Source organism: Oryctolagus cuniculus, chromosome 7 (genome assembly GCF_051225735.1).
Source record: "Oryctolagus cuniculus isolate XC-2025 breed Fujian yellow rabbit chromosome 7, ASM5122573v1, whole genome shotgun sequence".
In the NCBI taxonomy this organism is placed as follows: Eukaryota; Metazoa; Chordata; class Mammalia; order Lagomorpha; family Leporidae; genus Oryctolagus; species Oryctolagus cuniculus.
Window position 1 is genome coordinate 16,520,563 of NC_142873.1, and position 72,089 is coordinate 16,592,651.

The 72,089-nt window shown below is 38.9% G+C and overlaps 1 pseudogene; it reads left to right on the top strand.

Annotated features, from left to right (window-relative positions):
- Positions 1–33,316: 33,316 nt before the first annotated feature.
- LOC138850284 (cadherin-4 pseudogene) lies at positions 33,317–34,615 on the top strand (annotated as a pseudogene).
- Positions 34,616–72,089: the final 37,474 nt, after the last annotated feature.

Below are 72,089 nucleotides of genomic sequence, written 5' to 3' on the forward strand. Positions count from 1 at the left end.
AGAAGCTTCATCCAGGTCTCTCAGGGGGGTGGCAGGGACCCAAACACTTGGACCCTCTTCTGCTGTTTTTCCTAGGCCATTATCAGGGAGTTAGATCAGAAGTTTAGAAGCCAGGACATGAACTGGTAACCATACGTATATCACAGGCAGTAACTTTACCTCTACACCAAAATGCTGGCCCCTGAATTTACAAATTTAAATTGACAAAATAATCCATTCTAGATTTAGCTGTTCATTTCCTATCTATGATACAATCTAGGATTAACTATGAGATCATGGGAAACTATGTGATCTTGGACTGTAATTTGATTTCTCTATTGAAACATTTGGAATAATGCCAGCAAGTTTTGACAATCCTGCTAACAATTATTATAGGGAATCTCTAATTGTAAATCTCATAAGGATTTAGAAGTTGGCAATAGAAAGAAGAAAGTTGAAACAAAAATTTTCTTTTGGCCATGTGTTGAGGTTAGTCCTAGATTCTAAGGAGAGAAAAACTTGAAGAGTCCAGAAAGGAATTTGTATTGCCACACAGAGGGAAACACCAGATCAAAATCTTTTAAGTCTCAACATGTAAAGATTGCAGTTCTCTACAAACTGAAACACAGGTTTAAACAGAATTCACATCAATATTTTTAACATAGAATTAGGATTATTATAAAATGTATACAGAAAGACAAATGTATAGAATAATTTTAAGTGTTTTGTGAAAGAAAATCAATAGGAGTTATTAGTTGATACAGTTTCAACATGCATTATTTTTTTTTTGGACAGGCAGAGTTAGTGTGAGAGAGAAACAGAGAGAAAAGTCTTCCTTCCATTGGTTCACCCCCCAAATGGCAGCTATGGCTGGCATGCTGCACCAATCTGAAGCCAGGAGCCAGGTGTTTCCTCCTGGTCTCTCATATGGGTGCAGGGCCCAAGCATTTGAGTCATCCTCCACAGCCTTCCTGGGCCACAGCAGAGAGCTGTACTAGAAGAGGAGCAACCGGGACAGTATCCGGTGCCCTGACCGGGACTAGAACCTGGGGTGCCGGAACTGCAGGCAGAGTATTAGCCTAGTGAGCCACGGCGCCGGCCTAGCATGCATCATTATATACCTGCATTTTATGAAGACCAGGAGGTATTGTCAGAAGAATGTGTATCAGAAAAATAGAAGAAAATTGAGAATCCAGAAGACACTCAATGTCTTTAAAGAAATGTGATGGGATCAGCGCTACTGTGCAGCAGGTAAAAGCTGCCACCTCCTGTGCCAGCATTCCATATGGGTGCTGGTTCTAGTCCCGGCTGCTCCAATTCTGATCAAGTTCTCTGCTATGGCCTGGGAAAGTAGTAGAAGATGGCCCAAGTCCTTGGGCTTCTGCACCCATGTGGGAGACCTTGAGGAAGTTCCTGGCTCCTGGCTTTGTGTCGGCCCAGGTCCAGCCACAGTGGCCATTTGGAGAGTGAAACAGTGGCTGGAAGACTTCTCTCCCTCTCTGCTTCCGCCTTTCTCTAACACTGCCTTTCAAATAAATAAATAAATAAATCTTTATAAAAAGAAAAGAAAAGTGTGAGCAGTTCTTCAGAATGAGACAGCTTTAGTGAATAGTGTGACACAGTAGTGTGACACGTGTGAAAAATAAACACATACACATGGCCTACGTCTCAGACATTATACAAAATGAGCTAAAAGTGGACAAATACTTAAATATAAGACCTAAAACCGCAACTTTTAGAAAAAATTCAAGAATGACAGAATATGGAAATCATATGTAAATTTAACTGGAAAAACAATAGATTTTTTCCAATTTATCATTAAAGGGAAGCTTCATGTTTTCACATTTTTTTAAACTTTTATTTAATGAATATAAATTTCCAAAGTACAGCTTATGGATTACAATGGCTTCCCCTCTCCATAACTTCCTGCCCACCCACAACCCTCCCCTTTCCCTCTCCCTCCCCCCTTCCATTCACATCAAGATTCATTTTCCATTCTCTTTATATACAGAAGATCAGTTTAGCATATATTAAGTAAAGATTTCAACAGTTTGCACCCACATAGAAACACAAAGTGAAAAATACTGTTTGAGTACTAGTTATAGCATTAAATCACAATGTACAGCACAGTAAGTACAGAGATCCTACATGAGGAGTAATTGCACAGTGACTCCTATTGTTGACTTAACAAATTGACACTCTTGTTTATGGCACCAGTAATCACCCTAGGCTCTTGTCATGAGTTGCTAAGGCTATGGAAGCCTTTTGAGTTCACCGACGCTGATCATATTTTGACAAGGTCATTTTTTTTTTGCCAGAGTATCTTGGCTTTCCATGCCTGAAATACTCTCATGGGATTTTCAGTCGGATCCGCATGCCTTAAGGGCTGATTCTGAGGCCAGAGTGCTGTTTAGGACATCTGCCATTCTATGAGTCTGCTGTGTATCCCACTTCCCATGTTGGATCATTCTCTCCTAAAGGGAAGCTTCATAAATTAAACTTAAGCAAATTGGAAAGGTTTGCTTTCTTAAGAGAAGTTTTTTTCTACAGAATGAAATAGAACATTGCAAACTCCCTAGCGCACAAAAGTAGAGTGTATAAACAGCCCTCAAAATTAAACAATAAAAATCAAACAATCGGAGGAGGCAAGATGGCGGAATAGGAAGGGAGCACACTGATAGTCCGGGGAGTGACAGTTTAATAACAGTGGAGATACTGCAGGTTCAAGGAAGAGTAGGGGAGGAAACAGCAGAAGAAACTCTTCCGGAATGCGTGATTCACAGCGGACCTGCGTGGAGAGCGTGGGAGCCCACAGTTCGGGACACCAGCGGCAGACTCAACACACCAGCGCTGGAACGCAAGGTGAGCCAAACCTCAATAGCCCGAGACACCGGCAGGCAAGTGGAGAGAGGAGACTAGAGGGAACGACCCCCGGGGGGGGGGAAGTTCACCAGGCTAACAGGAAGAGAGAGAGAGAAAAAAAAAGGTGACTGGTACGGACACGGGTTTCTCTCTCTCCGCTCACCTCACAAGGGCGAGCAAGACAAAGAGCAGGCGCCATCTTGGACATACGTCATAAGCAGAGCGACCTCAGGTCTGCACCGGCCCTGAGCCTAGCAGAAAAACCTGACTCTGGGCAGGGCGAATTAACAGGAGATTAGGACCTAGTAAATTTGTGGTGCTACTGAACTGAGCTTGTGGAAAAAGAGACGGTGGGGGAGAGAACTCACGGAATTCACGTGAGCACTCTCCAGAGACGCTACAATTCCGTAACTTTGGCAACCCAGTGGGAGACTGAAGGAGAATTTGAGCCCACTCTGAGCACAGAACAGATTCCCTGTGTAGTACTTGGGAAAGAGCTTCCGATCTCTGGCTCCTGTGGGTATATCAATTGCCTGCTAACTGCCTCCAACTTCGTTCAGCTGTGCGGAATTACTTCCCTTTTGAATCAAAGAGAGAGAGAGAGAGAGAGAGAGAGAGAGATTTACCACGCCTAACCTGGGAGTGTCACTTTTGGCACACCAAACAGAGCTCTCAGGCCACACCCATCTCAAGCCCTAAGGCTCCATCAAAAACAGATAGTCCACTTAATCTAGAGTCATAGTATAACAAGAAAAAGCACCACAGTGAAGAAACCAAATATCTCCAATATGCCAAATAACAAACGCAAAAACCGAGGTAATAAAAACAAGGAAGTCACCATGACACCCTCAAATGAAAAAGACACCCCAATTCAAGATTATGAAGATGATGACATAGAAGAAATGCAAGAAACAGATCTCAAAAAATTGATAAGAACATTAAGAAGTTCTCAAAAACAAATTCTTGAACTACAGAAATCCTTAATGGACAAGATAGAAAATCTCTCTCGTGAAAATGAAATATTAAGGAGGAATCAAAATGAAACGAAACAACTAGTACAACAGGAAACTGTGATAGTGACTGAAGTGAAGAATTCAATAGATCAAATGAAAAACACAATAGAGAGCCTTACAAACAGAATGGGTGAAGCAGAAGAGAGAATATCGTACTTAGAAGACAGAGAACAGGAAAGGATACAGTCAGACCAAAGAAAAGAAGAGGAAATTAGAAATCTAAAACATATTGTTGGGAATCTTCAGGATACTATTAAAAAACCCAACATTTGGGTTCTAGGAGTTCCTCAAGGCATGGAGAGGGAGAAAGGATTAGAAGGCCTTTTTAGTGAGATATTAGCAGAAAATTTCCCAGGTTTGGAGAAGGACAGAGAAATCCTAGTACAGGAAGCTCACAGAACCCCTAATAAACACGACCAAAAGAGATCCTCACCACGACATGTTGTAATTAAACTCTCCACAGTGAAACATAAAGAAAAGATCCTAAAATGTGCAAGAGAGAAACGTCAGATTACTCTCAGAGGATCTCCAGACTCACAGCTGACTTCTCATCAAAAACTCTACAAGCTATGAGGGAATGGCGAGATATAGCCCAGGTACTAAGAGAGAAAAACTGCCAGCCCAGAATATTATATCCTGCAAAGCTATCATTTGTGAACGAAGGTGAAATAAAGACTTTTCATAGCAAACAGAAATTGAAAGAATTTGTTGCCACTCGTCCAGCCCTGCAAAAGATGCTTAAAGATGTGTTACACACAGAAACACAGAAACATGGTCATCAATATGAAAGACAGTAAAGGAAGGAAACCAAGGAAGAAAACCTCACAGCAAAAGATCACAGGGAATTCAAAGCATATATTAGAACTTATCTTTGGCAAATGGCAGGGCAAAGTTACCACTTATCATTAGTCACATTGAATGTTAATGGCCTGAACTGTCCAGTTAAAAGACACCGATTGGCTGATTGGGTTAAGGAACAAAACCCATCTATTTGATGCTTACAAGAAACACATCTTTCCAACAAAGATCCATACAGACTGAAAGTGAAAGGCTGGAAAAAGATATACCATGCCAACAGAAATGAAAAAAGAGCGGGTGTAGCCATCTTAATATTGGACAACATAAACTTTACCACAAAAAACTGTTAAGAGAGACAAAGAGGGGCACTATATCATGATTAAGGGATCAATACAACAAGAAGATATAACAATTATCAATGTATATGCACCTAACTACAGGGCACCAGTTTATCTAAAAGATTTGTTAACGGACTTAAAGGGAGACTTAGACACCAATACAATAGTACTGGGGGACTTCAATACTCCACTCTCAGAAATAGACAGATCATCCGGACAGAAGATCAACCAGGATACAGTAGATTTAAACGACACTATAGCCCAAATGGATCTAACAGATATATACAGAACTTTCAATCCTACAGCTAAAGATTTTACATTCTTCTCAGCAGTACATGGAACCTTCTCTAGGATTGACCACATACTAGGCCATAAAGCAAGTCTCAGCAAATTCAAAAGAAGTAGAATCATACCATGCAGCTTCTCAGACCATAAAGGAATGAAGTTGGAAATTAGCAACTCAGGAATCCCTAGAGCATACGCAAACACATGGAGATTGAACAACATGCTCCTGAATGAACAATGGGTCATAGAAGAAATCAAAAGAGAAATCAAAAACTTTCTGGAAGTAAATGAGGATAACAGCACAACATACCAAAACTTTTGGGATGCAGCAAAAGCAGTGTTAAGAGGAAAGTTTATATCAATAGGTGCCTACATCAAGAAATTGGAAAGGCACCAAATAGAGGAGCTTTCAATTCACCTCAAGGATCTAGAAAACCTACAGCAAACCAGACCCAAATCTAGTAGGAGAAGAGAAATAATTAAAATCAGAGAAGAAATCAACAGGATTGAATCAAGAAAAACATTCCAAAAAATCAGCCAAACGAGGAGCTGGTTTTTTGAAAAAATCAACAAAATTGACACCCCATTGGCCCAACTAACTAAAAAAAGAAGAGAAAAGACCCAAATCAATAAAATCAGAGATGAGAAAGGAAATGTAACAACAGACACCACAGAAATAAAAAGAATCATCAGAAATTACTACAAGGACTTGTATGCCAGCAAACAGGGAAACCTATCAGAAATGGATAGATTCCTGGACACATGCAACCTACCTAAATTGAACCAGGAAGACATCGAAAACCTAAACAGACCCATAACTGAGACAGAAATTGAAACAGTAATAAAGGCCCTCCCAACAAAGAAAAGCCCAGGACCAGATGGATTCACTGCTGAATTCTACCAGACATTTAAAGAAGAACTAACTCCAATTCTTCTCAAACTATTCAGAACAATCGAAGAAGAGGGAATCCTCCCAAATTCTTTCTATGAAGCCAGCATCACCTTAATTCCTAAGCCAGAAAAAGATGCAGCACTGAAAGAGAATTACAGACCAATATCCCTGATGAACATAGATGCAAAAATCCTCAATAAAATTCTCGCCAATAGAATGCAACAACACATCAGAAAGATCATCCACCCAGACCAAGTGGGATTTATCCCTGGTATGCAGGGATGGTTTAATGTGCACAAGACAATCAATGTGATACACCACATTAACAGACTGCAGAAGAAAAACCATATGATTATCTCAATAGATGCCGAGAAAGCATTTGATAAAATACAACACCCTTTCATGATGAAAACTCTAAGCAAACTGGGTTTGGAAGGAACATTCCTCAATACAATCAAAGCAATCTATGAAAAACCCACAGCCAACATCCTATTGAATGGGGAAAAGTTGGAAGCATTTCCACTGAAATCTGGTACCAGACAGGGATGCCCACTCTCACCACTGCTATTCAATATAGTTCTGGAGGTTCTAGCCAGAGCTATTAGGCAAGAAAAAGAAATTAAAGGGATACAAATTGGGAAGGAAGAACTCAAACTATCCCTCTTTGCAGATGACATGATTCTTTATTTAGGGGACCCAAAGAACTCTACTAAGAGACTATTGGAACTCATAGAAGAGTTTGGCAAAGTAGCAGGATATAAAATCAATGCACAGAAATCAACAGCCTTTGTATACACAGACAATGCCATGGCTGAGGAAGAACTTCTAAGATCAATCCCATTCACAATAGCTACAAAAACAATCAAATACCTTGGAATAAACTTAACCAAGGACGTTAAAGATCTCTACGATGAAAATTACAAAACCTTAAAGAAAGAAATAGAAGAGGATACCAAGAAATGGAAAAATCTTCCATGCTCATGGATTGGAAGAATCAATATCATCAAAATGTCCATTCTCTAAAAAGCAATTTATAGATTCAATGCAATACCAATCAAGATACCGAAGACCTTCTTCTCAGATCTGGAAAAAATGGTGCTGAAATTCATATGGAGGCACAAGAGATCTCGAATAGCTAAAGCAATCTTGTACAACAAAATCAAAGCCGGAGGCATCACAATACCAGATTTCAGGACATACTACAGGGCAGTTGTAATCAAAAAAGCATGGTACTGGTACAGAAACAGATGGATAGACCAATGGAACAGAATTGAAACACCAGAAATCAACCCAAACATCTACAGCCAACTTATATTTGATCAAGGATCTAAAACCAATTCCTGGAGCAAGGACAGTCTATTCAATAAATGGTGCTGGGAAAATTGGATTTCCACGTGCAGAATCATGAAGCAAGACCCCTACCTTTCACCTTACACAAAAATCCACTCAACATGGATTAAAGACCTAAATCTACGACCTGACACCATCAAGTTATTAGAGAACATTGGAGAAACCCTTCAAGATATTGGCACAGGCAAAGAATTTCTGGAAAAGACCCGGGAGGCACAGGCAGTCAAAGCCAAAATCAACTATTGGGACTGCATCAAATTGAGAAGTTTCTGTACTGCAAAAGAAACAGTCAGGAGAGTGAAGAGACAACCGACAGAATGGGAAAAAATATTTGCAAACTATGCAACAGATAAAGGGTTAATAACCAGAATCTACAAAGAGATCAAGAAAATCCACAAAAACAAAACCAACAAGCCACTTAAGAGATGGGCCAAGGACCTCAATAGACATATTTCAAAAGAGGACATCCAAATGGCCAACAGGCACATGAAAAAATGTTCAAGGTCATTAGCAATCAGGGAAATGCAAATCAAAACCACAATAAGGTTTCACCTCACCCCGGTTAGAATGGCTCACATGCAGAAATCTACCAACAACAGATGCTGGCGAGGATGTGGGGAAAAGGCGACACTAACCCACTGTTGGTGGGAATGCAAACTGGTCAAGCCACTATGGAAGTCAGTCTGGAGATTCCTCAGAAACCTGAAGATAACCCTACCGTTCGACCCAGCCATCCCACTCCTTGGAATTTACCCAAAGGAATTTAAATTGGCAAACAAAAAAGTGGTCTGCACCCTAATGTTTATTGCAGCTCAATTCACAATAGCTAAGACCTGGAACCAACCTAAATGCCCATCAACGGTAGACTGGATAAAGAAATTATGGGATATGTACTCTTTAGAATACTATACTGCAGTAAGAAACAACGAAGTCCAGTCATTTTCAACAAAATGGAGGAATCTGGAACACATCATGCTGAGTGAAATAAGCCAGTCCCAAAGGGACAAATACCATATGTTCTCCCTGATCGGTGACAACTGACTGAACACCAAAAAGGAAACCTGTTGAAGTGAAATGGACACTATGGGAAACGGTGACTTGATCAGCATAGCCCTGACTGTTAATGAACAACTTAATACATTATCCCTCTTAGTAGTTTTTTTGTCTGTTCTACTTAATATGACTGGTTTATTCTGTAATTAATACACAGTTATTCTTAAGTGTTGAAAATTAACTGAAATGTGATCCCTGTTAAACATAAGAGTGGGAATAAGAGAGGGAAGAGATGTATAATTTGGGACATGCTCAAGCTGACTTGCCCCAAATGGTAGAGTTAGAAACATACCAGGGGATTCCAATTCAATCCCATCAAGGTGGCATGTACCAATGCCATCTCACTATTCCAAGTGATCAATTTCAGTTCACAATTGTTCATAATGAAAGGACTAAGAGTCAAAGGGAGCACATAAACAAGTCTAGTACCTGCTAACACTAACCAATAGAATAAATAAAGGGGAGAGTGATCCAACATAGGAAGTGAGATACTCAGCAGACTCATAGAATGGCAGATGTCCTAAATAGCACTCTGGCCTCAGAATCAGCCCTAAAGGCATTCGGATCTGGCTGAAAAGCCCATGAGAATATTTCAGGCATGGAAAGCCAAGACACTCTGGCAAAAACAAGCAAAAATTACCTAAATGAAAAATCTCTGTGAGTGAGATCCCAGTGGAAAGAATAGGTCTTCAAAGAAGGAGGTACCTTTCTCTGAAGGGAGGAGAGAACCTCCACTTTGACTATGACCTTGTCTAAACAAGATAAGAGTTGGAGAACTCAGAGGGCTTCCATAGCCTTGGAAACTCATGACTGGAGCATAGGGAGATTACTGATGCCATAGACACGAGTGTCAATTGGTAAAGTCAACAACAGGAGTCACTGTGCACTTACTCCTCATGTAGGATCTCTGTCCTTAATGTGCTGTGCATTGAGATTTAATGCTATAAGGAGTACTCAAACAATATATTTCACTTTGTGTTTCTATGGGGGTGCAAACTGTTGAAATCTTTACTTAATGCATACTAAACTGATCTTCTGTAAAAAAAAAAGAAATTATCAATTCCCAACTTGACTCTCACTGGGATTAAACATGACAATAGGTCTGATCTGATTTCATCATCATTAAAAAAAATCATCTATTATTTTTCACTTTATGTTTCTGTGTGGGAGCAAACTGTTGAAATCCTTACTTAATGTATACTAAGCTGATCTTCTGTATATTAAGATAATCGAAAATGAATCTTGATGTGAATGGAAGGGGAGAGGGAGTGGGAAAGGGGAGGGCTGTGGGTGGGAGGGACGGTATGGGGGGGAAGCCATTGTAATCCATAAGTCGTACTTTGGAAATTTATATTCATTAAATAAAAGTAAAAAAAAATCAAACAATCAAATTAGAAATTGAGATAAAGAAATATAGATAATTCATTGACTAGGATGTACAGATATGAAATAAGCACATGAAAAGGTTTTTAATGCCATTAGTCATTATGGAAATGAAATTAAAACCACAATGATTTATTGCTACAAATTATCTGAATTGCTATAACAAAAAATAATGACGACACCTAATGCTGGTCAAAATGAGGAAGAAATGAGATTGTGCATATTTTGCCGATGAGAACATAAAATAGTAACAATCATTCTGGAATTTTCTTAGTAAAATATATATGGAACCCAACAGTTGGATTTTTCAGTATTTATCCCAAAGAAATGCTGACATCTTCAGATGCTTTATTCATAATGACCTCACACTGAAAACAACCCAGGTATTCTTCAACTATAAATGGGTAAACAAACCATGACATATCCATGCAATGGAATATTATTCAGGGTACAAAGTAAAGGGAATGACTATTGGTATAGACAATAACCTGAAATAACCCATGGAGAACTTTCTGAGGGAAAATGACCAACCAAACTATTTTCAAAAGGTTACTTACCTGTGATTTAATTTATATTAACATAATTGAAATGATAAAATCATAAACCTGGATAAAAGATTAGTGTTTGTGAAGGCTTACAGAGGTGGGTAGAAGTAGCTATATTAGGCCAATATTGGAGAATATTATGGTGAAAGATATAATTTTGCTGTGTCTCTATCATGTCTGTATCTAATTTTAATATTGTAATATAGTTTTAACAGCTGTTAGTATTCAAAGAAACCAGGTTAAATAAATTTCTTCATATCCTTTCTTATAAATAACTATGTGTGGAGTTTCAAATGATGAACTGAGATATTGGAGCCTAAATGCTAGCTTGCTCCAGCCGGCGCCTTTTATTGTTTAGTCTAGGGTTCATCTGGTAACATAACAATCAGGAATGTACAGCTGGACTAATCAATGCAAAGGAATGACTAGCAGGCACAAGCAAGTGAGGTGGGCATCGTGTGACATATTTACGGTGGGAAGCAAAAGCTCAAATTGCTTCTGGTGTCATGCTGTTCCTGGCTCATCTTCAACACTCTTGAAGTGTGATAGGAGTTGTCCTTCAAGCAGTACCTGATAATGACCCAATAGCCTTCTACTGACTGCAGCCACACTCCATTTAGGAAGGTGGGCTTTCGCAAGGCCTGCTTAGGCAGAAGAAGGACCGTGGCCATATTCAGTATTCAGGAGGCTGTGGCCTCACTGTGAACACATAGGCAGTGTCCACTACAACAATAAATCTATAACAGACTCTAAACAAAATGCCTCACTAACAAAAATGAAGGAAAAATGAAGAAAGAACTATATTGTTGAAGAAGGTGAGTGAATTTGCTTCTAAATGAACAGTTAATAAGAAATACTAAAAAGATTTTTTCAGTCTGAAAGCAAGTGATACTAAAAAGTAATTCAAATCCACATGTTAAAAATAGAACCATCAGTGAAGGTAATTAGTAAGTCATTTAGAAAGACATTTGAACTACATTTTCTCCTTCTTTCTTCTCAATTGATTGAAAGACAATTGCATAAAGCAATGTGTACAAGATTATATAATAGGACAAAGAGGTGGGGTGGAATAAAGCTTCCTGAGAACAAGGAAATGACACCAGATGGTTAACTTGAATCTACAGAAACATCTGAAAAGAACCAGAAATGATAAATAAAAAGGTTAGCATAACCAAATCTGCAATATTTATTTGCTATTTTCTCTCTCAGCATGGTAACATATATTAATAAAATCCATGCAATAAATATAGCACAAAAGAGGGAATAAAGTTTTAGAGGAGTAACATTCCTATAGCTCACTGAAATTAGTTTACTATACATTTAAAGTGAATTCTTAAAAGTTAAGATAAATATTGTGTTATCTATGGCAACAATTGTCACTAACACAAAAAATAATGGGGAAAATTACTAATGGAATTAATGTGTTCCACTACAAAATGTTTCCTCAATGTAAAAGAAAGAAATATGCCAGAAGAAATAAAAAGATGAGATATTTAAAAAATAAAAATTTACATGGCAGAGGTAATCCAAAGATAACAGTGCTGATATTAAATGTGAATGTGGTAAGGGTTCTAGTCAAAGGTAGAAATTAATTTGTAGATTGGGTGAAAAACCAACATCTAAGTATGTTTTGTGTACTGGAGATACACTTTAGGTTTAAAGACACAGACAGACTCAGAGCAAAGTGATAGAAGAAATATTCTTACAAAAAGCAGCCATATCAAATTGGAGAGGCTTCTCTATTACAGCAAAAATAGACCAGAAAGCAAAAATGGGGCACTGTATGCAAAGTGGTACATTTTAGAAAAGTGTAAGGGTCAATCTATAGGAAATGTGTAACAATTCTAAACATGTATGCACCTAAAAACAGAGCTCCCCCAAAATACGTGAGGCAAAACTGAGAAAATAAAGAGAAATACACACATTTATGTCTCACTTTCAATATTATATAACTCAACCAGACAGAATATGAACAAGCTATAGGAGATTTAGCAACACTAAAAAATATCTATAGAACATTGCACCTGGAAGCAAGATGGTACAAATCCTTCTCAAGTACATTTAGAATATTTTTAGTAAATACCATATGTGAGGCCGTAAAAATAGCCTCAATACCTTTTAAATGATTGAAATTATACAAAGTTTGTTCTCCAAACACAATGGAATTGTCAGAAATTAATAAGAGAAGGAAAAGTGAGAACTTTTCAAATAAGTGAAAATTCAACAACATGCTCCTATATAACAAGTGGAGCAAAAAATGGAAATTAGAAAATACTTTGAGATGGATGAATGTCAACATGTAACATGTAAAAACCATGAGATACAGATAGAGTAATACATAGAAGGGAATTTATAGCACTTAACATATAATTGAAAAAAAAATTTACCTTTAGAAAATTGAGAAAAATGTGCAACTTCAATGAGAGCAAGGATATGGGAGGAAATAGTTTTTGAAACAGGCTACACACAAGGGAAATTGAATGTAGAGAAACAACAGAAGCCGGCGCCGTGGCTCAATAGGAAAGGACAATTCCTGGAAAGACACAAACAGTTGAAGCTGATTTGAAAAAACAACATAAATATACATATAAAAGAAAGGAAAAAATATGCTTTGAAACCCTCCAACACTCTTCCATTATAAAAACACTCAAAAAACAAGGAATAGAAGGAAACTTCCTTTACCTAATTAAGAGCATCTAGAAAAGCCCATAGCTAAAGTCTTACTTAATGGTAAAAAATTGAATTCCCCTTAAATTCAGGAATAAGATGGTCTTGTCCACTGCCACATTTTATTCAGCACTACACTAAAATTTCTGGCCAGGACAATTAGGTGAGAAAAAACAATAAAAGGCATTCATCTTGGGAAGGATGGAGTAAAACTACATATAACATAATTTTATCTGTAGAAAATACTAAAAATCCAGTAAAATCTATTAGAACTATTAAGCATGTTCAGCACACTTTTTTTTTTTGACAGGCAGAGTGGACAGTGAGAGAGAGAGACAGAGAGAGAAAGGTCTTCCTTTGCCGTTGGTTCACCCTCCAATGGCCGCCTCTGCAGCCGGCGTACCGCGCTGATCCGATGGCAGGAGCCAGGAGCCAGGTGCTTTTCCTGGTCTCCCATGGGGTGCAGGGCCCAAGCACCTGGGCCATCCTCCACTGCACTCCCTGGCCACAGCAGAGAGCTGGCCTGGAAGAGGGGCAACCGGGACAGAATCCGGCGCCCTGACCGGGACTAGAACCCGGTGTGCCGGCGCCGCAAGGTGGAGGATTAGCCTATTGAGCCACGGCGCCTGCCAGCACACTTTTAAGGCACAAGAATAATATATGAAAATCAATTGTATTTCTGTATACTAGTGATTAACAATCCAAAAGACATTAGGAAATCAATTCCATTTAAAATAGCAAGAAAAAATAAAATGCTTTAGAAATAAACTAAATAACTTTCAATATTTGTACACTGAAAACAACAACATATTGTTGAAAGATATTAAAGAAGATGTAAATATGCAGGAAAATAGATCTCTGTCACTTTTCAGAAGACAATAATAAGCAGTGGCATCAGCAAGTTGGCTAAATGAGGTGCCTGGTGCACTCCCCTCCACATAAAAATGGCCAAACCAAAGAAAACAAGAACAGTTATGTCACTGGAATATTTGAGGCAGAGCATCAGAGTGTGGTGGTGATGTTGCAGAGATACCATGGAACACAGAGATACGCAATAGCCTTATAAAGAAGGAACTAAGCACACAGCATCCAAGGTTCCATCTCACAATATTCACACTAGACAAGTACTTTACTTGGTGATAAAACACAAAGATAAGTAGGAGCCCCTCAGGAGTCCTCACTAATGCCACAGACGTTTACAGGGTTTGCCACCATATGGCCTTGCAGCCTTCTTAGGTCCTGAGCCCAGTCTGGAGAGTTCCTCCTTAGACACAATGCTACACTGTCCTGGAGCAATATTCCAGCAAACACTCTGCTCTTTTCCACCCAGGTTCCTGCTGCATAGAGTCATGGTAACGCTCGGCCCACCCAGGGTCCTTTGAAACAACTGCAGCTCTGCTAAACTTAGCTCCACAACCCTGCTAAGACAGTACCCAACCTGCCGTAACCCTGGGAAGAAAACAGATGGCTCACTCTTAGTGTCTCAGCAGGCAGAGGCCCTTATAAAATAATCAGGTTGGGTCCAGTGCTGTGGCATTGTGGGTAAAGATGCTGCCTGCAGTGTTGGCATTCCATGTGAGAGCCGGTTGGAGTCCCAGATGCTTCACTTCCAATCTAACTCTCTACTATGGCCTGGGAAAGCATGAGATGATGGCCCAACTCCTTGGGCCCCTGCACTGCATGGGGGACTTGGAAAAAGCTCCTGGCTCCTGGATTCAGATCTGCCAGCTCTGGCCATTGCAGCCAATTGGGGAGTGAACCAGCAGATGGAAGACCTCTCTCTCTCTCTGCCTCTTCTGCTATCTCTGTGTGGCTCTGACTTTGAAATAAGTGAAAAGACAAGACAGAAAGACAGGAAGGAAGGAAAGAAGGAAGGCAGGAAGGGAAAAAGAATCAGGTTGTTTTCCCTATTCTTCCAGGGCTCAGACATAAGCACATGGCCTGTGTGTTCACCCTTGAACACAGGACTTAACCAGAAAACCAGACCTAAGAGCTCAATACACTGAAGCCCCAATGAGGAGCTCCAAGGAGGAGAGAAGCCTTTCCCACTCTCACACTGCCCTAGAAATCAGTCAGCTTCATTTACCCACCCTAAACTCTGAAACATAGCTAGGCAGGCTGCACTGAACAGCTCAGCCCAAACAGATACAGGGAAGCAGACAAGCAGCCCACCCACCCACCCACTCACAATGCCAACAAGCAGCCAAGCAGCCTTGACTGAGTGCTCACCATGCTGTATCCCCAGGGAGACAACTGGGAGTCCTCACCTGTCTTCTTGTTGCCCCTAAAAGCAATTGAGCAGCCCATTCTCAGAGGCTTGGCTCATGGAGGCCCTGAAAAGCAGACACTAAGCCCAACTCATCCACCGTTGGCTCTTGGAGGCAGTTTTACAACCCCAGTAACCCAGGAAATGGACACATCCTCAAAAATCGCTGAAGGTTGATTATAACTGAAGAAGTTATATGGACACTCTACTAAACCACTCACCTGAAACAGAAGCTAATGGGGCATATCCAAACAACACCACAGGACACTGAAATCTACCCTGTAAAATCGGTACAGTCAACTGACCAATCCTATGCAACGTTATCAATGGAGGACACAGAAGCATGGAAAAGCAAGGTTCAGATGCAAGACAACGAGACACTTTAGTGACCCCCTCCACATGGGGGCACCAATGTGAACAGTTATTCACTCACCAAGTCACATCTGGAAGAGCTGTGGAAGCCAGGTGAGGGACAACAATGCTTGCCTTTAATATGATCGTCAGAAAGTCACATTAAAGAAAGCAGGAAGGAAAAACTTGCCCATAGCACCCCCTCTTAGCACCGCATAGCACAACCTAGAGAAATGCTTCCTTCCTGGGGGAGGGAGAAAGAATTAAGTTCATTTCCTATGTTTGAATCCCAGTGCCAGGTCTAATATGATTAAATTTAATGTTATACAGGGACCCGGGGCTCCAGCAGATTAAATATTTGTACCTTTCATAGATAGGTGACCTCTGCCACCTCTCTATCAACCTCCTGAATAAAATAGAGGGAACATGTAAGACAAGAGAGGGAGTTTATAACTTTGCTTTGGAGATCAAGGTCAGACCCACTGCCAAGGGACTCAGCATCTGTTAGATCCTAAAGGCCTCTACCTGAGTCCAGTGCTTGCAGATGGAGCCTCTAGTCTTGTTTCAGCAAGAGACCTGCACTCTGGTGAATAGACTCTTTTCTTTGTGCATCCCCAAAAGACTCAAGTGGAGCTAGTATGCACCCCTAAGAGCCTAGTGACTGAGAGCCAGGCGCAATCCAGCCTGATTTCAATATCAGATGGACACCTGTGCTCTTGTAAGATAAACTTGTTTTTGGTGTGTATCACTGCCAGCCTCACGTGGATCATGTATGCACCCTCAAGTTGCACAGACCTAGTAACTCTGAGGTGTGATGACCCCTCTCCCACAGTGATTGCCTAGACACCTTTGGGGCTGCCTCAATCACCCTTCCATAAACCTTGAGGAAATAATAAGGGATCACATGACTACTTTGGTATTTAAGGCCAGGCCAGTAAATCCCAATAATGAGCAGATCCTAATGGTTCCTGCCATCAGGCCAATGCCTGCAGATGGAGCCTCCAGAGACTTTGGTGCCATGTGGAGATCTGGAGCCTCAGCTATACTGTCTTATATCCTAGAGACCAAAACTGCTGGTTGGTAGGAATGGTGTCAGGCAGAAAATGCACTTCAATAGTAGACAGACAACAGAAGGGTGGGTTGAATGAGTCTAAGTAGACTGAAGGGTCTGGATATGATATAGCATCATGATGTTAGTAGCCAGAGGAACAGGCTCTTGGGTTGACCACAGCCACAGGAACAGACCTGTAGTGATGGACCATTCCTTCTCAGACACTTTCCCTAGTTTATTCTGAACAGACAAACTGCATATTAGGAACATTTCTGAACTTAGGTAGTCTTTTGGGATGGAAACAGTGAAAAAAACACCAAAGTGGAATGGCAACACTCCTTGACTTAGAGTGCCATATAGTGATGAAAAAGCAGAAGTATATACATACTGAGAAAAAATAGACTGTTTAGAATTTCAAGAGGCAGCCACAAATGAAGACATATTATTATAACCAATTCTTCAATGTACAGGTGATGCCAAACAAAAAAACATAAGAAATTCTGTGGGAGGGGGATGCAGGAAGTGTTATCATCTAGACATTCCCAGAAAAACAAAAGGTGAGAGAATTTATTACCTGGAGAAACATCTTACAAGAAATGATAGAGATTTCTTCAAACTGAAAGAAACAGATGCTGATGAGTAAGAAGAAAATATCAGAAGGTAGGAAACTCACTGGTAAGAGTAACTATAAGGACAAATTCAGAATAATCAGATAATATGACATAGTGCATAAGCTATTTGTATCTTCAGGGTGAAGAATAAAAAATAGAAATAAACACTAATCACTACATTAAAGTGTTGAAATAAGCAATACAGAGGATATTAAAAGAAACATCAAAAATGAAAACCATGAAGAATGGAGTGCAAATGTTGAGCTCTACTAGCATTTATTTTTTATTTCTTTCCCTATTTTTATAACCAATATTACATTTCTACTATATCAAAAATGGTTTGGTACAAGCAAAGGAAGATTTGGTAAGCATCATAGTAAGCACAAAGCAAAAATCTATAATAGATTTACCAGAAATAACAGGCAAGGAATCAAAACACAATAAAGAAAAATCATTCTAACCACAAGTGAAGATTATCAGAGAAATGGAATATAAATGAAGGAACTACAACAAACTAGAAATCGAAAAGAAAATTGGCAGTAGTAATTACCTTAAATGTACATGGATTAATTTCTCTGATTAAAAGTAAAGGAGTAGGACCAACACGGTGGTATAGATTGTTCAACTACTGCCTGCAGCTCCAGGATCCCATAAGGGCACCAGTTTGAGTCTTAGTTGTTCCACTTCCAATCCAACTCCCTGCTTCCCTAGGCACATTAGCAGAGAGCAGGATCTTAAGTGGAATACTGGGACTTGAAGCAGGGCCTGTAAGGGGATGTTGGCACTGCCGATGTAGGCTTAATCCACTTTGCCACACGGCTGGCCCCAAGATCTTTATTTATTTGAAAAATAGTGTGACAGAGAGATGGGGGAGATCAGGGAGAGGGTAAGATCTTCCATCCCACAGGTGCATTCCCAAATGGCTGTGAAAGCTGGGGCCAGGCCAGATCAAATCCGGGAGCCTGGACTAGATCAGTGTCTTCCACATGGTGACTATAGCCCGAGTACTTAGGCCATCATCCATTGCTTTCCAAGGCATACTAGCATGGAGCAGAATCTGTGGACATATATGGAAGGTGTGGATGCACACAACTCAGGACCCCAGCAGCCAACAGGCTCAGCACCAGCTTGGGAGAATGGGTGAAACTAGACTAGAGCAGCCCAAGTCATTTGCGATAAAAATGTGGGAAGAGCCTTTGTGAGCCCTGTTTGGAGGCCTGTGGGGGCCAGTGCATCTACCAACCTAGAAGGAAATTAAGGGGGACATTTCTCTACCCAGCACTGGCACCCTGTAACTAGCTGAGAGAGGGCATGTGCCATTTTGGACATATGTAACAGCTGCACCAGCATGTGCCCATGCACTCAGCAACCAGCCAGGAGGAGATGCTTGAGTCTGTCTGAGAGAGATGACAGGGGGTTGGGTGCTCGTGACAGTGGAGGTCTCGTGTGCCAGGACTATGAAAACACTGTGGCTGCCTGGGAGAGTTCAGGGTGTGGCTAGGACTTGAGGCAGTCACTGTGGGCAGTTCCCCATGCTCAGGGACCCCTGATTCCCTGGTGAGGATCTTTGCTGCAGGATCCATGCTCACACCAATAAGTGCATATATCCTTTGTGTGGTCATTGTGGTCGGGGGACAAATATGGTACTCATTGGCATTAGTGCCCAGGCACTGGGCTCCTTTGAGGAGAGGAGGTGAGTAATAAACTATGCCAACAGAGCAGAACAAACTCCCTTCTGATAAAAAAAAAAGAAGCAGAGATTTACCACACCCTAGTTAGTGTCAATTTGGACACTCCTTTCACTCTGGAGCACTGAACAGAGCTTATACATAAAAAACAAAGCTGGTAGTATCACAATACAAGATTTCAAGATAATACAAGGCAGTTATAATCAAAACAGCCTGGTACTGGTACAAAAACAGATGGATAGACCAATGGAACAGAATGGAAATGCCAGAAATCAACCCACACATCTACATTCAACTTCAGAAATATGAATATAGACCTACCATAAGACCCAGACATCCGAAATTTACCCAAGGGAACTGAAATCAGCATATGAAAGAGTTAACAGTACCCCCATGTTTATTGCAGCTCAATTCACAATAGCTAAGATATGTAATCCACCCAAATGCCCATCAACTGAAGACCTATAAAGATATTATGGAATACTACACAGTGGCAAAAAAATGAAATCTTGTCATTTATAGCAAAACAGATAAAATTGGCAAACATTATACTTAGTGAAATAATCCATCCCTAAAGAATATATTCTCCCTGATCTGTGACAACTAATAGAGCATCTAAAAGTAATCTATAGAAGTGGAATGGACACTTTGAGATTCATTGACTTTGAACAGCCCTTTTCTTGACTGCTGAAGGACAGTTTTTCCTTCTTACTATTTGTTGAACTCTTTACTTAGCATAGAGTTAATCATGTGTATAAAGTTAATTGAAAATAGATCTAGTGCAAAAATAACTCCATAATGTTAAGAAAATGTTTTAAACCTGTGGCTCCAAAGTGCAATTGAATGCTATAAATCAAAGCAACAAAATGCCCCATATATATGTTTGTTTTAGTTTAGGTGATACATGTACTTGCTCATGCACACACATGAAAGTATTTGGTTTCTTAGACAAGTGTATGCATGTATTTATATGAGACTTAATAACCATGGGGAACACATACACACAAACCTAAGTCTCACACTGAGTGACCATTTTGTAAATAAAGACACCATTCCCTAGAGAGACATCAGAATAACAATTGTCAGGCACTATGTAATATAGCATAATATTAAAACAATCTCAGAAAGGAATATTTACTTTAAGACATAAAAATAAAAATGAAACAACAAAAGATAAATTGATAGTGATAGAACATACCACATACCACTATGCAGCTACCTATAAAGGTTATTTAGTCATAAAGAAATCACACCTTCATTAACATAGCACTCAGGAGCACCTCTGATAGAGCAGAGCTCTAGTGTTTCATTCTGGTTCCTTTTCACTCCTTAGAGTGTGAGCCAGATATAGTGAAAGAAAATATACCTCTTCTCATTTTTCAACCATATTTCCCATTCCTCCTGTACATGCCCTACATGGCACTTAAATCCATGTTGTTACTGAAAGAGTTGTTTTCTTATTATCAAGAAATCATATAGGATATTGTTCAAGAACCTGCCTCTAATTCTAGACTACTTGGGTTTAAATGCCAGCTCTGCCATTCCCACCTCTATGACCTCAGGCAAGATTCTTCATCACTCCAAGGAAGATTCTTCATGTGTACAATTGGAAATAAAATAGGATTGATGAAAAGATTAAATGAGTTCATGCACTTTATACAGCTCTTGCAACTTTGTGATGCTTGAGCGGATGTCAGCTATTATTTTTATTTCTCTCTCCTGCTAAGTACTCTCTGAATACTGCTTGTGTGTTCTGCCTCACTGGTCTTTGGGTAGGCAGAATAATGTTAATAATCAAATAACATAAGCAATGATTACTGAAAACATTATATGTCAAGCATTGTGTGAAATACTCCAAATAATTTCCACTGATCCTCATAATACCTATACAAAGCAATTTAAGGAACTTCTCAAAGCTGTTTAAGTCATTTGAAGAGTGCATCACTATTAAGGAAGTCAGAATTTGATTAGCTCCACATGTAAGATGCATTGCAAAAGACATTTACATAACGCCCTTTGGGTGTCTACTTCTTATATTCCAACAAAGCATGGAGGAGAGCAACTCTGGAGAACCCATTATGGACTTTCCTTACTCTGCTCCCTGGACCAGAAGGTCCTGTTATATGCAGCTTCTGTATCATTGCTTAATATTTAGGCTACAAGTATTTCATGTAGGCAGTTTACAGCTCTGGACTTTCATCAAGTATACAAACATTTTCTGAAACAATACAGTAAGTGTCAAGAAGTTTAACTGTACAATAGAATAGAAATTTGAAATAGTTATTAATTACCACTACACTTTAAGGAAGTCACCTGAAATTGAAACTATGTGACTGCTTTGTTTAAGGGAGAAAACACTTCTCTCTAAATTAGGTGTTACATATTGGTTATAAAAAAAAAAAAAAAAAGACAGAAGCTGTGTGCATGTGTGGGCACTGATTTTATGCCTATTTTATTTGATTAAAGCAAGAAAAATACTGTCCAGTTCATAGAATTTATTTCTAACCTTTCTCTTTGTCATGCACCAATATATCCTAGACTAGATGACACCTCAGGGTCATGATTTTAATGTTTTTAAGCCTGAGAATTCTAACTCGAGCATTTCATTAAGTAATTGGTACAGATGTACAACTGATAATTTACTGTGTTCTTTGGGAGGGAGGATTATGATTTAGACTTCTTGATTATTTGCTTATATACCACGGTCTCCTCCCAACCCCATACAAGTTCCTAGCAGAATAGTAAGCAGTCACTAGAGATTTTGAATTTTTTCAACCTCCAGTGCTGTGAACTTGACTTGTTTAGGGTTGAAGAGAAATCTGAAACACATTGAAAAGACAAAGGATCAGAAAGGCCTTCCTGCTTTCTATCTAGATTAGCACATTCAAGGGGTTGATGATATGTATCACTGAGAGATGTAATTTGGGTGTAATGTGTGTGTGTGTGTGTGAGAGATAGATAGAGAGAGAGAGAGAGAGAGAGAGAGAGAGAGAGAGAGATTATATCTGAGTGTTGTTCAGTTACATATTTACTTATGCTGTTTTTTAAACTAAAAATTTCAGATCTACTCTCACATCTGTTCTGAAGGCAAAAACAATCCTGTTGGTATAAACATCAAGATTAGAAAAATCAGATAAAAAGGATTAATATTTAATTCAGAGGATAAAAAGACATTCACTAGAAGCCAGTAATTGTATTGTAATATGATGCTTTTTGTAAAGTCTTTGCATCTTCCTATTGAGAGTAGTTATATTTGAACATAGCATTCACTCTTCAATCACTTGCTATGTTTCTTCTTTCATTCATTTATTGCTTATTTATTAAGAAATATGTATGCTGTCTCTTATGCCATAACATAAAAGAAGGAGGTATAAATATATCCAATGAAATTGTGGTAGACAATGTCAGTACCTGGACCCTGACGCTTAGATATCATGAACATCACTGCTATGTGTTCTGATGATGGGACTTCATCTGTGCTGGAGATCAGCTGTGCTAATCTAATCTTCTCAAGCAGGCAGGAAGTGATAAGAAATTAACACCCCTCTAGTTTCACACTTATGTTATGGTTTTACTTCTACTGATGACTCTCAGGACTTGATCTATAAATACCCTGGCTCCCTTTCACTATTATTGGGATTATAGTGAGCCAATTATGTGTTGCATTAATAAGTCTCTGCCATTTGGGCCTTCTTGGCCATGCTTGTAAGTATCCTAAATGTCATATTGCTTTCTTGTATTGGATATTGGGTCCCCATGCCTCTTCTCTATGGGTGCAGAGTACTCTTCCCAGGTAAATTTCTTTCACTAGTATTCTAACCTCAAGGCATTGTCATGGGAGAAACAAACCAGTACTTGCTATCATGTAAAATGATACTCTATTCTAGTGCATATGAAAATAAAGATGTATGACACCTGCAAAAGAAATCATCTGAAACACTTGCAAATCTATTGCTAGACATAATGAACCAATATCTTTGGTGGAGAAGCTTTGATATTTGTACTTGCGATTTGCTCTCTAGTTGATTTCCATGCTCACTCAAGTTTGAGAACCATTAACCTTTTTGTTGTCAAAGTATTCCACATTTAGAAGTATGGAACAAGATCCCTACCTTACACATTTTACAAAAATCAACTCAAAATGGATCAAAGAACATTAGGGAAACAAGACAAATCATTGGCATAGGCAAAGATTTCTTGGAAAAGACTCCAGAAGCAGACATAATCAAAGCCAAATTGACAAATGGTATTACTTCCAGCTAAAAAGCTTCTGCACTACAAAGAAAACACTCAGTAACTATGAAAAGGCAACTGACAGAATGGGAAAAACACTTGCAAACTACACTACTGATACTGATTAATATCCTTAATGGATAAAGAAGCCAAGAAACTCAACAACAAAACAAATAATCAGTGTGTTTTGAAATGGGCAAAGGACTTGAACAGTAGTTTTTCAAAGGAGAAGATTTAAATAGCCAACAGACACATGAAAGAATGCTCAGGATGATTAGATAGCAGGGGAATGCAAATCAAAACCATAAGGAGGTTTCACCTTACCCCAGTCAGAATGTCTCTCATAGAGAAATTAACAAACAATAAATACAGGCAAGGAAGTGTGGGAAAGGATACCCTAACCCACTCTTGGTGGGAGTGTAAAATAGTACAGCCATCTGAAAATAGGTCTACCTTATGACCCAGCCATCCAATTCCTGGAATTTACCAAAATGAAATGGAATCAATGTGTATAAGAGTTATTTGTACACCTACCTTTATTGTAGATCAATTTAGAATAGATAAGATATAGAATCAACCTGGATGCCCATCAACTGAAGACCAGATAAAGAAATTATGGGATTTGTACACTATGGTATGCTACACAGTGGTTAAAAAAACGAAATTCTGTCTTTTGCTACAAGATGGATGCAACTTGAAACCATGATACTTAGTGAAATAAGCCAGTTCCAAAAAGACAAATACCATGTTTTCCCTGATCTATGGTAAATAATAGAGTACAAAAAATGTAGGGGTCGGCACTGTGGCACAGCAGGTAAAGTCACCGCCTGCAGTGCCAGCATCCATATGGGCGTTGGTTTGAGTCCCAGTTGCTCCACTTCTGATCCAGCTTGCTGCTATGGCCTGGGAAAGCAGTAGAAGATGGCCCAAGTCCTTAGGCCCCTGCACTGCATGGGAGACCCAGAAGAAGCTCCTGGCTCCTGGCTTCAGATTGGCGCAGCTCCGGCCATTGCAGCCAATTGGGGAGTGAACCAGCGGATGGAAGATCTTTTTCTCCCTCTCTCTCTCTCTGCCTCTCTTTTTCTTTCTGTGTAACTCTTTCATAAATAAATAAATCTTTAAAAATGTAATGTATATGAATGAAATTGACATTTTGAGTTTTGATTATTGTTTATAGACGTTGTCTCTATGGTTGAGGAACAGTGTTTTTATTATTCTTGCTAGTTGTTGAATTCTTTACTTAGTAGAGTATTAAGCTTATGATTATAAAATAAACTGAAACTATGTCATTATAAAAATTAAAAGAATAAGAAAGGAAGGTGTTGGGAAGGTGGGAGCATGGGAGGTAGGGAGACTGCAGTGGGGAGTATCACTTTGCTCTAAATCTGTATATATGAAATACATGAAATTTGGTCATCTAATATAAATAAAATTATTTTAAAAAGTAAATTTCTCACAAATTTATGTAATGAAAAAAGTGATTCACACCTCACAAACTTAATTTTAAATGTCCTGAAAGATAACACTACTTGCAATATCCATTCTTTTTAGTAAATATGTATTTTTTTAAATTCTCCATGATGGCTCTATCCCATTCTTGTCACATGTCTATTTGGAATTTAATTCAGACTCCACATCCCAAAGGAAAGTTCTTTTTTTTTTCATTTCTCTCTTTATAAAAGGATCAAAAAAATCAGAAACTGATAACAAAAGTATAGAAATTTAGTGCAGTGTGTTGGCCTCAAAGTTGTGATTGATACCACATGCATTATTAATATCCACCAGTGTCATAATTGCTGTTATTTATTACAGATTAATTTTTAAAGATATATTTATTTATTTGAAAGTCAGAGTTATTTGGGCCGTGCACCTGCATGGGAGACCAGGAGAAAGCACTTGGCTCCTGGCTTCGGATCGGCGCAGCGTGCCAGCTGCAAAGCACTGGCCGTAGCAGCCACTTGGGGGGTGAACCGATGGAAAAAGGAAGACCTTTCTCTCTGTCTCTCTCTCTCACTGTCTAACTCTGCCTGTCAAAAAGAAAAAGAAAAAGAAAAAGGAAAAGGAAAAGGAAGGAAGGAAGGAAGGAAAAGTTGTAGAGAGAGAGGAGAGGCAGAGGCAGAAAGAAAGAAAAGTCTTCTGTCTGATGGTTCACTCCACCAGTTGTCCACAATGGCCGGAGCTGAGATGATCCAAAGCCAGGAGCCAGGAGCTTCTTCCAGGTCTCTTATACGGGTACAGGGGCCCAAGGATTTGGGCCAGCTTCTACTGCTTTCCCAGGCCATAGCAGAGAGCTGGATTGGAAATGGAGCAGCCAGGTCTCGAATTGGCGCCCATATGGGATGCTGGCGCTTCAGGCCAGGACGTTAACACACTGATCCACAGCGCCGGCCTCAATAGGTTAATTTTGTAAATGACTGTTACTTCACTTTTTAAAAGATTTATTAATTTATTTGAAAGTCACAGTTGGAGAAAACGAGAAGGAGAGGAAAAGTCAGAGTGAGATTTTCCATCTGCTGGTTCACTCCTCAAATGGAATGGCTGGAGCTGAGCTGATCTGAAACCAGGAGCCAGGGGATTCGTCCTGGTCTCCTGTGTGGGTGCAGGGTCCCAGAGACTTGGGCCACCTTCTACTGCTTTGTCAGGTACAGTAGCAGGGAACTGGATTAGAAGTGGTGGAGCAGCCAGCCCTGCAGGCAGCAGTTCAACTGGCTATACCACAACACAAAGCCCCTGTTACTCCACTTTTAACTCTCAAAGACAAGGATGCCTTAGAATCCATAAAGAATCAGGAAATGTGTCTAGTTTGAATGAAGTTAATATTTGTCTATTGCTGTTTTAAAAGTGTTGAGTTCGGCCAGTGCTCCGGCTCACTAGGCTAATCCTCCGCCTTGCGACGCCGGCACACCAGGTTCTAGTCCCGGTCGGGGTGCCGGATTCTTTCCCGGTTGCCCCTCTTCCAGGCCAGCTCTCTGCTGTGGCCAGGGAGTGCAGTGGAGGATGGCCCAAGTCCTTGGGCCCTGCACCCCATGGGAGACCAGGATAAGTACCTGGCTCCTGCCATTGGATCAGTGCTGTGCGCCGGCTGCAGCGCGCCAGCCACGGCGGCCATTGGAGGGTGAACCAATGGCAAAGGAAGACATTTCTCTCTGTCTCTCTCTCTCACTGTCCACTCTACTTGTCAAAAAAAAAAGTGTTGAGTTCATGGATATCAATGATGTTACCATTTAGACAAAGTTGATTTTTGGTGTGCTGTGACTTACTAACTGAAGAAAAGTATATAACTTTCTGTCAAACATTTAATTCAATTAGTACACTGAAAAATATTACAGTTTAAATGTTCACCAGATTTAATACTAAATTAAAATTGTTTGAACTCAGGACCCTTTCTTTTCCCAATTACACAATTTTAATGATTATTCAACTTCTAATTAAAGGTTTGAGCAAATTTTTCTCAATAATTATTGCAACTATTAAGATTAATCATAACTGTAATAACTTTTAAATTAACACAGTCTTTTGCTTAACAAATCTTTGTGTAATAGGGCAAGAAATAATTACACTTTATTTGTCTTAAATGTGTTAGTAATTAACATTTCTAATTTTGTATGTGAAATAAATGCCTTGATTCAAATATAAAAGGAAATTAATGAAGATTGCAGTTTGTAATTTAAACTGAAGTCACAGGATATACCTATTCATTGTTAAAACTAGATTTTTCCTTAAGGTTTTTGAACATACTTTCTTGTGATTTTTAAAGATGATAAGATTTTCCTGACACCATAACGGTCAGAGTATATTCAAGAAACTGAGGTGTAAACTCTGAAATAAAGTAAACTAAGGTTGAGAAGTACAAATAAAAGCAAAAAATATATAGATGTAGACAGGTCATATATTGGGAATCTAGAACAGAGGTTACTCTAATCAAAGGAAGATTGGGCTTTGATTTTTTGCAGTAGATTAGAAACTAAGTAAAATGCTCATAATTTGGCCCTGCCAAAGGTTTTAATAAGAAGGAGTGAGAAATCAAGACTCAATAGAATCAGATACGGTAGATACGAATTAAATGACTGGCAAAACAATGAAGATTTTTAGTGGAGACAGAGGCAGGTATAGAAAAAAATGTGAAAAACTTCAGGTACTTGTATCAGCCATCCAGACCACTTGAGTTAGTAGAATTCTCTGTAAATCTTGTAAGAACATATTCTTTCACTTTCACTTCAGGTCTAAATTGAAACCTCAGAATGTATGTACTATCAACAAAAAGGATTCACAAAGAATACAAGAATAAATTCAGATGTAAAAGTTTATTCAGGTATGCTCCATTTTCTCTTTGTTAATCCATGTCAATGAATATGTTTTGATAAAAGAGTGATATTTTTCATTGCAGAAAATCTGCAATTGTAGAAAATTGCAATGTTGTAAAGAAGCTTGGGCTGAATCATGAGAAGCCATGTGGAGAGAGTCTTGGAGGACTGGGTTTGTCTTGGACATACCAGCTGAAGACAACAGCATTAGCCAACAATACATGGAGCAAGAGAACCACTAGCCAGATTTCAAGAAAAATGAAGTTCCAAAAAAATGATAAATTGTTTTTTGGGGTGGTTTGGTACATGGCAATGGAAGACTGAAACAAGCCATGACAGAGACTTAATGACAAACTTGATTCTTTCTTCCTTAAAAAAATAAAGAAAACCAAAATCATCAATTAATATAGTTTTGACTATTCCCCCCTTTAACTCTTAGTTTCTTTTTTATTAAAAAAAGAGAATCTGAAAGTATAGTAATATTTTACTGCTACAAATACATATGCCATGAACATTTTTATCATTTTGCCAACAAAATTTATTTCATTAGTGAATGTATACTAAATATAAAAATACAAGAAAAATGGTCAATTCTTCTAATCAATAATATTTATGTTATAATGTTTAGTTTGATCAGTTATATCATTTCTGTTATATTGCCTCTAACAGGCAACATGTGACTGTGAAGATAACCTTATTTTTTCACAAAATATGATTATTAATACCAACTGCTATTTTAGGAAGTCTTATTGTTAATTATTACAGAATCTCAGAGGGTTAGGAAGTATTTTAATTTTAGGCATTAAAAAGGCTACCAAAATGTTTTCTGTTTACCAGTATATGTCCCCCTAGAAAATTTGGAGCAATCCATGACTCTATCCCTAGAAGGTTTTTGCTTGCCTTCCCTCTGTTCTGCAGTGAGAACTCTAACCCTAGCAACATCACACATTTCCTCTTTTGCTCATTTGATAAGGTTAACACTTCAGATCCTCCTATTCAGATGCCACCTATTGATTTTCTAATCCATTGTCATTTTCAAGGCTGTATCATTTAGTTCAGAATTCTAACCTGATAGTTATTTTCTTTCAGATCTTAAATAATATTTTGTTATCATCTTCAGGCTGCCAACATTTTTTGTTTGAATTGACCTGTCAGAATTACTTTTGTTCCTTTGAAGGTAATATATCTTTTTGTTAGTATCTTGCTGCCTTCTTGTATTTCTCTTTGTCAGATTTTACAGTTTTACTTTGATAGATATACAAGTGGATTTCTTTGGATTTATCCCACCTAGAGTTTGTACAGCCCCTTGAATTTGAGTTCTATTTTTTGTCTTTCATCAGTTTTAGAAAATTCTTGGCCATTTTATCTCCCAAGAGAGTTTCTGCCTTGTATTATTTTTTTCTCCTCCATGACTCCAATTACACTATGTCAGACCTTTCATCATTTTTCCTATATCTATTATGCTCTTGCATCTCAACCCTTACCATCTGGATAGCTTCTACTGATTCAATGATCCTTCTTTTTGGGGATCTTGTCTGATGTTACATCTCTAGTGTTTTGATACCAGTTGTTGTAGTCTTCCATTTTATAATTTCTACTAGCTGCTTATAATTTATATACATATATATGCATATTTATGTGTATTTTCTACTAGTTTTTTTTTGGGGGGTGAAAATATCTGTCACATCTCTGAGAACTGCAACCTTTGGATCACCTCTAAGTAGGATTCTACAGTTTGCTTCCTTGCTTGCTTTCCTTTTTATTCTTCTATCTTCTGGTTTGGTAGTTTTTTGAACTTATTATGGCTTCTTTAAATTAAAATAAATGAAAGAGAAATTGATATTCCAGATATAGTTATCTTCTACTAGAAAATATTATGTCACACTGCTAGAACAGGTACATACTAATTTATTTCATTTCATATGGTAATTGAGTTTGATCAAAGCAAGGTTTTCCATTCTGAAAAGGCAAATATATTTCCAATCCATTCTTATTCTTATTTTTTAGCACCGCAAGATCCAATGTGAGTGGGTGTGAATGTATGTATATGTGTGTAGTTATGTGGCATCTATCATTGCGTAGTGGGCTCTACAACACGTTTTCTTTTTCTACCTGATACTGTGAAACTCCTGGAATCTCTTCTCTTCATCCTAATTTACTAGCAATTACTTTCTCTTGATGTTAAATCTGTTAATGCACTGCCACTTATAAGCCAATAAATGCCTTGACTTTTAAAAGTGCTTTCAAAATTTGGGCTTGCTTAAAGGTTTTTCCTTCACTCTAATTTGTTAGTCTTCACTGACTTGGTAACCCAAAAAAATCAGCTTTGATATTCCTATTCCACAAAGTAGTGGAAAGTTAATCTCTGTTTAATGTACGTGAAGTTGATATCTTGAAATTTGATTATTGTTTCTAACCCTTGTCTATACTCGTAAAGAATAGTGCTCTTTCTACATTCTGCTTGCATTCTTTATATAATGGAGTATTACACCTGTGTTTATAAAGTAAATTGGATGTTATCACAAAAATTAAGAAGAAAGGAAGGAGGAAGGAGGGAGTGTGGGAAGTGTCATTATGTGCTTAAAGTTGTGTATATGGAATATATGGAATCTGTTCTCTTTGTATGAATAAGAAATTTTTAAAAATATAGCCACCACTTTCTGTTTGGATTATTAGTTTCCTCCTTTATAATAGTAAATTTTTATGGGGAAATACATCCAATAATTTAAGTTTGCTTCTATATTTTATCCTCTTTGTGATTCTCCCTTCTCAAGCCCTAAATATTTTGATGTACTCTGGAGTCCTCAAAGACTCAATTTGTTTTTCTTCTTTTCATTTATTCATGTTTATGTTTATTCTTAATGGGGATTCAAAGCACAAAAAGCTAATGTACCACTAACTACCAGTTATTCTCAATTTTTAAAATTAATTTCAGGTACTTAATTCTATGTCTACAGTTCGAATTTTATTACTAACTTTCATAGCATTGCAGCAAGGCTTTTTACGTTTTGTCTTATTTTCACATTCACTTTTCCAAATACTACTAATATAAATAGGGGAAATTTGTCTCAGAAAGACCAATTGACTTAACTGCTAAATCAAATTAAGTAAATGATGATGCTGTTATGATAACAAAGTTTGGGGTATGGGGAATATTTACAGTAATCCAAATTACCTTCTCTTTATGTTTCCTTGGATTTCTCCCACTTTTTAGTTTTAGAAAAACTTCACACATTTCCTAATATGAAAAAGTAAAAATTTGAAGGCATCTTTTGCTCATGCTGCTATGTGGTCTCAGAGAAGGCAAAAATGAAGAAATAGAGAATCCTACTATTTGTTTCAGTTGGGTGGTATTGAGAAACTTTGTCAAAGGATAGGGACAAAGAGGGGCAGCTGCTGTTTGTTGTCTGTCGATGTGACTAGAGGATGTGGTCCTTTAATAGCTGTAGTGAAACTGCCTTTCCAGTTGTTATGAGAAAGGGAGAAAAATAATACTAATGTGAAAATTCCCTAAAGGGATTTTCAAATCACAGAAAAATTTTAGGTTCACACTTCTATAATACTTTGCCAGCTTTGCCTGTTATTTTCACTTCAACTTAGATTTCATCTATTTGGGCAGTGTTACCTTCAGGAGTATCACAAAAGGAGTCCATACAAGCTGAACTGCAAAAAAAAAAAAAAAGAAAAAGGAGTACACTGCCAGAAATATTCTCACTGGTTTCTGCAATTACCTCCTTTTAATAATCCATTTATTAGTGGTTAAATTCTAGTTCCCTGTGTTCCAATGTCACTACTTGAGAAGAGCATTTTACTTTTTGTTTTTTGACAGGCAGAGTGGACAGTGAGAGAGAGAGACAGAGAGAAAGGTCTTCCTTTTGCCGTTGGTTCACCCTCCAATGGCCGCCACAGCCAGCGCGCTGTGCTGATCCGAAGGCAGGAGCCAGGTGCTTCTCCTGGTCTCCCATGCAGGTGCAGGGCCCAAGTACTTGGGCCATCCTCCACTGCACTCCCTGGCCACAGCAGAGAGCTGTCCTGGAAGCGGGGCAACCGGGACAGAACCCAATGCCCCGACCGGGACTAGAACCTGGTGTGCCAGCGCCGCAAGGTGGAGGATTAGCCTATTGAGCCATGGCGTTGACAAGAACATTTTCCTTTTATGGGCAGGAAAAATCATGCCAACAAAAGTATAAACATTCTATGTATAATTATGAACGACCTTGCAGTAGTAAGCCAACACATTCTGCAGAATTGATAGCCAGAAAGGAGTTGGTACTGAGTCCAATAAAGTGAAAAGGAACTTTGTGAAGAAAGGGAGCTTTAAGGGTGGGAAGTTGATGAGTGATGAGAGGGAGGAGGGCAAGTAGATTAAACTAAAGTCACAGTGATGTGACTGCGCCAGACTGTTCACACTGCTTTTGAAACTAAAATTTGATTCCCCAAAAATGACAGATGTTGCAACATTGGCCAATTAAGAGACAAAAACCTGTAATAATATTATGCTCTGCTGGCTATATAACAGTTACTTGAACACAAGTCAGATCATCAAATACTATCCAACATGTATAGGCAATTTGTTACTAAATAAAAGAAAACATTAAATAAAGGTAGCAGTAGGAAAAAATAGATGTATATATTAAAATTTATAGGATCATTCCAAGTTATTTTACTCTGTGAAAAGCAAAGAGGCATAACGTTGTGTAATATGTAATACATATAATTTTATTCCCTTTTTTAACCAAGTGAACTGTTATTTAAATATTTTTAAAACCAATTTAAAACCTTAGAAGTAAAGAGTTTTAAAAGCCACTCATGAACTCAATAAAAGATTGCACTCTGTGATTTTGTTTCACATATCTCCCAACTAGTCTTTTTTTCTCACATATTTCATACACACACAGGCATGCATATGAGAACACACATACAAGTGCATGTTAGAACAAGTTTCTCATTTACTGGATTTTCCCAAGACCAAACAGTACCAAAAGTGTAAAAACATTTATTTCTGTTTCTATTTTTTTCTTCTTTATTCCCTAAACCCTACATTGATTCTTCAGAAATCCTAATTAAAAATGTATTTGAGAGATGTGAGAAATAAATTGTCTGATATTGTTTTTACTTAGGGTTCAATTAAAATGAATTGCATTCAAAATGCAGAATGGCAAGAATGATTGAAACAATGAATTCTAGAAAATGAACAATTTTTAGATTCAGAAAGAAGTCTAGAGTTCATCTCCTCCAACCCCCTCTTTTTTTTTGGAAATCATAGCCAAGACAAAGGCTTTTGTAACTTGCCTACATCCCCATGATTTCCCATAGAGGAGGAATAACTAACAATATCATTTCCTTTAGACCAGAAATCATTACAGTCTTCAGCCATACTCAGAAATTTAGGTGAGAGTGTGTGTGTGTGTGTCTGTGTGTGTGTTGCTACATAAACCAAATTTCAAATGACAATGACAATTTTTTATACCTTTATCATCAATTATATTTTCTTTCAATAATTATAATTTCAAATCAATAAATTCTATTCTCTATATCTAACCAAATTTCAGCAATATTATAACACCGTCAGCCAGCTTTATATAGAAGTTATGCTGAATTAGAGTAAATATAGGAGTCTTTTTACTTACTGAATATAGATCCCTGGATGTCCTTCCAGTCCATGGCGGGGGTGACCATCTCTGTCATGGACATCGACGAGGCGCCTAATTCCCCTCCAACCACCAGCTGATCCGCCTGGAGGAGGGCATGCCCCCAGCACCGTGCTCACCACCTTTCCCGCCGTGGACCCCGACCGCTTCATGCAGCAGGCAGTGAGATACTCCAAGCTGTCAGACCCGGCAAACTGGCTGCACATCAGCACGGCCGCCATGCTGGACCGCGAGTCCCTGTACATCAGCAACAACGTCTACAAGGCCGCCTTCCTAGCAGCTGACAATGGGATCCCCGCAGCCAGCGGCACCGGGACCCTGCAGTTCTATCTCATCGACATCAATGACAACGCCCCAGAGCTGCTGCCCAAGGAGGCGCAGATCTGCGGGAAGCCCAACCTGAACGCCATCAACATCACGGCCGCCGACGCCGACCCCATCAGACCCTAAGTCTTCGAGCTGCCCTTCGTCCCTGCCGCCGTGTGCAAGAACTGGACCATCACACGCCTGAACGGTGACTACGCTCAGCACAGCTTGCACGTCCTGTACCTGGACGCCGGGATGTACGACGTCCGCATCATCGTCACAGACTCCGGGAACCCCCGATGTCCAACATGTCCATCATCAAGGTCCAGGTGTGCCCGTGTGACGAGAACGGAGACTGCACCGCCACTGGTGCGGAGGCAGCAGCTGGTCTGGGCACAGGCGCCATTGCGGCCACCCTCCTCTGCACCGTCATCCTGCTGACCATGGTCCTGCTGTTTGTGGATGAAGCGGTGGGAGAAGGAGCGCCACGCGAAGCAGCTGTGCATAGAACCCGAGGACGACGTGCGACAACATCCTGGAGTAGGATGAGGAGGGCGGTGGTGAAGAGGACCAGGACTATGATCTCAGCCAGCTGCAGTAGCCCGAGGTCACGGAGCACTCCCTGAGCAAGGACCCCGCGTGCGGCGGGTGGACGAGCGGCCCGTGGGCGCCAAGCCCCAGTACCCGGCCAGGCCCGTTGTGCCCCACCCAGGGGACATCGGACACTTCATCAGTGAGGGGCTCCGGACAGTGGACAAGGACCCCACTGCACCCCTATACGACTCCCTGCTGGCAGCGGACAACGACCCCACTGTGCCTCCATAGGACTCCCTGCTGATCTTCCACTATGAGGGCCGTGGCTCCACGCAGGCTCCCTCAGCTCCCTCAACTCGTCCAGCTCTGAGGACCAGGACTACGATTACCTCAACGACTGGAGGCCCAGGTTCAAGAGGCTGGCCGGCCTGTAGGGCGGTGGCGACCAGGACTAGCAGACCTGGCTCTGCGGATGGCAGCAGGTAGATGCCCCGCCCCGCCCCCCCAGGCCCCAGAGTGAGCCAGAGGCACTGTCTTAACTTGAATTTCTTAGAGCAGAAGCACTCTTTAAAAAAAAGGTGGGGGGAGTGCCTTTTGGTACAAAACAAACAAACAAACAAACAAAAGAAAAACCAAAAAACCAGGGCCTGGGGAGCAATTCAGTGTATACTGGGGTTCTGGTGGAGCTGTGGGGTCATGGGACATACTGAATATTTTATGATATTCAACCCCTACAAGTCATACTGAGTGTGCAAGTATTATCAATGCACTTGTTCTAAAAGGATCCTGAAAGCTTGTATTTCACAAAACAGAGTGAATGACATAATGAATGGCTGTCTACAAATTTGAGCACTTTTTGTATACCTGATCTAAACCTGAAGTGAAACAATTTTAGCAGCATGAATCTGAATTCAAGGGCAAGTGAACAATTTGCCTGGGGAGCATGCGTCAGGAAATCTGTAGCATTTTATAAGAGGTGGTTATTTAGTTTTGAATTATCTAAATTATTTTATGTATTGCCTCGATTCTCTAGGTAATTAATCATCTTCACAATGAAATGGAATGTCTTACTTAAGGATAAATTTTTCTTGATTTTTAAAAACGAACTGAAAGTCTACTTTCTCCCCTTCCAAAACAACATGAATAATTGAGGCATTTAAATTCACTTTAATATAGAACTAGATAATTAAGCAAAATTTTAAAAATAAACTTAGACCTATGGGAGGAAATATCCCTACTACCAAAAGCAATTCTAAGGTAACCAATGAAAAATTTATTTCTGAATATCCAGGAAAGCAAGTAGAAAGTAAACCATGAATGCTATTGCTTCACTATTCATTTCTTTATCAAATACCAATTGATGTTCTGGACAATGCATTAGGCAGCGTTGATAAGAAAACATTCTATCCTCAGTATATTTCTACAGAAGTTACAAAAAAGCAAATTACAGGCTTTCTAAACAGTACTGTTTGAACAATAAACATAAGAATAAAGGACCTTATGTATAATACACCTTTTTATTTTCCCACATACTCATCACAGAAAATTTTCAAAATGAAAAAACAAAAATGTGAAGAAAATCAAAATGTTCTCGGTATTTCCACCAGCACTGATGTGGAGACAAATATACTAACATTCCTCCACACATTTAAGTACCATATTTATATACATACACATGCAAAATCAAATATACTTTGCATATAATTCAAAATTCAGACACTCAGTTTCCTCTTGGTAGACATTTTTCCTTGCTGTTTGTTTCTAATATAAACAACAGCATAGTAAACACCTTTGGAAACATATCCCTTATTGCTTCTCTGATGACTAATCTCTAACACTGACTTCCCACAGATCAATGAGCCGTATCTGCCAGTATTTGTGTCCTTGTGACAGTCCATCCACTTGAATTTTGGTAGGTTCTGTGACTTGGAACAAACAAAATCTGGCAGAAATTAATTGTTCTATGATGTAAGTTCCAAGATCTGGTCTGAAGATATTTTTGGATTCCATTTTGATTTCCTGAAACATTCACTCTTAAGACTTGGGCAGCTTTGCTAGCAGTTTAACAACTCTCAGAACACTGACAAAAAAAAAAAAGCCATACAAAGACACATTAAAGATGAGATGCCACATGAAGGAAAAGTCAGCAAGATAGGGAAAGAAGCAGAGAGGAAGAACAAGAAAGAAAGAGATCAAGAAAAATCACTGAGACTTTAGAGATATTGAGACACCCCATTGAAACTGGATTCTACTGGTCCGCAGTGTCCATTGACATCATATCAATCACACTAACTGCCTAGCTGAGCTGTTCCAAAGTGCCTGATATAGAGGCAGGAGTGGCTCAATGGGTTAAGCTGCCACCTGCAGTACAGGCATCTCATATCTGAGGAGTGCTGGAAACAGCAGATTTATTTTATTATTTTCATATATATTTAATAAATGTAAATTTCCAAAGTACAGATTTTGGATTACAGTAGATTCCCCTCCCCCATAACTTCCCTCCCACCCACAACATATCAAAATTTATGAGATACAGAAAAAGCAGTGTTGAGAGGAAAGTTTATAGCAATATGTGCCTACATCAAGAAATTGCAAAGGCACCAAACAAAGTAGCTATCAATGCATCTCAGGGTTCTAGAAAAACTGCAGCAAATCAGACCAAAAACTAGTAGGAGAAGAGAAATAATTAAAATTAGAGAAGAAATCAACAGAATTGAATCCAAAAACAACATTACAAAATCAGCAAAACGACGAGCTGTGTTTTTGAAAAAATAAACAAAATTGACACACTGTTGGCCCAACTAACTAAAAAAAGAAGAGATAAGAACAAAATCAATAAAATCAGAGATGCAAAAGGGAATGTAACAACAGACACCACAGAAATAAAGAGAGTCTTCAGAAATTAATACAAAGAGTTGTATGTCAGCAAACAGGGAAATCTATCAGAAGTGGATAAATTCCTGGACACATATATCCTACCTAAATTGAACCATGAAGATATGGAAAACCTAAACAGACCCATAACAGTCAGAAATTGAATCAGTAATAAAGGCCTTCCCAACAAATAAAAGCCCAGGACTGGATGGATTACTGCTGAATTCTACCAGACATTTAAAGAAGAATTAACTCCAAGTCTTATCAAACTATTCAGAACAATAGAAAAAGAGGGAATCCTCCCAAATTGTTTCTATGAAGCCAGAATCACCTTAATTCCTAAACCTGGAAAAAGATGCAGCATTGAAAGAGAATTACAGACCAATTTCCCTGATGAACATAGACGCAAAATTCCTCAATAAAATTTTAGCCAATAGAATGCAACAACACATCAGAAAGATCATCCACCCAGACCAAGTGGGATTTATCACTGGTATGCAGGGATGGTTCAGTGTTCACAAAACAATCAATGTGATACACCACATTAACAGAGTGCAGAAGAAAAACCATATGATTATCTCAATAGATGCAGAGAAAGCATTTGATAAAACACAACACCCTTCCTTCTTCTTCTTTTTTTTTTGACAGGCAGAGTGTACAGTGAGAGGACAGAGAGAAAGGTCTTTCTTCTGTTGGTTCACCCTCCAATGGCCACTGCAGCCGGCGCACCACACTGATCCAAAGCCAGGAGCCAGGTACTTCTCCTGGTCTCCCATGCAGGTGCAGGGCCCAAGGAGCTGGGCCATCCTCCACTGCACTCCCGGGCTACAGCAGAGAGCTGGCCTGGAAGGGGAGCAACCGGGACAGAATCCGGCACCCCGACAAGGACTAGAAACCGGGGTGCTGGCACCTCAGGCAGAGGATTAGCCTATTGAGCCACGGTGCTTGCCTAAATGTAACACCCTCTCATAATGAAAACTCTAAGCAAATTGGGTATAGGAGGAACATTCCTCAATACAATCAAAGCAATTTATGAAAAACCCATGGCCAGCTTTCTATTGAATGGGGGAAAGTTGGAAGCATTTTCACTGAGATCTGGTACCAGACAGGGATGCCCATTCTCACCACTGCTATGCAATATATTACTGAAAGTTTTAGCCAGAGCCATTAGGCAAGAAAAAGAAATTGAAGGGATAAAAATTGGGAACAAAGAATTCAAAACTATCCCTCTCTGCAGATCATATGATTATTTAGGGGATCCAAAGAACTCTACTAAGAGACTACTGGAACTCATAGAAGAGTTTGGCAAAATAGCAGTATATAAAATCATCGCACAAAAATGAACAGCATTTGTATACACAGGCAATGCCACAGCTGAGAAAGAACTTCTAAACTCAATACCATTCACAATAGCAACAAAACAATCAAATATCTTGGAATAAACTTAACTAATGATGTCAAAGAACTCTAGAATGAGAATTACAAAATCTTAGAGAAAGAATTAGAAGAGGATACCAAAAAATGGAAAAATCTTCCATGCTCATGGATTGGAAGAATCAATATCATCAAAATGTCTATTCTCCCAAAAGCAATTTATAGATTCAATGTGATGACAATCAAAACACCAAAGATATTCTTCTCAGATCTGGAAAAATTATGCTGAAATTCCTATGGGGACACAGGAGACCTTGAATAGCTATAGCAATCTTGTACAACAAAAACAAAGCCGGAGGCAACACAACACCAGATTTCAGGACATAATACAGGGAAGTTATAATCAAAACTGTGTGGTACTGGTACAGAAACAGAAGGATAGACCAATGGAACAGTATATAAACACTAGAAATCAATACAAACATCTGTATTATATCAATATCTATATTATATCTATCTATATCTATATTATATCTGATCAAGGATCTAAAACCAATTCCTGGAGAAAGGACAGTCTATTCAACAAATAGTGCTGGGAAAAATGGATTTCCACATGCAGAAGCATAAAGTAAGATCCCTACCTTACACCTTACACAAAAATCACTCAACACGGATTAAAGAGCTAAATCTATGACCTGACCGCATCAAATTTTAGAGAACATTGGAGAAACCCTGCAAAATATAGGCACAGGAAAAGACTTCCTGAAAAAGATTCCAGAGGCACAGGCAGTCAAAGCCAAAATTAACAATTGGGATTACATCAAATTGAGAGTTTCCGTATGCAAAAGAAACAGTTAGGAAAGTGAAGAGGCAACCAACAGAATGGGAAAAATATTTGCAAATTATGCAACCAATAAAGCTTTAATAAGCAGAATCTACAAAGAAATCAAGAAACTTCACAACAACAAAGCAAACAACCCACTTAAGAAATGGGCCAAGGACCTAAATAGACATTTTTCAAAAGAGGAAATCCAAATGGCCAACAGACACATGAAAATATGTTCAGGATCACTAGTCATCAGGGAAATGCAAATCAAAACCACAATGAGGTTTACCTCACCACAGTTAGAATGGCTTACATACAGAAATCAGGTAACAACAGATGCTGGTGAGGATGTGGGGAATAAGAGACACTAATCCACTGATGGTGGGAATGCAAACTGGAAAAGCCACTATGGAAGTCAGTTTGGAGATTCCTCAGAATCCTGAATATAACCCTACCATACAACCCAGCCATCCCACTCCTTGGAATTTACCCAAAGGAAATTAAATTGGCAAATAAAAGAGCTGTCTGCACCTCAATGTTTATTGCAGCTCAATTCACAATAGCTAAGAACTGGAATCAACCTAAATGCCCATAAACAGAAGAGTGGATGAAGAAATTATGGGATATGTACTCTATAAAATACTATACAGCAGTCAAAAACAATGAAATCTGGTCATTTGCAACAAAATGGAGGAATCTGGAAAACATGCTGAGTGAAATAAGCCAGTCCCAAAGGGGCAAATAACATATATTCTCCCTGATTGGTGACAACTAACTGAACACCTAAAAGGAAAACTGTTGAAGTGAAATGGACACACTGACAATGTGACTTGATCAGCCCATGTCCTGACTGTCGAGGAACAACTTATTATTTTATTCCTTTTAGTATTTTTTGTTCTATTTAATACCATTGGTTTAACTCTTTAATTAACATAAAATTATTCTTAGGCGTTTAAATTTAACTGAAAATTTATCCCTGTTTAATATAAAAGAGTGGGAATAACAGAGGGAGGAGATGTATTTTGGCACCTACTCACTCGGACTTACCCCTAAGTGTAGAGTTAGAAACATGCTAGGGTATGTTGTGGGTGGGAGGGAGGTTATGGGGGGAAAAGCCATTATAATCCAAAAGTTGTACTTTGGAAATTTATATTTATTAAATAAAAGTTAAAAAAATTAAAAATGAGTGAACCAGTGGATACAAGATCTCTCCCTCTCTCTCTTGCTCTCGCTCTTTCTGTCATTTTGCCATTCAGTAAACATTTTTAGAATTTCCAATACACAAAGCTATGAAATAATTTTGGCCAAGATCAACCATGTTTGTGGAAAAAAAGAACTAAGCATTATGAAGACATTATACATCAGAAAATTATGGTTAGGAGAAGGAACACCAAAAACGAGAGTCATCAATTGCCTCAACTTAGAACCTTGAAACAGTTTTTAGGATATGTCATAGAAAGAATTAATGTAGAGTGAGTCTGCTTGCATTGATGAGCTGAAGACTGAGCATCCAAGGAGGCACAAGGAGCTGTGGTTTGCTGGGAAAATGCAGACAGTAAATAGCTACACAAAGAGAATACTCAAGGAACAAGGAATCTGTAGATTACTCTGAGTAACCCACTAAGTGAAAATTAACATCTACGTGCAAGAAAACACCTGCGGTGAGAGAGAGGACCACCTGAAGGATTAGAAGGAATAATATCTAGAGTTCACATAGTACTTCATGTTTTTCCAGGCCCCACATATCTGAATGGAAAAATCCCATAATTCATGAAGTATTGGGCAGAGTACTCAGAGAAGTTTTTGTCTCAAAGTTGAAGAAAAATGAGGTGTTTAATACAGCTATTCTGATATCTTAATTTTTCTTAATAGGAAAGTTTTAAAAGTATCAAAACATTCCCCTATAATTAGACTATGTCCTAGAAAATACCTGAAGGATATTAAAGAATTATGAAGACAATCTAGCACCCAATGAGGTAGGATATACAATGTGGCAACTAATAAAAAAACAACAAAGCAGGAAAATATGACCCATAATGGAAAAGGGAATAAGTCAATTGAATTCCCAAAATGACAAAGGTGATAAAATTTGTAGAAAAGGGTATTAAAACAATTACTATAAATGTATTCTATGTGTTCAAAAAATAGAGGAAAGTTAAATACAGTAAGTAGAGGCATAGATGATATTTTAAAAAACTCAAACTGAAATTGTAAAGAAAATAACAATATTTGTGTTGATAACGTAACTTGGGAATAAGAGCATATTAGACAAATGTAGAAAAAAAGGATGAGATTTAAGGCACTGGAATTAAAACTACTCCAAACTTACACTTGTGCAAATCCAACTTTGCCTTTCTCCAGGGTGTGATTTTAGCTTGTCTGTCAAAAATTAGTTGGTGATAGATGCATGGATTAATCCCTGGGGTTCCACTGGCCTGATGTCTATTTTTGTGCCAGGATCAGGGTATTTTATTATAAAAACCCTGTAGTATATCTTGAAGGTTGATATTCTTATGCCTCTGGCTTTGTGTTTATTTTTAAGATTGCTTTGTATATTCAAGGTCTTTTGTGTTTCCATATGAATTTTAGTGTCGCTTTTTCTAGATCTGAGAAGAATCTCTTTAGTTTTTTTATTTGGATCACATTTAAACTGTAAATTGGTTTGGGTAGTATGAATTTTGATGATATTAATCCTTCCAATCCATGAATATGGAGGATTTTTTTCTTGGTGTCTCGGTGTGTTCTTCTATTTCTTTCATTAATGCTTTGTAATTTGCTTTGCAGAAATCATTCATATCCTCAGTTAAACATTGTATACCAAAGTTACCTAAGATTTGTCATAATGTTTGTTCATGGGACCAAGCTTAAAGTTCTTTCTCATCCACAACATTGATTGCATATGAGTGATTGATTTCTGTGCACTGATTTTATATCCTGTAATATTGGTGAATTCTCCTATGCGTTCCAATAGACTCTTTATGGCATCTTTTGGTTCCCCTATATAAATGATCATGTCATGTGCACACAGGGATAACTTGACTTCCTTCTTTCCAACTCATATTTTTTTGATATCTTTTTCTTGCCTAATGGATCTGACTACAACTTACAGAACTATAGTGAATAGGATTAGTGAGACTGATCATCCTTTTCTGGTTCCAAATCTTAGTGGGAGTGCTTCCAGCTTTTCCCAATCCAATATGATGCTGCCTGTGGGTTTGCCATATATTGCATTGATTATGTTGAGGTATGTTTCTTCTCTACCCAATTTTTAAAAATTTTCATTATAAAAATACGTTGCATACTATCAAAATCTTTCTCAATATCTACTAAGGTAATCATATTGTTTGTATCCTTCATTTTGTTGCTGTAATGTATCAAGATTTTTAATTAATATATATTGAATCATCCCTCAGATAAATCCCACTTGATCATGTGGATGATCATTTTAATCTGTTGTTGCATTCAATTTGCCAGTTTTTTGAGGATATTTGCATCTATGTTGATTTAGGATTTGATTTACGGTTCTCTTTTTCTTGTTGCATTTTTCTCTGTTTTATAGAATAAGGTAATTTTGTTCTCATAGAATGAGTTTGAAATTGATTTCAATTGTTTTGAATAATTAAAGAAGAATTTGGGTTAGTTTTTCCTTAACAGTTTGTTAGAATTCAGTAGTGAAGCTCTCCAGCCCTGAGCTTTTCCTTTTGTTTGAAGGCTCTCTATGAGTGCAGTTTCAGTTTTGGTTATTGGTCTATTCAGGTTTTCTGTTTTTGTACCTCAATTGGTAAATTATACATGTCCAGAAATCTATATTGTCCAATTTGTTGGCATATAGCTGTTTGCAATAATTCATTATTATTCTTTGTATTTCTGTGATATCAGTTGTAGCATCTTCTTTTTCCTCTGTGATTTTGTTAATTTGGGTCTCTCTCTCTCTCTCTCTCTCTCTCTGATTAGTTTGAACTATGAATTCTCAATTTTACTTATTTTTTTCAGAAAACTAGCTCTTCATTTCTTCATTTCACTGATCTTTTGCATATATATATATATATATATATATTATTTCTTTTAAAAGATACTACTCCAAATACAATGCAAAGAGAAAGTAGAATACATTCACACAGCATCGCACAGCAAGTCATGTTGTGGGATAAATTCCAGAAAGTTAATGCAAATGTAATTGGATTCTCCAAATGGTAGATGGAGGAAGATTTTGCAAAATTGGAAGGATTAAAATGTGGGTTGGATTTTGTAGAACAGTAGCCTAAGCCATCAAGTAGGAAGCCTACATCTGACATTAGAGTGCTTGATTTAAGTCTTGGTTACTCCACACTTTCCATCCCTCTTTCTGCTCCTGAATCTGGGAAGATGCACATAATAGTCCATGTGCTAGATTTCTGCCTACCATGTGGGAAGCCCAGATGGAGTTTCTGGCTTCTGAGTTCAGTCTGGTCTAGCAGCGGCTATTGTAGGCATTTGCAGAGTGAACCTGCAGATGAAAGATCTCCCTCTCCTTCTCCCTCTCCTTCCATCACTTCCTCTCTGCCACTCTACCTTCAAAATAAATAAATCCTAGGGGAAAAATAACTAATGGTCAAATTTTGCAAATTTAATGAAAACTATAAATCCACAAAGCCTAAACTGAGCAAACCACTAACACTGAAAACATGAAGAATACTGTGCAAGGCTACACCAAACAAACACTTGTATATAGCCAATAAATTGGAGGATGGCTCAGTTTTCAGCAATGCAAAACTGGAGTGACATCCTGGTATTTTTTTAATGATCAGTTCCTAAAAGTATTTTAAAAAGTGAAGATGTGTGTGAATGTTCAGGTTATTCTTAATTAGTTAATCCGAATTGTCCATTAAGAATTCTGTGACAATTTACCTTCTTTCTAATTGTGGAAAAATATGCTAATTTTGTTACTCTGTTATCTACTTTATTTCTTCTTGAGAGCCATTATTATTCGTGATTAAGAGTGCAGCTGTGTGTTAGATTGATCAGATTCAACTTAAAACTTGTATGTCTTTGCGAGAATTAAACAACTTCTCTATACCCATTTCTCATTCATTCAGTGTGTTTATTACTCTAAATATCTCATTGAGTGGTTTTTGAGGCATGAAATTTCAAATATAAAACACCTGGCCCATAGAAAGCACTAAATAATGTGAGTTATGATCAAATGCACCATTTGTAATCTACTATGGACTCCCTTTCTGTTATTTTTGTTACTGTTATTTCATTTTTATTTATTTCACCACTATTATTTTAACAGAATCATGGAAACAGAGGTAATACATATTCTAAAACCAGTAAGGCTTTATTTTCAGGGTCGGATTTACAGACCTCAGGGCAAGGCAACACAGGGCTCCTCTTTCAGAAGGTCTTATACTTGGAGTTAAATGCTCTGAATTCATTACCTAGCAATTCATAACAATGCACACTTGAAGTTTATAAGTCTTGCATATGTGAAGTCCAGCTGGACAACGAGACAAGTCCTGGGAACCTAGAGCCTCAACCCATACCTGATCTACATCCCACCATATCCCAACATCCTGGTGAAGTATTAATTGCCTCCTCACTCCCTTGCTTCCTGGTACCCATTCTGCCCAACCTCTCCATCAATGCCCTCACCTATTCTGTTTTTACCCCCTACCACTGATGGTGGCTGGCTCAGGCACTGAAAGTATCAGAGGGACCGGCACCGTGGCTCACTCGGTTAATCTTCCACCTGTGGCACTGGCATCTCATATGGGTGCCCGTTCTTGTCCCAGTTGCTCCTCTTCCAGTCCAGCTCTCTGCTGTGGCCTGGGAAGGCAGTGGAGGATGGCCCATGTGCTTGGGCCCCTGAACCCACATGGGAGACCAGGAGGAAGCACTTGGCTCCTGGCTTTAGACTGGCGCAGCATGAGCCCTGGCTGCCATTTGGGGAGTGAACCAATGGAAGGAAGACCTTTCTGTCTCTCTCTCTCTCTCTCTCACTGTCTATAACTCTACCTGTCAAATAAATAAATAAACAAAAAATAAAATAAAAAAGAATGTGTCAGAGTCTGAAGTGCATATCTCACATCACTTTATGGCAAGACATGTGATGGCAATTCTTACCCAGGACTAGGCTTCCCCGTGACATATTCAGCAGGCAACTCAGTAGGAGAAAATTAGCAAATTGTCTACTACCCATAAGTCAAGTACAGAAGTTGCAATACACTTGAAGTTTGCCTGGTCATCATGGATTGACAGTGGCATTGGGCTGTGAGTTTATGGAAGGGAGAATACTTTGCTCAATTCATTTCCCTTATCAAAACATCACCCATTTGACTGGTAGGTTAATAGGGGTGTTAGAGTGGGCAGACATGAGGTCTTCCTTGTGTACCCATGTGCTTAAGAAAACATTGTATGCCTCAACATTCATTGTTTTCCCCTCCCATTGTTTCTGAGTCTGGTTTATGTTTGTTTCTCCTGGCCAGTTTCGGGTACTCTCTATGGTTGAACCAAAAAAATAAAATAAAATATAAACTGTTAAACACTGGTTATTTCACATTCTTTGATAATTTTACTTTAGACTATAGTTTTAGGATATAAAGATGAATTGTAGATAACTTGATAATTAAAATTTAATGTCCTTTTTACCTTGAACAGCAATAAATAGTAAATAAATATCATGACAGAAAGATCATGGAAGAGAAATCTTATTATGTTAATATTTTAGTGGTACTTTTCCCACAGATAATCCTGGATAATCTCCCTATCCCAAGATCTGTAACATGAATTCCATTTTCAAAGTACATTTTCCTCTGTTTATTAATCTATCTATAAACATGACATGAAGAGAGAAATTTCATTTAGGCCAGAAATCTAACATAAATATCATACCCTAACTCAGAGCACCTATGCTTACAGTAAAACAACTGAAGACCTACAGGAAATTAAGTCAAATCCTGTGATCAAATGTATGCTAAGATTGGGCACAATATGGAAGAGGAAATAAATAACACCTTTTTTTTCAGGTTGTTTTCTTTAAGCATTGAGCAGAGAGGTAGCAAAATGTTAAAGCTAAACTTACCTGCAAAAAATGTAGGTCTCAGTTATTCTTCAAGTGATCCATATATTCTGTATATCTAGTGTACAAGTGGAAAGGTCAGTATCCTATGGTGAATTAGGAAATATTGATCTATGTTCACACAGGGATCATCCAGGCCATACAGTGAAGTGGGAAAACAATTAAATGCCCCCAGGTTTCAAATTCTGTCAAATACAGAATATTCAAACATTTTAGCAATATTTTAAAAATATCTTCACATTTAATGAGCTAAGCAAAAAAAAAAAATCAATAACATTCCTGCATATATCATTGCTTCTTTGAGGTAATTTCAAACTTTGGAAATTGTCCTGAATGTATATTCAGCTTTGATGAATTCATCTCTTAACTAATTTTAATAAGAAGAACAATTTTAAAAATGTTCCAGATTTCTGAGTGTTGTCTCTTTCTCCTAAATACTGCTTTATAATTTAACCTTAATCATGTCTTCTTATTTTTATTATTCATTTCAAGTTTTAAAAGTGTTGCATGTTCAATTTCAGAAAAGGTTTAAAATTATAAAATGATTTATTAAAAGTTGTATACATCTGCATGTGTGTGGGGGAAACATTCTCATCTCTCCACTCAAAGGATGGACTCAGACTCAGGAAGTGCAGCAAAAATGAGACTTTGTTGCAAGATCGGGAGTCTGGTAGGCAGGTGCACCTGGTTACAGCAAGCTCTTTATTCCCTAGCATGCAGATCTCTCCCCTGGTTCCTCACTGGCTGAGTACTACAGGGCCACAACCTTCCTGGACACCACCTAAGTTTTATTATCTCCATTTATTTTAGTTTTGCTAAGTTAACCACTTCTGACATTCTATGTGAAAACACTGTTTGCTCTGGGACTTTCCAGGTGTTATGTACTTTGCCATTTGTAACCTACATGTTATGCTAGCCAGCTACATGCAATTTTCCACATATCTGCAAGCTATTATGCTAACTGGCTGTTCATAATTTGCTATTCACAGATGAACACCTTACTTTGAAAATGAACCAAATGTCTTTACTTCTCACAGTGTATATATCTGTTTTCTGTGTCTTTGAACGCCAGAGGGATAAGTATTCTTAATATTTCCTTCTTTATTTTTTATGTATGTTTTGCAGAGGCAATTTCAAATTTCCCATGAAATTTTATATTTTGCTTATTTTTAACATTACAAAATAGATGTCCTTCATTTCCTTAGTATTTTAAAAGAAAATATCAGAGCAATGTCTGCTTATTCCTAACTAGTATTATTTCCATTCTATGACAATATTCATAATCTATGCACAAAAAAGAAAAGAAAGCTGTTTTCTTTTCACTCTCATGTCCAACCCATTGATCAATCATATTATAAGCAGGATTGCACTGTATGTTCTTCAAAGCTGAGTCCATGCAACCATGCCCTAAAAACACCTTCTTCCCCAAAAGTGTAGTTCCAGTTACCAAGAATTTCTGATTCCCCAGTGCTCTGATTTGCTGCTCTTATGGATGGTCTTTTCTTCATTTTCCCTGTCTGACTCCAATCAATAGCCTGGCATCAGTAATCATCACCATTCTATCCTCAGGAGCTCTTTCTTCAACAGCCGTTCTATTTCAGTCTGACAGGTATCTTATCATCTTTCACACATGTGTCCCTATTAAAACTAAGCCACAGAATAGCATCTATGAAACACTTTTGCACTGACAAGTGATTAACTACCTGTTATCGTAAGGCAACAACCTGTGTATAACCTACTGTTTTCTATTACTTTGCTCACATCTGCTGGACTCTAAGCTATTTTGCTGCTTATTATATTGTCCAGACTGGAATTCCTGTTCAGGTGCTCATTTTACCTTGACGCTTTATATTCTTATTTCTTCTGCACCTGTTTTAACATATCTTATTTATCTCATTCTACCTACAATTTCTTTTCTTCTTAGTGGTTAACTTCTGCTCATACTTCAGATCTGTCATTTCCTCACATGATCTCTATTGACCTTACAATGCTGTCCCAATTGTAGCTTTGTCTTTATTTGGGTGATTATTTGATCCACAGCCCTTTCTCCTCACTTATTATTTTCATGAGAGTGTAATTTCCTTATGTTTTTGCTTACTTGTTTCTGTGCTGAATGTTCTTTGATCAGGGTTCAGGATTGTTGATTGAATTTAGAATTAAATGAGTATGGACTGCAGAGCTAATACAGCTGAGAGTTGTTTTTGTAAGAGTAATATCTATATTGTTCTAAATAGCATCCTATCCTCTTGCACAATTTTAAAAGAAATATTATTAATCACTGTGTACACAACTAGGTGTTGCTTTACCACTTCTCATATCAGAAAAACAAACACATAAATCTGATGTAAGAACTCTTCCATGATCAAAAATTTCATTAATAATAGATGTGAACTTAACTGTATCTGGAACGAGAATTGATACTTTGTACATGCTCTATACCATTCCTTAACTAGGAAGCAAAAATACATTTACTAAAAGTGTATATCAAAGTAACCTGAGCTAACTCAAAAGTAACTCCTTTAGACTTCAGATTAGCCAGTTAACATGTAAACTCCTTTTAGAATTCCCACACACGTGAAAAGTCGTCTTCCACTTTCCACAGGTCTGTGCTTTACAGAATGCTGAAGCCCAGTGGTAAGGTGACTCAAGTTCCACAGTCTGGAGAGACAGGACTCCTGGAGTTGCCCTCCATTACTTTAAATGGAAAATTAGGTTGTTTGATAATTAAAGATTTTAAGTAGGAAATTTATTGGTGGTGGTGTGATGGGGGAATCATATTTTACTACCAAATAAGCACACACCACACAGCTTTAAAAGTTTGAAAGCCAATAAATTACACCAATAAAACTGAGAATAGATTTTCAGTTCAGTGAGCATTCCTCTTAATAGAAGTCATCTACAGCTGAAATCAGGGAAAAGTAGTATCCTCATCAACCGTGTGGGAGTCCCCTTCTCTAAAGAAAGGCACTCACTGAACAGAAGGCTCCTCAGGCTGCAGAAAGACTCCCAGAAAAAACTCACCAAAAGGAGCCCTTATTCCATGGGGAACTCCACATTTAAGATTCTGTTGTCTCAAGGAGCAGCTGAGGAGTGAAGCTGAAAGGCTCTGTTCCTTTCTATTAGAAGCCTTGCGATCTAGGATAACTTGGTTCCCTTACTGTCTAATTTTTGATAAATATAAAAGTGAAAAACCAGCTCACACGATCTAGTAAAGATAAAATTGTTTAATGGGGGCCGGCGTTGTGGCGTAGCGGATAAGGACACCGCTTGCAGTGCCGACATCCCATATGGGCGCCAGTTCAAGTCCTGGCTGCTCCAATTCTGATCCCACTCTCTGCTATGGCCTGGGGAAGCAGTAGAAGAAGGCCCAAGCCCTTGGGCTCCTACACCCATGTGGGAGACCTGGAAGAAGCTCCTGGCTTCTGGCTTTGGATCAGTGTGACTCCAGCCACTGCAGCCAATTGGGAGTGAACCAACTGATGGAAGACCTCTCTCTCTCATTCTCCTCCTCTCTCTGTATAACTCTGCCTCTCAAATAAATAAAATCTTTAAAAATAAATAAATAATAAAATGTTTACTGTACATACAAAGTGATATATATTTTGTTGATTTTCACTTACCACAAGGTAGGCAATTCATTACCCATATTAACAAAAAATGATATTTTGAGCATTTAATCTCAGATAAGCTATTTTGATAGATTCAGTGGGGATTAGAAGAAGCCTGAGGCATATCCCAGCTGTGCAGGTGCATATGATCTACTTGCCCAAAGAAACCATTATCAGACTGGAGACCTCCAGAAGCAAACAGAAAATGTTCTCACACTGAATTATTTTTCCATTGTTTCCCTCCTTCATACAACTAAGCACAGAAAGTTTTTAAGTAAAAGTAGCTCTATATATTTTGTAGAATAGTTTGAAAAACAAGATGTTCATAACAAATACACATAGTGTTCTTGTGATCCAACAGAAATTTTCAAAATTCATTTCATCATGAGCCTTAGTAAGCGTTCATGTTGGTCACCATCGATTTTCCTGAAATTGAAAAGATAAATGGTGATTCCAGATTAATTCATGATAAGGAAGGCATGTACAGATTTTAACAACAAAGGCACATTATTACTGATGCCAAGTTATCCTTTATTTCTTATAGTGTCTGTGCTTTTTCAAATATGCCTCAAATCATCATTTGAATATTCAGGAAACTGTTCTGACAATAATGATTAGCACTGACTCATTTTTCTATCATCACTATCAAAATGGATCCCTACTCGTTTGAATAGATAAGTATGTCAGCAAGGATTAGGATTAAGATTCAGTCACACTTGCCCCAAGTGGTGAAGTTGGAAGCATACCAGGGGATTCCAATTCAATCCCATCGAGGTGGCATGTACCAATGCCATCTCACTGTTCCAGGTGATCAGTTTCAGTTCACAGTTGGTCATGGTGAAGGGACTGGGAGTCAAAGGGAGCACATAGACAAGTCTAGTACCTGCTAACGCTAACTGATGGAGTAAATAAAGGGGAGAGTGATCCAACATGGGAAGTGAGATACTCAGCAGACTCATAGAATGGCAGATGTCCTAAATAGCACTCTGGCCTCAGAATCAGCCCTAAAGGCATTCGGAGCTGGCTGAAAAGCTCATGAGAGTATTTCAGGCATGGAAAGCCAAGACACTCTGGCAAAAGATCTCTGCGAGTGAGATCCCAGTGGAAAGAACAGGCCATCAAAGAAGGAGGTACCTTTCTCTGAAGGGAGGAGAGAACCTCCACTTTGACTATGACCTTGTCTAAACAAGATAAGAGTTGGAGAACTCAGAGGGCTTCCATAGCCTTGGAAACTCATGACTGGTGCATAGGGAGATTACTGATGCCATAGACAGGAGTGTCAATTGGTAAAGTCAACAACAGGAGTCACTGTGCACTTACTCCTCATGTAGGATCTCTGTCCTTAATGTGCTGTACATTGAGATTTAATGCTATAACGAGTACTCAAACAATATATTTCACTTTGTGTTTCTATGGGGGTGCAAACTGTTGAAATCCTTACTTAATGCATACTAAACTGATCCTCTGTAAAAAAAAAAAAAAAAAAAAAAAAAAAAAAAAAAAAAGAAAGAAATTATCAATTCCCAACTTGACTCTCACTGGGATTAAACATGACAATAGGTCTGCTCTGATTTCATCATCATTTAAAAAAATCATCTATTATTTTTCACTTTATGTTTCTGTGTGGGAGCAAACTGTTGAAATCCATACTTAATGTATACTAAGCTGATCTTCTGTATATTAAGATAATCGAAAATGAATCTTGATGTGAATGGAAGGGGAGAGGGAGTGGGAAAGGGGAGGGTTGTGGGTGGGAGGGACGGTATGGGGGGAAAGCCATTGTAATCCATAAGTCGTACTTTGGAAATTTATATGCATTAAATAAAAGTTTAAAAAAAAAAGATTCAGTCACATAAAACATCATGCTGCACTGATATAGTTAATACCTTTAATATAATCTTATCAAAAATAGTATCTGCGAACCCTCTAGAACATAACAGAAAAAGAGTTCTTCATATGGTAATGGATTCAATTACCTTGCTACCACTCTAAAGATCTTACATCTTTTTGACATGTCAATGTTATTTCTTTTGATGAATACTACAACTTTTTGGTCAGTTGGCTTATTCATGATTTCACAGAATTAATTTGTTACTGGTTTATACTTCCCTCAAGCAGGAAATGTACCTGTTATATAATATTATCATGACAATTGTGCACCCAGTACCTAATTAACTTGAAGAAAAATTTGCACAGGGCTTTTGTAAGAGGATTTTCTCACAGGCAGGGTTATTAAACATGTTAATATCTGTTCTCTACTCTTTCAGAACATGGGCAAAACAATCACCACTTTGATTTATAGGAATTTGCTTTCTGAGCAGGAACTTAACCCAAGACATTGGTTTTCAAACACATTTCAATTCTTATTTAGTAGAAGCAAGGATGACCCCATACTTCATCAACAATAAGTTACTCTCCTGTTAATCTTGCTGCTAAACGGGGAGCTACAGTCCTATTAAATCCAGTTAAACATGCATCACATTGATAGATATAATTAGAACAACTGTAGAGGGTAAATGGCTCAAACACTGTAGCTGCAAGAACTGTAGATCAGTGTTACAAGGGAAAATAATGGACAGTCTGCTGAGGATTTGTTTCTGCAATGACTCCTCTTCATTGTAGCCATTTTATTTATTACCTTTTAGCTATTTTTAATAATTTCTCTAACTCACTGGGAAAGGATTGTTTTGCTTTCCCATTTGCTTCTACTAATAAGGATATTGTGTCTGCTTTCATAGGGAAAATCAGACATTTTAGTAACAACATAGATTTTGCAATAATGCTCTACACTATGTAGCACTTAAAGATATTTTTAAACCACTTTTTCATTTTTCTAATGTTCACTCCTCAAACTATCATATAAAACTTAGATATAGATCTAGTTGTCTTTCTCACTGGGATGTAATTAGTAGTAACTGCCACCCTAAACACTGCAAGAATTAGGTAGCAGATGCAGTTACTGGTTTCTTTACATACTCTTCAACCCTCCCACAGCAGCTCTAACAATTTTTCATCATTTGGTTGTTTGTGCGACATAGTGTTGTATCTACAAGAAGGCAAATGTAGAATTTATTGACTATTTTTGGCCCTCATAACTGCTAAGTATGGAAGTCTGCACAGAGGAGTTGGTTTTTTTGGATTGACCATCATTGACAGTTAAAGAAGTTCTTTAGGAAAAGAAGTATTACTCACAATCATAACTTGTATGCTTACCAAAGAGAAGAATAAATTATTTTCTATTCGAAATTATTTTCTTCAATGCATTCTTTATTCTTAATCCTTCAGGATGGCTTCACTCATTTTTTTTAAAAGTTGTTTTGAGTAACCACAATGTTAAAGCACTAGTTTTACCACCTTATATGCTACAAATGAGTAAGAGTTAAATTTTATGTTCAAGAAGCTTCATATTAATAACGAAAGAAGAACAGAATAAGAACGAAAATACCTAATTCCTTGAAAAGAGTACAACTGATGCACTCACACCATTCAGATAGAAGAAATTTTCTTCATTTGCAGTGCTCAAAGAAGTTTTTGTGGGGGAAGAAGGTATCGATTTGTCATTTAAGGAGCCTAAATATGTATGAGTGGGATATGAATTTCATATTCATATAGTGGGATGCAGACTGAAGTGAGCAAAGGCAAAGACACAGGAAAGGCCAACGTGAAACAACATATGAGTAGACAATGACTTCAGGAGAGGAGTCATCCTGGGGAAGAGTGGAAAATAAGGATGTTAGCTCATGGTATTAATAAAGTGAGAAAGGGTATCAATGGACTGTCAAAGACCTTGCATGATTTATGCTCAAATAAACAGCAAAAGGTGTATAATGCATTTTTATCTTATTGTCTTGAGTGTTTAATGTGAGAGTTATCTTTTTAACATTTTTAAGTGTACAGTACAGTATTAACTATCTGTACATCTTGTGCAGAGGATCTCTGGAGCTTATTCATCTCACATAGCTTACACTTTATATTCCTCAGTTGGAAAGTCCACTTCTCCCATGCCTAGCCCTCGACAACCACCACTCTCCTCTGTTTCCACGAGTCTGCCTATTTTAGATGTCTCACAGAAACACAATCGTGCAGTATCTTTTTTGTGACTGGCTTGTTTCACTTGGCACAATGCCCTTTAGGATCATGCATGTTGTTTCAAAAGACAGAATTTCTTTCTTTTTTAAGGGCTGGATAATATCCCATTGTATGTACCATGCTTTTAAAATCCATTTATCTATCTGTGGATGTTTAAGATGTTCCCACTTCTTGACAATTGGGAACATGGAAGTGCTGATATATTTGAGATTTTGTTTATTGATAAATACTCAGAAGTGAAATTGCTGGGTCTTCTGGTCATTATATTTTTAATATTTTGAGGAACCACTATACTGTTATCCATTGGTGGCTATACCAATGCTGTATAAGTGCTCCAGTGTCTCCAAATCCTTGCCAACTCTCATTGTCTTCCTTTTTTTATAGCCATCCTGATGGGTAGGAAATGTACTTCATTTTGGTTTTGATTTACATTTCACCCATTAGTGATGATGAACATCTTTTCATCTATCTGTTGGCCATATGTATATCTGCTTTTGAGAAATGTAGATTGAAGTCCTAAACCCATTTTTAAACTGGATAGGTTGTTTTTACTAATGAATTGTAAGGATTCCTTACACATTTAGAAATTAATCCCTTATCAGGCATATGGCTTGCAAATATTTTTTTCCTATTTCATAGATTGTCTTTCACACTATTGATGGTTTCCTTTGCTGTAAAAATACTTAGTAATATCATATGAGAAAATTTTCCCAATTTAGAGAAAGATATGGACATCCAAATACAGTAAGCACATAGAAACCCAAGCAAAGATGATCAGAAAATATCTTTACCACAAAACATTAGTCAAATTTTCAAAAGTGAAACATAAAGAAAACATCTTAAAGATTTCAAGAAAGAAATGCCAGGTTGCCTTTAAAGGATCTCCAAATAGAATGACAGCAGAGTTTTCATCAGAAATCCTACAGGCTAGAAGAGAAAGGAAAACAATAGTCCAGATTGTAAACAAACAAACAAACAAAAATAACCACCAAAACAACAACAAAAAACCGCTTTCAACCTAGAATATTTTACCCAGTGGACTCCCATCTATAAATGAAGATAAAATAAATAACTTTCAAGAGTAGTAAAAATTGAATGAATTTGTTACCTGGCCAGCCTTCAAAATGATACTTAAGGATGTACTACACTTAGAAACAAAGAATCATGAAAGAATGTGAAGGCAGGAAAACCTCCTAGCAAAAGAACAAAGGAAACTGAAGAGAAACAATAGGAATATTTATGGAAAAATGGAAGGAACAAGTCATTATTTATCCATAATATCCTTGAATGTAAATGGATTAAATTTTCCAATTAAAAGATATGGACAGGCTAAATGGATTAGAAAATAAAATCCATCTACGTACTTTCGACATGAAACACACTTCAACTTTAAAGATACACAAAGACTGAAAGTGAAAGGATGGAAAAAGATATTCCAAGCAAACTGAAATCAAAAATGAGCAGGAGTATGAATACTCATATCAGACAAAATAGATGTTAAGGCCAAAACTATAAAAAAGAAAGACAAGGTAATTATGTAATGATTAAGGGATTAACTCAACAGGAAGATGTGACTATAGTAAATCTATATGCACCAAATGCTAGGGAACCCAGATATTTAAAACACATGTTAATTGATCTAATGGGAGACATAAGACAATAATGAAGGACTTCAACACTGCATTTTTATCAGAGGACAGATCAACAGAACAAAAATCAACGAAGAAACAACAGATCTAATCTACATTATCTACCAAATAGATCTAATAGATGTCTACAGAACACTTTATCCCACAGTTGCAGCATACACATTCTTTTCATCAGAGCATGGAACATTCTCTAGGATAGACCATATACTAAGCCATAAAAAATTCTCAACAAATTCAAAACGAAAAAATAGAATCATACCATGTATCTTTTCTGATCACAATGGAATGAAGCTGGAAGTTAACAACATAAGGAACCCTAAACATTTTGAGATTTGATTATTGTTTATATCCCATGTTTATACTCCTGGAGGATAGTGGTTTTTCTACCTACTACTTGTTGAATTCTGTGTTTAGTGGAGGGGTAAGCATTTGATTATGAAGAAAATTGGAAGTATGTCATTGTAAAATTTAAAAGAAAAATAAGAAAAGGAGGGAAAGAAAAAAATTAAAAAAAGAAAGAAAAGGAAGGAGATAGGATTGAGGGAGGAAAAAATGGGGTGGGGTGGGAAATGTTATGCTTTTAAACCATATATATGAAATATATGAAATTTGTCCCTTTTTTAAAAACAAAGAAGTAAAACAAAAGAAACCATATAAAATACACAAACACACACAGGCAGAACAATGAGCTCCTAAATGAAAAGTGGCTTATAGGAGAAATCAATATACAAATAAAATATTCCTTGGAATTAATGAAAATGACAACACAACATATCAAAACTTATGTGATATAGCAAAAACAATGTGAAGAGAAAAATTTATGACAATTAGTGCCTGCATCGAAAAATTGTAAAGATATCAAATAAGTGATCTAATGGTTCAGCTCAGGGACCTTGAAAAACAAGTATACACCAAACCCAAAACTAGTAGGAGGAAAGAAATAATAAAATTAGAGAAGAAATAAGAAAGAGAACTAGAAAACTATACAACAGATAAGTGAAATGAAGAGCTTTTTTAAAAAAAATCAATAAACCACTGGCCCAACTAAACCAAGGAGAAGATCAAAATTAACAAAATCAGAGTTGAAAAAGGAGATGTTACACTGATAACACAGAAATAATGAGAATCATCAGGTATCATTAAAACAATTATATGCCAACAAATTGGAAAATCTAGAAGAAATGTGTATATTTCTGGACATACACAGATGACCAAAATTGGAGGAAGAATAGATAGAAAATTTGAATAGACCAATAACAATTCTTAAACTATTGAAAACAATGAAATGGGAGGGAATCCTCCCAAACTCTTTGATCACAGCATTACCTTAATTCCAAACCAAAAAGTGGAAACTATAGACCAATATCCCTAATGAATATAGATGCAAAAATCTTCAACACAATACTAACTAATCAAACCTGGCAACACATCAAAAAGATTACCCATCCAGATTAAGTGGGATTTATCCAAGAGAATTAGGGACGGGTTAACATATGCAAGTCAATAAACATGATGCATCATATTAACAAAAAGCAGAAATAAAAAAAATCTCATGAGATGCAGAGAAAGCTTTGATAAAATAGACCATTCTTTCATATATATAAAAAAACTTGTTAAAATTAGGTATAGAAGGAACATACCTCAACATAATCAAGGCAATGTATCACAAACCCATAGTCAATATCATATTGAAAGGCTAAAAGCTGAAAGTATTTCTACTAAGACCTAGAATTACATAAGGATGCCCACTCTCACCATTACTTTCAATATAGTTCTGGAAGTTTTAACCAGAGCCATTAGAAAAGAAAAAGAAATCAAAGGTGGAAGTCAAACTATCCCTGTTTGCAGAGGACATGATCTTAATATAGGGGAACTCAAAGAATCCACTAACAGACTATTGGAACTCATAAAAGAATCTGACAGAGTTGCAAGATATAAAATCAACACACAAAAATCAATGGCATTCATATATGCTAACATTGCTATGGCTAAGCAAGAGCTTGTAAGATTAGTCCAATTCACAATAGATAAAAAATGTAAATATTTTGGGATAAATTTAACCAAGGATGTGAAAGTTCTCTGGAATGAAAATTACAAATAACCAAGGAAAGAACTAGAAGATACCACACACACACACACACACACACACACACACACACGGAAAATTCTTCCATGCTTGTGGATTGGAATGATTAATATAATCAGAATATCCATTATACCCAAAGCAATTTAGAGATTCAATGTACTCCCAATCAAAATACCAAGGACATTTTTCTCAGCTCTGAAAGAAATCCTAAAATTCATATGGAACCACAAGAAACTCTAAATAGCCAAAGCAATCTTAAATAAGAAAACTCAAGTCAGAGGCATCACAATATCACTCCATCCCACTAGCCAGCCCTGGCTGTAAGGAAGCTATGGTGTTCCCAGGGCTGCTGTCTGTGTGTTCCTCCCAGCCAAATTCAATGTTGGTGGGGAAGGTGGGTTTTTCTCTCTGGTTAGGTCTGTGGGAGATAGGACAGCAGCTACCTGCCTGTGTCCAAAACTGGCCTGAGTCCTTCCCCAACTTGACTGCAGGTTTCTGCTCTAGCAGGGAAGGGGGGAGGGAGAGAGATACACTACCTTTTTTTTCATGCCTCTGGGTGCTTGGTTGCCTGCTGTCTTAGAGTGTCCCTGTGGCACTCTAAAAGCAGTTCACCAAACTCTGCCTCCTACTGCATCAGCAGTGCCGGGGGCCCATGGATTCCTCTCACCTGGTTTGTCAGGGTCCACATCTTCCTGCAGGTTCCACGCTTTTGTTATCTTCTATTGTGTATTTGCTCTTTTGATGCAGGTCTGGAACATTCCTATTTCTTTCACAGGGTCTTCTTCTGTGGTTCTCCCACAGCTTTATCCTAACGTGTACCTTCTCCCTCTTTTTAAATATTAACTTCATTCCACATAAATCAATGCTATCTTACTATTTAAAGTGATCAGTTTAAGTTCATAACTGATCATAAAGATAGGATTAAGTATCAAAGGATTACATAAATAAGACCAAGCGTCTGCTAATAACAATTGATAGAATTAAAAGGGGGGAGAATGACCCAACATGGGAAGCAGGACACACAGCAGACTCATAGGATGACAAATGTCCTAAGTAGAACCCTGGCCTCAGAATCGGCCCTTAAGGCATTCAGATCTGGCTAAAAAGCCCATGAGAGCATTTCAGGCATGGAAGCCAAGACACCTTGCCAAAAATTGACCTAAATGAAAGATCTCCGTGAGTGAGATCCTGGTGGAAACAAGGGGCCATCAAAGGAGGAGGTACCTTTCTCTGAACGGAGGAGAGAACTTCCACTTTGACTATGGTCTTATCTAAATATGGTCGGACTTTGTGAACTCAAGAGGCTTCCATAGCCTTGGCATCTCATGACAAGAGCCTCAAGTGATAACTGACATCATAAATAAGAGTGTCAATTGTTAAATCAACAACAGGAGTCACTGTGCACTTACTCCCCATGTGGGACCCCTGTTCTTAATGTGTTGTACCATGAGAATTAACAATAAAACTTGTCTTCAAACAGTATTTTATACTTTGTGTGTCTGTGTGGGTGCAAATTGTTGAAATCTTAATATACAGAAGATCAACTCTATACTAAGATAATTAAAAATGAATCTTAATGAAGATTGGGATGGGAGAGGGATTAGGAGGTGGGATGGTCTAGGGGTAGGGGGAAGTTTATGGGGGAAGAACTGCTATAATCCCGAAGTTGTACTTATGAAATTAATATTTATTAAATAAAAGGTTTCTGAAAAAAAAAGAAAAAGCACTGTGACACACAAACACAGAGAAAAACACACACACACACACACACAGATTTGAGACTGAAAGCAAGAGCAAGTGCAACAAGAGAAAGAAACAAAGATGTATGTCTCCCATTCAGTGGTTTATCCTTAAATGCCTGTAGCAGCTGGACTAGCCAGGCTGGTTTTGGTATGGTGATTCTGGTTTTGTTTGAGAGAATTCCTTCCACTTCAATTTTCTGAAATAGTTTCAGAAGAATTTGTGCTTATATTTCCTTGAGTACAGGGAAGTCATGAGAGTCCTGGGACTTTCTTTGGACAATCATTTTATGTTGGCACTTTGAATAAATTGGTACACTGCCTTCTGCCCTCCAGTGCTGCTGATGTTAAATTTGCTTATAATCTCCCAGAGAATTATTTGTGTGTGAAATGCTGCAGCCTCCCTGCTTCAAGATTCTCCTGTCCTTGCCCTTAAAAAAAAATTGATTGTGGCCAGCACCATGGCTCACGAGGGTAATCCTCTGCCTGTGCGCCAGAACCCCAGGTTCTAGTCCCGGTCAGGGCGCCGGATTCTGTCCCAGTTGCTCTTCTTCCAGTCCAGCTCTCTGCTATGGCCCAGGAGTGCAGTGGAGGATGGCCCAGGTTCTTGGGCCCTGAACCTGCATGGGAGACAAGGAGGAAGCACCTGGCTCCTGGCTTTGGATCGGTGCAGCATACTGGCCACAACACACCGGCCATAGTGGCCACTTGGGGGGTGAAACAACAGAAAAAGGAAGACCTTTCTGTCTCTCTCTCACTGTATCACTCTGCCTGTCAAAAAAAAATTGATTGTAATATGTCTCAGTGAGGATCTCTTTGAATTCACCTAATTGAAGTTTTGGGTGAGCTTGATGTTTGTTATAGTCATGTATTTCATCAAATTGGGAGATTTTTAGCCATTACCTTCCATGTCTTTTTTGATCTTTCCTCTTTCCCCTCTCCTTTTGTTGACTCACACAACGATCCCACCTGACGGTGTCACACATGATTTTTAGGCTCTGTTCTCTTGAATCTTTTCTGCTTCTTAGGTTTGCTTATTTTCTTCGTTCTATCTTCAATTTTGCTGATTCTTTCTTTCATCTATTCAGATCTGTTTCTGGATCCCTCTAGAGAACTTTTCATTCCTGTTTTTGTTGTTTTCAGCTCTTAAAATTTTTTTCCTTCTTCTGTTTCCTTTCTCTTTAATGATATGCTTATTTTGTTCATAGTTTTCCTTACTTTCTCCACGTTTTTTAATTCTTTGCACATTTTATTCACTAGTAAAGTCTTCATCTACTATGTCTGCCATCAAGCCCTATTCAGGTACAGTGTCAGTTGATTTTTTTCTTTTCGATGGACCACACATTTCTATTTCTTTATATACCTTTGAATTTTTATTGACAAGTGGAGATTTGATTCTAATAATACAGTAACTCTGGAAAGCAGATTTTCCCTATTCCCCAAGATTTGCTATTTTTGTTCATTTTTCTTGATTATTTATAATAAGCTTTCACTGTGCTTTTAGCAGCTTGAGATGTTAACTTAAGACCTGCTTGGGTCTTTTCTGAGCTCTTCTTTGAGCCTGCAGTCACTTTCACATTTTCCCCATGTAAGCAGTTGTTTTTCAATATTCTAATCTCCTTTAAAGCATGGCTCACAGAAAGGAAAATGAGAACAATGGAGAAAAAATATGTTGTCCTTTTGACTTTACTGGATATTTCTGCTGCAGAGGGGGGGGGACTTAGCACAATAGGGGTAGGTGCAAGAAAAATGCCTTCAAATTTTTGAAGATACTTCTCTGGCTAGATGTAGCACTCAGTGATCACAGCAAAGATCCTGATATTTGAAGGACAAGGCATGGTTTTGTCCAGGCATTTCCTGCATGCTTCCTGCAAGCTGCTCCAAGAGCATGAGCACAGCTGCTGCCAAGGAGCTGACAGGGGGGATGGGGAATTTGTGGCTGTTCCTGCACTGAAAGCTGAAATTTGCTGAAATTAAGCACAATGTACCGTCCAACCATTTCACCATATTTGCAAACACTTAACAGAGTATAGAATTTTAAGTATTTGAAGTATTTACAACTGACAATATAATTGTTTTATAGGTTGAGAGATTCCTAGAGCTTTCTACTCATCATCTTCTTATAATGTTCTCCCTCAGCTTTTAAAGAAAACTTTAATGAATGCAAATTTCATAGGTACGACTTTAGGAATGTGGACATTCCTCCCCCTGTACTTGCCCTCCTACCCCTACTCTTCTCACACCTCCTTCTCCCTCTCCCATCCCATTCTTCATTAAGATTCATTTTAATTAACTTTATATACAAAAGGCATACAAGTAAAGATTTCAACAATTTGCACACATACCCACACACAAAATACTGTTTGAAAACAAATTTTGCAGGTAATTCTCATAGTACAGCTCATTAAGAACAGAGGTCCTACATGGGGAGTCAGTACACAGTGATTCCTGTTGTTGATTTAACAATTAACTCTCTTATTTATGACATCAGTGATTACCAAAGGCTTTTGACATGAGTTGCCAAGGCTATGGAAGCCTTCTGAGTCCACAAACTCCATCTGTATTTAATCAGGGCCATAAGCAAAGTGGAAGTTCTCTCCTGCTTTCAGAGAATATTACATCCTTCTTTGATGGCCCCTTATTTGCACTGGTGTCTCACAGAGATTCTTCATATAGGCTCTCTCTTTTCTTTTAGCACTTGGCTTTCCATGCCTGAAATGCTGGACGAATTGTCAAGTTTCCCAATATACACACTCACACTTTTACATCCAGTATTCCAACTACGGATTTACTAACTTTACTTTATGTAAAATAGCTTGTACCATTTACTTTCATCCTCGGACACCATGGTAAAGACTCTGTTGATGGAAATTCAAGAGAAACTTTCAGGACGACTTCTCTCACTCCTTAGCTCTATCTATTGATTCCATGCAATATCCTACTTTGTTATGTAACACTAAAATCACCAAGCACACACTTAGTCACACAAACCCAGAGCAGGAACTCTGATTTCTACATCTACCCAATGACATGTAGGGAGATTTCCAATTCATTATAAACCAACACTCTTTGACATGCCACAAGTTACAACTATGCACTTGTTTTGACTGGAAACAAAAGGGCCAAACCATACTACCTACAGTAAAGCTTCCCTCTCACCCCCAAAGAAACAGAAAAATACATTATTCTTCTTCCAGACCATGCATTTTACACGTCCAAACATCCTCTTGATGCTGTTAGGAACTCTACCCTTGAAGTCTGACATGTATTTCTAGTTAAAAGGTATAACCACCCCATTGCTACCCTAGCAATGCACCCCAATTCCAGGCATCCCTGCAAACCTAATCCTCTTGATGTTAGCTTCCCACCAAAACCCATTCAGTTGGGGGTAAAGGCAAACATCCTTCCCCAGTTACATATCAAACATGTGAAAACTGGACAGGATGTGGCTTAAAAGGTTTTGTTTTGGATTCTGTAACAGAATAACATATGCTGCAGTACAACACTGCTGAGCTTCTGTGTTCCCTGTTAAGAGAGCTCCCAGCAGAGTGCTTGCCATGTTCCCCAGTGACACCTGTCAGCCAGTCTCAGGGAGTCCCAGCGTCACTCAGCTGCTTCAGCACCGCTCTCTGAACAGCTTCTGCCACAGAGTGGTGCAGTCTTAACAGGTCTCTGGCACACCAAGTCCATTGCTAAAATAAGGGAACCATGAGTGAACAATGCTCTTTCCTCTCATGAAAGCCAAATCATTAGGTATTAATTAACAGTAGGACAAAAGCCCCCCAAATGTCGACCGCAACTTAAATAGTTGGCCATCACCGGATACAAATTGAGAAGATCTGACACACTCTGTATTACAGGCAGACAGAGCATGGCCTGGTGCTGACTTTTGTGAAAATTCAATTAACCCAACCATCTATTAGAGGCATAAAGACAGAGGGAGAATGCTATTACATGTATTAGAATTGGCGATGTGTAATCATGTGAATTTGTGGTTTGCGAAGAATACCATGTAATCATCAACACACAGCAGGTTATCAGTAAGTTACACAGATGTTTTAGGTCACAGACATTATTTTACGAATGGCAGAAACGAAATGCTACCTTAGAAGGGTAGTGAAATTTTTCAGCCGATTTCGCCAACCTGATCCTACCAGGCACCCCTGGGGCAAGCACACTTCAATGGCCTAACAGGGCAAGGTGTGGGAAACCGGCTGTGACGCTTATCTTCCCAAGGCCTTCTCCAGGGCCTTCCACACCCTACTCCGTAATTCTGTTCAATGAAACTTTAGCGTTCTCACACCCAGAGAGACTCACAAGGTGCACATGCACCCATCTGCGGGACATGGAGTCCCCCACAAACTCCCGCCAGCTCTGTGGGCGACCGTCCCCAGCCTGCCCGCTCTCCACACGCACCAAGCCGCGACCATCTCCACACTCGGGGCACCCAGGCCCAGTCCTGTCCGACCCGTCCTCCTTCCCAGGAAAAAGCCCCCACGGGGCGGCCCAGCACCAGCGCCTCCTCGCCACAGCCAACTTCAAGCAGCCACACGCAGAGAAAGCCACCGACACGTTTCGGGACCACGCAGTGAAGCAACCCCCAAAAAGCTAAATGAAGAAAAGCTTCAGAATGCCCCAACCGAGGCGCAAACTAGGGCTTTTCACCGGCAGCAGAGCTCAAGACGCGGCCAGGAAGCGTGGGAGCCGCCAAGCCCCCCTTGCAATGGGGCCGTCTCCGTCCCGCCGCCGTGGAAGCCCCGCGCGCCCCTCGCCCGCGGAGCACGCGCCCGGGCGCCAGCAACTCACCGCACCGCTTGCACAGCACTCGGCCGACCTCTTTCTTGAGGTTCCGGAAGAGGCTCGGGAGGCGGCCGCCGCGCGGCGGCTGCTGCTGCTGTCGGTCTCCGGCTCCATGAAGAAGATGTAGCTGCTGTCCTCCTTGAGCCTCCCGCAGGACGGTGAAGCCGGGTGGCCCCAGGTCCCCAGGCGCACCGTGAGCAGAGTCCTTCTTCAAGCCCGGCTTTCACCGCCCACACCTGGTGCACCTTCACCAGACAGGGCGCCTCCTCCTGCGCAGGCTCGCCGGGGCTGGGCGCCGGGGTCGTGGGCCGGGAGGGCAGGGTCCCGTGGGCGGCGGACAGCGGGTCCTCGGCGGGCAGCCCCAGCGCCCCCGGTCAGCGGCTGGCGCTCGCCGCCCCACGCCCCTGCCTCGCCGGCCGCCGCCGCCGCGTTCCTGTCGAGCGCCCCCTGCTGCCGCCGCGGCGGGCGCACCTTTCCCTGGATCACCGCGGCGGCGCGCTGAGCCGGCTCCTGCACCGAGCCCGCGCTGGGCGGGGACGAGTAGCACACCGAGCCCCCGCGGGAGCCGAGTCGTCGCCGGCCGCCGCCCCCGGCTCCAGGGCCGCGGTCCCCAGCAGCAGCAGCGGCGGCGGCGAGAGGGCGGCGGGGCCCGGACTGCCGGAGAGGCGAGGGGCGCGTCGCCATCTCAAGGTGTGAGGTGCGTGCAGGCTGCTGGCTGTTGGGTCGGACTCTGCCTCGCTCTCTGGGATGCCTCCCTTTTCCTTCTCCTCCTCCCCTCTCCCTACCCTCCTTTTATTTATTTATTGGGGGGGGGGGTAGGAATGTTGTTTATGGGAAGAGGTGGGGAAGAAGTGGGTGGAACCACAGAAAGGCGGAGAGGTGTGAGGGGAGGAAAAAAAAAAAGCAAAATTAAGAAAAAAAAAGCCGCTGCCGCCGCCTCGGCTGCAGGGAGCGATAGGTTCCGCGCCGCCGCGCCCGAGCCGCGCTGTCGGGGCTGCTGTCGCCGGAGGACGACGCGGAGGTGGCGGAGCTGCTCGGCGGGTTATGGTCCTTTGTGTGAAGTGATGCTGCGGCCTCTGCTGCTGCTGGGGCTGCGAGCGAGCGGCGCGGGAGCGCGAGGGAGAGCGCCCTGGAGGATGGGGGCTGCGTGCCTGGAAGTCGCTGGGTGCCTGGGCGCTGCCCTGCGCCTCGCCGCCCCTTTTACCTGTGGTGCGGGCTCCCGTCGCGCCTCCCTGCCCCTTGCTGCTTCGGAAGCCCGGCCCGCCGGTCGCTCCCGCTGGGTCTGCCCTTTCCCTCACAGTCGGCGCGGCCGCTGCTGCTGCTGCTGCTGCTGCAATGGGAGGACGAGGTGGCGAACAGGCTGCAGTCTGAATGGGCTGCGGAGATTCACTGGGGCTGGGAGGTGACGCTTCAGGAGCAGGGACCTGTCAGCGAGCGCAGGACAGCACCGACGCGGGTGCCAGGCAGGCCGGGCTGCGGGGCGCTCAGCCAGGCACGCGGGACGTGCTGACAAGTTTCAGGTGAACCGGTGTCTTGACAGTCAGAAGGAAGCAACATGCTGTGGTAGACCAGCAATTAAACTCACTTATCACACCTTTTTCTCGTGTGTGACGCCTCTGACTCCGTGCCTCAGTCACCCCAGGCTTCGTGACACCTGCGATTTCTTTTCTCCAAACTCCTGTTCCCCGAGATTTCTTAACAAATGTGCTACTGCTGAGAGGAACTTAGCTTGAACAAAAGATTTGCTTCTTCAGGACATGTTGTATGAAGTTTATGACACTTTAACACTTAAATGCAAATCTGTAAGTTTTGATATGAGGTAAGGTCATCTTCATTCATTTCCAGAATTTTTTGATTTCTCTTACAACACACTGTTTATTTAGAAGCATGTTGTTCAGTCTCCAGGTGTTTGCATACATTCTTGAGATTCTTGAGTTGTTTGTTTTGAGCTTTAATCCGTTGTGATCCGAGAAGGTGGATGGTATGGTTTTGATTTTTTTGAATTTGCTGAGACTTGCTTTATGGCCTAGTGTATGGTCTATCCTAGAGAGAGTCCATGCGCCACTGAGAAGACTGTGTATTCTGCAACCGTGGGGTGAAAAGTTCTATTGATATCAGTTAGGTCCATTTGGTCTGTAGTGTCAGTTAGCTCTGTTGTTTCCTTGATGATTTTCTGTAAGATCTATCCATTGATGAAAGTGGGATGTTGAAGTCCCCCATTACTATGCATCAAAGTCTATGTCTCCCTTTAGATCTGTTAACAGTTCTTTTAAATAGCTACTCTCTCTAATGGGGTGCATATACATTTATTATAGTCACATCTTCCTGTGTATTGATCCTTTAATCATTACATAGTGTCTTTCTTTGTCTCTTTTAGCAGTTTCGTGTTAAAGCCTATTTTGTCTGATATTAGGATGGCTACACAGCCCTTTTTTTCCCATTATCATGGAATATCTTTTTCCACCCTTTCATTTCAGTGTACATGTATCTTTGTTGGTTAGGTGTTTCTTGTAATAAGCACATAAATGGTCTTGTTTTTTAATCCATTTGGCCAGTCTGTATCTCTTAACTAGAGAGTTGAGGCCATTTACATTCAGGTAACTATTGATAAGTAACTACTTGATCCTGTCATTTTTCTGTGAATAATCCTATTGTTTACTTTGGATTTCTTTTGTAATTTTACTGGTTTTCACTGTGTTTGTATTCTTTCTTGATGATGACTTTCTTGATGTGTTTCTGTGTGTAGCACATCCTTATGAATCTTTTGTAAGGTTGAATGCATGGTGATAAATTATTTCAATTTCTGTTTCTTATAGAAGGTCTTTATTTCACCTTCATTCATAGATGAGAGCTTTGCAGGGTACAGTATTCTAGGTTGACAGTTTCTTTCTCTTCCTATTTGGACTATATTTTGACATCATCTTCTAGCCTGTGGGGTTTCTGATGAGAAGTCAGTTGTGAGTCTAATGGGAGATCCTCTGATAGTAATCTGACATTTTTATCATGCACACTTTAGAATCTTTTCTTTATGCTTAACTGTGAAAAGTCTAAGTACAATGTGTCATGGTGAGGTGAAGATCTCTTCTCATTATCTGTTAGGAGTTCTATGTGCTTCCTGTACTTGGACATTTGTTTCTTTCTCCAAGTAATGGAATTTTTCTGTAATTATTTTATTGCGTAGGTCTTCTAGTCCTTTCTCTTTTCCACACCTTTAGAAACTCCTAAGACCCATATGCTGGACATTCTTCCAAGATTTCTCTTCTAACTCAGATATTCTTTCTTCTGTCTCATCAATTCTGTTGTTATAGGTTTCCACTGCATTTTTATTTGATCAGTTGAATTAATCATTGTAGTATATCATTTTCATTTCTTTTTAAAAATCTCAATTTCCTGGAAAAATTTTCATTCATATCATATATGGTTTTCTTTAGTTCATGGATTTGCTTCCAATTCTTTTGAGTAAAACTATGATTAATTTTTTGAATTCCATTTCTGGTATTGCCTCAATATTCATCTTCTCATTATAATATTGGAATGTTGTATACCTTTGGGGGGGTCATAGTGTCTCCCTTTTTCTTGTTTCTTGAAGTTCTGCATTTAGTTTTAGGCATTTGTAGAATTTTTGTCCCCTCTGATGGCTTTTATCTTTGAGCTAAGCCTCTGTGGCTTAGTGGTTTGTCTACACATCAAGTGAATACCAAGAGGTGTGTGGTGAGTGTGGCCAAGGAGCTCTGGTCAGTGCTCCAGGATGGGGTGAGTATCCAGGGTAACACCCAGGTTGGGTGTGGTAGCTCTCTTCTGGTTAACTGGATAGAGAGGAGTGGTCACCTTTGTTGATGTAACCAGTCCTTGGTCACCTTTTGTTGTAACCACACCTTCTCCTCCAAGCTGAGGAATGCCCAAGTGCTAGCCCTCATTGTGTTCAACACTCATCTGTACCACCTTATGCACTACACATGATCTGCACAGTCCTTTCTGTGAGCATAGTTCTCTCTGCTATGAGCTGCTCTGGGCAGCCAAGGAGCATTGAGAGTGTGCAGCAGTACTGTGTGATTGGCCATAACCCAGCTACACTCTGCCTCCTCTCACTTAGTCACATTGTTTTCTAAGACACGTGTGCCACACTGCCAAGGCATCATCATTGGGAGCACAGGTTCAGTGTAGACACCAGGGCTATGATAGGACCTTGGGCCAGAATCAGGAACTAATTATTAAAGATCCAGTAGCCTGGAGAGCAGGTGGGTTGGGTAGTTCTCTGCCTTAGATAGGCACTGAATGGATGAGGAAGTTAGAATTTCATAGTGGCTCTTGATGGGTGAGCCAATGGTTGTGCTAATGAGGATCAGTATGCATGATTTTAAGCTGTGAGGTGATAATTAACAACAATGTTTGAAGGAGAATAACTAAGGGTAATGTGGAATAGTGATAACCTAGAAGTAGGCTATTGGAAAAGTCTTGGTGTGAGCAATGACGTATTATATTGAAGAGAAGGCAACAGAAATAGAAAAGGGATACTGTTGGCATCCCATGTTGGGCTGCTGGTTCATGTCCTGCTACTCTTCTTCCAATTCTGCATCTTGCTAATGTATCTGGGATGACAGCAAAAGGTGGCCAAGTACGTGGACCCCTGCTCCCCATGTGGGATGTTGGGAGGGAGTTCCTGGCTCCTGGTTCATCTTGTCCCAGATCTGGCTATTGTAGAAATTTAAGGAGTGAAGCAATAAATAGAAGATCTATCTATCTATCCCTGTATTTCTGTTCCTTCAAATAAATAAACTATACATTATAGCTTTGCAATACAACTTTGTCAAGAAATGTAATACTTCTAACTATGTTCTTCCCAACCTTATTTTGACTCTGCTGGGGTCTTTTGTAGTTCTATATGAATTTTAAGATATACTTTTTCAATTTCTATGGAAAATGCCATTGGAATTTTGAGAGAGATTGCATTAATCTATAGTTTGCTTTGGGTATTTATGAACTCTTTAATTATCCAAATCCATAAATATGTGATGACTTTCTGTTTATTTGTGCTTTGATTGGCATTTTGTAGTTTTTAGTGTAGAGATCTTTCACTTCCTCTGTTAAATTTATTCCTGAGTATTTCATTATTTTGATGCTAATATAAATGGTGTGGTTTTAATTTCATTTTAAAGATGGTTTGTTATTAGTGTACAAAAGGTTACTTTTATTTACATGTTGATTTTTGTGTTCTTCAACTTTACTTAATTTGCTTATAAGTTCTAACAGTTTTTGGTGGACTCTTTGGGTTTCTATATGTAAGACTTTATATCTGCAAACTGGGACTATCTTATTTCTTGCTTCATGATTTGATGGCTTTAATTCTTTTTATGGTCTAACTGCTCTGGAGGTCTTCGAGTAATATATTGCATGGAAGCAAGGAGAATAGGTGCCCTTTTATTTTACCAAATCTTTTAGAAAAAATTTCCAGTTTTCCCTATTGATTTTTAGGTTTGTTGCTTATTTGTCATAGATGGCCTCTATTGTACTGGCTTAAGATATTTCTATGCTTAGTTTATTGAGAGGTTTTATTATGAATGGATTCTAAACTTTGTTAATATTTTTCTGCATCTGTTGAGAATATCTAGTAGATTTTATCTTTCAATCTGTTGATCTGGTGTATGACATGATTGATTTGTTTATTTTGAAACAACCTTTCATTGCAGAAATAAATCCCAATTGGTAGTGGTATATAAATTTTGCTATGCTGTTAGATTCAGTTTGCCAGAATTTTGTCAAGAATTTTTGCACTAAGGGATATATAAATAATTTAGAAGAACAATTTAGAAATTTTGTAGGTGATAACTTAAATCATTGAAACAAAAAATATGATTGAGGGCTTCATGGGACATTAGATCAAGTGAAGGAATGAATTTCTTGTCTGGAGGACAAGTCTTTTGAAGTGACTCAACCATACACAAATAAAGAGAAAGGAATGAAAAAATATGGGATACCATTACACGATCATTTATTTCTATTATAGGGATTCCTGAAGTAGAAGAGAAGGAAAAAACATTGAGGATTTGCTAAATGAAACAATATTTGAAAATCACATAGGTCTTGAAAAGACGTGGACATCATGATATAGGTAGCTCAAAGGACCTCAAGCAGATTCAACTGAAAAAAATCTCCAAGATGTTCAAACTGTCAAAATTAAGGACAAGAAGAGAACCTTCAAGACAGAAAAAAATATCAAATTGAATGTAAAGGAAAACCAATTAGAATAACAGCAAATGTCTCCGCAGAAATACAACACTCACAAGAGAGTGGGATGATATATAAATTTTCTTAAAAGAAAAAAATTCTCTGGGGCTGGTGTTGTGGAATAGCAGGTAAAGCCACTGCCTTCAATACCAGCATCCCATGTGGGTGCTGGTTTGTTTACCAGAAGCTCCACTTCTCATTCAGCTCTTTGCTAATAGCCTGGGAAAAGCAGCAGAAAATGATCCAAGTATTTGGGCCCCTGCTGCTAACCTTGGAGATTTGGAGGAGGCTTTTGGCTCCTGGCTTCAGCTTGGCTCATCCCTGGCCATTGCAGCCTTCTGGGGAGTGAAGCAGTGAATGGGAGCTCTCTCTGTCTATCCTTCTTTTTATCTAACTCTGACTTTCAAATAAATAAATAAATCAAAAAAAAATATTTCCAACCAGGAATATTATCTCCAGAGAAGTTATCCTTTGGAAGAGAAGGAGAAACTAGATATTTTCTTCCAGACCACTTTACAAGAAATTGTATTTCACCATCTCCAGACCAGCCTTACAGGAAATTCTGAAATGAGTCCTGCATGAGAAGTGGACAAGGAAACATATGACACTACCAAATTCACTAACAGACCAGAATAAATCAGTGACCAGTCAACAAAATGACAAATGTTAGTCCTTATCTATCAATACTAACCTTGAATGTAAATGGATTAAATTCTCCCACCAAAAAATTTAGGTTGGCCAAATGGATTAAAAAAATCAGACCTGAATATTTACTGCTTACAATAAACTCACTTCACTACTAAAGATATAGATAGATTTGAAGTGAACAGCTGGGAAAAAATACAGGCAAATGGAAATCAAAATTGAGTAGGAATAGCTTTACTCATATCACATAAAATGGACTTTAAATCCGAAAGTAAAAAAATACAAAAGGAAGTTATATTGATAAAAGCTCAATTCTCCAAGAAGATGTAACAGTAATAAACATAAACAATACCAACACAAGAACGCTCAGACACATACAGCAAATACTGTTAGACTTAAGGAGAGAGATTGACACCAATACAAAAACAGTGGTTGACTTCAGCACCCCTCTGCTAGTAAAGAATAGGTGTTCCAGACAGAAGATGAACAAAGATACATCAGACTGGAACCATATTATTGAGCAAATGGACCTGACAGAAATTTGCAGGACATTTCACCCAACAGGTACAGAATAACATTTCTCTCATTAGCACATGGAACGTTTTCTATGACAGACCAATATATTAAGCCACAACTCAAGTGTCAGTAAACTAAAAAAAATTGAAATCATATCTTGTATCTTCTCATATCACAAAGAAATGAAATTAGAAGTCAAAAAAAAGAACAATAGAACATTTAGAAATATAATGAAATTAGTTGCATGCTACTAAGTGATCCATAGATCATAATAGAAATTAAACAGGAAATCTAAAACTTTCCTGAAATAAATGAAAATGAAAACACAAAACATATCAAAACCTGTGTGACACTGCAAAAGCAGAAATTAAGAGGGATGTTTAGAGCATTAAGAGCTTATATTAAAAAGAGAAATGTCTCAAATAAATTATCCAACCA